General features: G+C 39.0%; 2 protein-coding genes across 3 annotated transcripts; both read left to right on the top strand.

The window, feature by feature from the left end:
- Positions 1-2,529: 2,529 nt before the first annotated feature.
- Positions 2,530-7,069, top strand: CBX6 (chromobox 6). Of its 2 annotated transcripts, none has more exons than XM_014054934.2 (5): positions 2,530-2,704; positions 2,846-2,889; positions 3,131-3,196; positions 3,376-3,442; positions 5,911-7,069. In XM_014054934.2, exons 1-5 carry the CDS (start codon positions 2,636-2,638, stop codon positions 6,832-6,834), a joined length of 1,170 nt encoding a protein of 389 aa, XP_013910409.1. In that variant the 5' UTR covers positions 2,530-2,635; the 3' UTR covers positions 6,835-7,069. The 2 variants fall into 2 exon arrangements, with proteins under 2 accessions (XP_013910409.1, XP_013910408.1); XM_014054933.2 differs by having other exon boundaries at positions 5,857-7,069.
- Positions 7,070-26,343: 19,274 nt separating this feature from the next.
- NPTXR (neuronal pentraxin receptor) lies at positions 26,344-56,078 on the top strand. Its single transcript, XM_014054911.2, has 5 exons — positions 26,344-27,180; positions 47,189-47,411; positions 48,055-48,299; positions 53,588-53,767; positions 54,807-56,078. Exons 1-5 carry the CDS (start codon positions 26,542-26,544, stop codon positions 55,029-55,031), a joined length of 1,512 nt encoding a protein of 503 aa, XP_013910386.2. The 5' UTR covers positions 26,344-26,541; the 3' UTR covers positions 55,032-56,078.
- The last annotated feature ends 8,481 nt before the right edge of the window (positions 56,079-64,559 follow it).

Raw genomic sequence — 64,559 nt, 5'->3', positions numbered from 1 at the left:
TGAAGCATATCAGAGTACTTAATTGCTATACATGGTGTCAAGAAATTAGGCAAGTCATGACAGTAACCACTTCATTGTACATAAAGAAGCCTCTACTGTTTTTAAGCATTAGGTGTCATTTTCTGAATTACAAATGGTAGTTTATGTAACAGGATCACTATTGGCTTTTAAAGAGCTTTTTCCACCATGTGATGTGTCCAGTTTGATGCATATGGTTGCAAATACATGTTTGGATCTGATCACGTGCATGCATTGAGCAAGTATGATAGATCAGAAACTCGCTTTGAATTTTTATTACTACAGATTACTCCCGAATACACCTTAAAAAGGCAGTTGTGAATTAAAGACTTACGAGTAGCCCTGGTAGATCAAAATATCTATAGACAATTAGGTCAGGAAGCTCATAAACATGAAGATGAAAGTCATAATGTTTTGCTTTCCAGGACTTCATATACAAAGTAGGCTGTCAACAATTTTGGGAGCCACAAATAGCTATCAGTATTAAAACCATTAATCATATACTTACCTTTGAAATTTGTTCGGTTTCCCCTTAAAATAGTCTAAATTGGCATTTATCACTGTATTTGATGGTGGCACATTCCTAATTATACAATATGTAAATAAGTTGTACCTTTTATCAATGATGAATCTCTGACATTTAATTTGGTATACTTCTATACAAACATAGGTTCTTTTCCTTAACAATAGTAGTAAGAAAAAGGATATACAAGATTTCCTCTTACTTTTCTTCTTGTTAAAGGTTGTACCTGTTATTTACAGGGTATATTTTGTTCCAATTCAGAAATCCTAAATGACATACCCACATACAGTAAAAACAGTAAGATTAAAAAAATAAAAGTATACAAGGGACAAGGGAGCATCCTATAATGTTGATCACTCTTTTTTTAGATTTCTAAGATCCTTTTTCAGATGCAGTACTCAAAACTAAACACAGTATTCAAAATAAAGGCTCATTGCACTTTTATATAATGATAATATTTACACTGCTTTATTTTCCATTTTTCCCTAATGTGTCCAAGCAGAGAATTTGCTATTTAACAACAAAGAGTTGGCTGATTTACTCACTATGGACTGGTGGCTAGAAGAAAAAAAATATGAATAGCTTATCTGAATATCTTTGTTTTGTTGTTTTTGTTCTCTTTTTCCTGTTTTCCCACAATGCAGCCTATAAGGCAAATAAATGCCCAACAAACAAACATACAGCAAATAAATGCCCAGAAGTAGGGTTGGGGGAGGGGATTACGATTTGGGAGGGAATGAATGTATTATTATTCTCTTCCTTCCTAGTACCTATCTCTTCCCACTTATGACTATAACCATGTTGCTTGTATCTTTGCAATTGATATTTTATTTGTTTCCTAGTACAATTTGGTTGATTAGTAACCTATGACTATCACTAAGTGTTGTATCTTATGATTCTTGATGAATGTATTCTATTTTATTTTTCTTTATGTACACTGATAGCATATGCACCAAAGACAAATTCCTTGTGTGTCCAATCACACTTGGCCAATAAAGAAATCTATTCTATTCCATTCTATTTCTGTTATAGCAACGTGATATGAGCAAGGCTATTCTATTTTTTACGGATATCTGTGATATCTAAGGTTTCTAAGGTCTTTTGTTTTGCGTCTTCAATTTTAACTTAGCTGAATTTCAAGATCAAATAAAACCGGCAGACAGAATGACAAATCCAATCCTTGAGGCTCATTATACCTTTTGCTGAAGCTACTTTTTTCGATTTTGTAAACGTTTTGGAGTAAAACCTCATCTCCCGGCAGGGAGTCCGAACGTCAAGACAAGCCGAGAAGCGAAAACATGGCTTGAATCTCAGCTTAACTGGGATGAATAAATTACGTGTCTCTGAAGCAGAGACCTATCTGGGATTCAATGCTTTCTAGCACCTATTTGTGTTTTATATGAATAACATAAGTTGTTTTTTTTAATTGCCACAGGAGAAAGATCGCCACTGTACGGAGAAGGGAGCAGGAAATGACAGCTATGAATAATGACAAGCGCTCGCTGAGAAAATGGAAAGGCTAGCAGGAAACCTACTGGGGGAGGGGGGAGAGGAGGGGGCGCTACCCCTGCGAGCGAGTCCACGCTGTACTTTCCTATTCTCGCTCTTCGCACGTCCACGTCTTTTTTTTCTTTTTCTTTTTTTGTGCTCCGAAGTCAACAGCGCGGACCCTTTAAGAGCCCGCGCTTGCGCCCTGCCGGCTTTTTCCCCCGAGGTGGGTGGGGGCGAAGGAGGCACGGACTCTCCAAGCGGCAGCGAACGTGAAACGGAGGGGTGTTGGTGGGAGGGGGAGGCTTTTTTTTTTTTTTGGCTCCCTGGTCCCTGGTCCCTGGTCGCGTGCGTTCGGCGGGGTGGCGCGCGCTAAGGCGAAGATGGCCTGCGCGCGTGCGCCGGCGCATTCCCGTCCCTCGTGCGTGTGCGCGATTCAATCGCTCTGAGCCGCTGTCGCGGGAACACCGCCGCCGCCGCCGCCAACAGCCCGCCTCAGTCAGTCACTCAGCCAGCCAGCCCTGAGAGAAGGAGAAAGGGAAGGCGAGGGAGCGGGCGGGATTATTATGGGCTGTGGGTGCTGCTGTTGCTGAGGTTGAGGCAAAGATGGAGCTCTCTGCAGTGGGCGAGCGGGTCTTTGCGGCCGAATCCATCATCAAGCGGCGGATCCGAAAGGTGAGTTGCGGGCCGGCGGGGCTCGCCTTGGGGTCGCTGCCGTTGCCACCCTCTCTAACCCGCTCCCTTTTTTCTCCTCCTTTCTCCGCTTTCCCACCCGCCCGTCCTCCCTCCCTCCTTTCTGCCCACGTATTTTTGCAGGGACGCATCGAATACCTGGTGAAATGGAAAGGCTGGGCCATCAAGTGAGTTGCTGCCTTCCAGCCTCTCCGCGCGAAGCCCCGTTCCCGCCTCTCGGGGCCTGGCCGGGCTGGCGCTCTGCCTTCCTCTCCTCTCGGAGATCAGACCCGGGGGGGGGGGCAATGGGAGGTTGGCTGTCTCCTCTCCCGTCCCCGTTCCACCACCACCACCTACCCTACCCTCCGCAAACTCCTCGGTGCACATGAACGCCGTGTCACCCGCTCTGTTCGTCTGAATTCTCTGCAGGTACAGCACTTGGGAACCCGAGGAAAATATCCTAGATTCTCGCTTGATTGCCGCCTTTGAGCAAAAGTGAGTTGAAGTCTTGAAAAATCAGAGGAGGAATCGCTGTGGCTTTATTTCCTGTAGTCAGGAAGTTAATGTGTTTATTTTAAAAGAACGTTCTCTTTTTAAACGTTCTCTTTTTAATTGTTCGTGTTTGGGCTTTTTTTAAAAAAAAGTTTTAATTTCTTTTCCCCACCCTCAACAAGGGAACGTGAGCGTGAGCTTTATGGACCTAAGAAGAGAGGACCTAAGCCTAAAACTTTTCTGCTAAAGGTAACTTCTGTTTAATAACTTGATAGCTGGTTAAGGTTTTTAGGTTCTGTTGTCTAAATATTAAAAAAGTGGAATTGGAAAGGAATAGATAAAAATCAAATGTTATTTGTTCTTTATTGTGGTTGAATACAGTCTCCGACTGATAAAGGAGGGAACTGTCATTTGTTAAATGCTGTGATCAGTGTGATGACAAAACAGAAGTTTGTTTCACCGAATCCTACATTTAAGTGCCATTGGACTGGAACTGACCAATGGCTATAAGCCATCCTTTTTAATTTGTCAGACTTTTAAAAATTGACCTTATTTTGAATGTGATAGCTGTTTGATTTCAAAAAAGCGAAGAAGTTACTCCTAATTATCATTGGAAGAGAGATTACCAGAAAACCACAGATTTTTAAAAATGCCAGTAGAAGTGGTAAATAATTGTTATGTTGTTATCAAGAAAATTACAAAGACATTGTATGCTAGTTTAGGCACTATTGTGAGATGGGCAGCTTTATAAATCATTTAAATAAAAAAACAATGGTTTTTTTATGGTCTTTATATTTATTATGTTTATTATGGTCATAGATCAGCATAAATTAAAGTCTTTACTACATGTTTGAGCATTCACAAGTTATCCCACTGCATGGAGGGAAGTAAGCAGTGGGGTACCACAGGGTTTTGACTTGGACCCAGTGTTCTTCAGTATCTTCATAAATGATTTAGATGAAGGAATAGACACTAAGCTGGCAGGAGACAAAACCCCAGAAGACAAGCTTTCCAAAAGGATCTTGACAGACTTGCCCTCTCTAATTTACAACTCTAATTGAGCCCAGAATTTCCATAGTAAATCCTGAGAGTTGTCAAGTCGAGGCCCCATGTGACCAACCTGATTTTACATATTTTTGTAGCGGTCATTAAGCGAACACAACATCCTTAAGCAAATGCTACAATTGTTCAGCAAATCCATTTATTCCTATAGCATTTTTATGCCAAAAAGTGCCTGAAAAAGCCAGAAACTGCCAAAAACCATAAATTGCAATCATGTGTACACTGCAACTAGCCATAAAGGTGAACCTATTGCCAAGTGCCTGAAATGTGGCTATGTGACCATGGGAGGGGAGGGGTTTATAGCACCATAAACCAGTTTTGTGTGTGTGGGATTTTCTAGCTTTTGGGGGATCCATCATAACTTTGAACAGTAAATGAGAAGTACCTGTAATTGACTTAACCTGAACATTAACTGGAGGCCATTACAGTCTTAATTCTATATGCTAATCTGTGGCTTTTCTAGCATAGTATTAAGTAGAAAAGATCTGTCTAAAAGATTAATGATTGTTGCTAAGTACATTACAATGTTTTTAGGATCAGAAATAATATTTTTGCAAATCCTGGAAAAGTGCATTTCATTACATTGCTTGTTTTTGCAATAGTTGATTCATTTTCAAGTGACTAGGCATCATAATGATTGACACTATCTAGATCATATTTAATCTCTCTATGGGCTGTTGCTAGTCATCCATGGATCAAAGAGTAGATAGATTTTTCTTGATTAAAATCAAAACAGTTTCCAGATTTTACATTTGTAGCAAATTGCCTACTGTAATTTCCCAACTACTTTTATGACAGATAAATTACATTTTAGTGGTGAAATATTTCTACTTGAAATACTGCTTCTTGTTTAACAGTGTTTTTATCCAATTTTGACATTATTTCCAACAGATATTAGTATGGTCGCCTAGAGGAACCCCACAGAGAGATAGATGGCAAATAAATAAATAAATAAATAAATAAATAAATAAATAAATAAATAAATAAATAAATAAATAAATAAATAAATAAATAAATAAAATTTATATCCTGTCTCACTTCCCTAGTGAGTAGTTAAGATCAATGCTTTCTTTGGATGGTCTGAAAAAGGATGTGCCCGAAAATTCTAGTGATGTCAGGATATTTTAGCTAAGAGTATTCACAGAAACTACTTGTCCTATGAACTGTTAATTTTATAAGCCTTTATTTTTTTTAATTTGGGAAAACTAATTTGTACTATATTGCTAGGTTCAAATGTATGCATCAAAGTTAACTAATCTAGAGTCACTCTTAATTAGTAAACATAAACCCTTGATGCTCTCTGTTCCTTAACATCCTAGTATGCTAAAAAATCAAAATATATTTCATACAATCCTGTTGGGATTTCCCTGTGTGTAACAATATCATGTTTAGGTTAGACTAAGCTTAGGCAAAACTGCCTTGTTAATTTGAACTACAATGAAGCTGTATTAGAAATCCAGAAGTCATTCTTCACTTCATCTTTTTTGGCTTTGTATTTAGAATTGTGTTCCCAACACTTTAAGGAACCTGGACTTCAGCACATAGAATATATTTTCTTCCAGTCTAACTCTATGTTTTTCATTTTATCCCATCTACTGCAGGCTCGGGCCCAAGCAGAGGCCCTACACATTGGGGATGTACATTTTTCTGTCAAGCCCAGTTCTAGCACAGCCTCACCGAAACTGCACTCCAGTGCTGCAGTGCACCGGCTCAAGAAGGACATTCGAAGATGCCACCGTATGTCTCGGCGTCCATTGCCCCGCCCGGATCCACAAAACAGTGGAGTGGGTGGGAGTACTGGCATACGCCCCCCTGTCTCTCCTTTCTCAGAGACCGTACGCATCATCAACCGCAAAGTGAAACCTCGTGAGCCCAAGCGTAGTCGTATTATTCTCAATCTGAAAGTCATTGATAAAAGTGGCAAAGGAGGAAGTGGGGGAGGAAACCTGGCACGCTCTAAGATCCCTTCCCGAAATCGTGTAATTGGTAAGAGCAAGAAGTTTAGTGAGAGCATGCTTCGTAATCAGATCCGCCACATGAAATTTGGAAGCTTCCCTCTGTATAACAAGCCATCTGTTCCAACCCCATTATTAGAGGGAAAGACAGAGGCAGGAGGTTCTCAAGGTGCTTCTTGTGGACTCATGGGCTCTTCTGCCTATGATGCCCGCAGTTCCAGCTCCTCTGACTGCCCCTCACCAGCTCCACACTCCTCATCTGATCCAGATGATTCCCCACCAAAGCTGCTTCCCGAGATTCTAAATCCTGCCATTCCTGACTGGCGTGAATCTGAGGTCCTCGATCTGTCAATTCCACCTGAGTCAGCAGTGACCAGTAAGCAGTCACCTTCCAGAGGGAATGGAGTAGGTCAGATCCCATCATCTCCATTGTCTTCTGACCCAGAACAGGAGGCTGGTGATTGGCGACCTGAAATGTCTCCATGCTCTAATGTGGTAGTTACTGATGTCACCAGCAATCTATTAACGGTCACAATCAAGGAATTCTGCAATGCTGAAGATTTTGAAAAAATGGCAGCAGCTGGAGGAGGTGGTGGTGGTGGAGGAGGAGGAGGCAGCAAATAAAGAGGTGTATTCCTCTTTCACAAATGTTGGGGGAGGGGGAGGGGACAAGGAGGCTATACTGCAAGACCATGCATGATATGAATGCTTGCTTTCTTTTCTCTCTTCCTTCTCATCTGTTCTTTCTCATTTTGCTTGGAAATTAAGATGATAGAGAAATGAAAATAGATGTGTTTGAAATTCTCCAATGTCACAGCTGTTAGGACTCATGCTGGGAAATAAATTTTCCTCTTGTGCATATTTGGAGGTCTTCAAAAATTGCATCTTTTTGACAGGAATCTGGTAAATAAGTGCTTGGGAGAATGGTGGGTATATTAAGTGAATGATATATTTTCCCCTCGTGTTCAAAAAACAAAACAAAAAAATAACCCTTTGGTCAAACTCAAAGTAGGGAGTTTATTTTCTGTGAATTGCCACTTTATTCCTGTCACCTTTCCTGTATATTTGTGATTTGACAAAGATAATTTGGATTGACAGTATCCAAGGAAAATGTCACCATAGTTATTGGAAACTGCTACAGAATTTAGAAACCGTTACAGAACTTCATAGGGATTGGGTGTGCCTAATCCTGCAGTGCATTTCTGAATGTTGTTCCACTGTGCATGTATTAGAAGTGCAAATAAGGTTGTTCTGTAGCACTTGTAGATGGCTTAGGCCCATTTTCCCTTTTTCATTAGCCTTGAACTATATCTCTAATAGTTCCTGATTGTAATACATTTTGTATTTTTTTACTGTTAAGCTAAAGTTGCTTCAGTCTTATGAAGCTGTTAATCTTATCTTGAATCATTTGTTCTTTACATATCAGATGTATGAGTTTTATTTTTTCTGAAACCTTATTTCAGAAAAAGTGGGGCCTAATATTCCTTTAGAAAAGTGCATTGAGATGCAACCCACTATTCTTATTTACATTGGTATATTTAGTTATATGTCAGCGAAGTAGGAAAAAGGTCCTTGCTTGTGCTTTTCCTTCTTTCTATTTTTCGCTCGGTAAAAGAGATGGAAGAACATTCATTTCTGGAGTTCCCAAGATTTCAAGTTGCCTGTACAGTTGCCAACCAAAGGTGCTAAGAACATATTGTAAACATTTATTATATGTCTCTTGGATCTTGGTATGTTTGTTGGGAGACAGTGTGTATGTTTAGTGTATGCTTGCCTCTTCCTCCCATCCACCCGCTTGCCATACCTTCCTTTCATTTAATTCATTCTTACTGAAACCTGAGTACTCTGCTTTGTAAACAAATAATGTAGTTGCTTTTGCTAGATTGCCTCCTCCTCCCATCACCTACAACTCTTAGGAACAATGACTCCATATATTGATGACTAACATTCGCTGAAGTATTTCTTCACATTTCTACTTCATAGTTCTTTTGTCACATGTTCCAGCTTTGATGCAAACTTCTCCTCCCCTATACTATGCCTCCAATTTGTTAGTAGTGGCACATGTGGGTATGTATGTAGTGTTGTCCAGCAAACTATTTATGCATTGTTACATTATGATGGGAAGGATGTGTTGGAGGTAATTCTTAAGGGCTCAACTGCATGCTATGCTGTCACTGAAATAACTAACTCTTGTTCTTAATGGCATGTCTCTTCTCTATGTTCCAGTCTGAACAATTATCTTTTAAAATTCTGCTTAGGGATTTATTTTTTGTTTCATTTTGTTTTGTTCTTTTAAAGTTTATTAACTATATGTGAAGCCTGGTGCAAATACTGTGGCATTTACTGTTTGATAAGGTTTTAAAAAGCAATTATTTAATTTCATTCTCCATTAGAAAGGATTTCTTCACACTTTTCCTTCCCCTAAGTTTTCTTTTTAACATTCCTCTCTTTCCTTCAAGGACTTTTCAGAATTCCATTTGTTTATATCCATGCTTAAGAAGAAATCAGAACTTTGTTAGAAAAAAGATTGAGAGCTGATATGTGTTAGAGTCCTATATATATATATATCAGTATCTATACATAAATGCCTACCAAAAGCAAAGTTTATGATGTTAAGCATTGTGTTGTTTGTGAAAATTTTGAGTGCAGGGAATATTGAAGAAATATTCAAGTTTTACTGTTATCTAGTCATGCATTTTCTTTAGTGTCTTTTATCTTATTTTTTTTAAAAAATGAATGAACTCTACAAGGTGTGCAGGGTTATTATCTCCATGCTCCACCCACTGATATATAACTCTAAGGCTTTCTGCATGCTTTGGAATTCACTGTTTGTAATTTTTTGTGAAATCAGCAAGACAAGCTGTATCATTGCATTGCCTCAGAAGAATAGGAGGCATTATCATGAGAGTTTATTTTAATGGTTTCAACGGTGGGTGGGCTGGGCTGGGCTGAGGAAAGAGATATATAATAGGGAGAGAACAGGGGGGCTTGTATTAAAAAGACTTTAAGAGAAAAAATAGAATTATTTTATGAAACTTCAAGAGGAAATATAAGGGTGGTTGAATAGTCAATCATGTTCTACAATTGTTTATTTTTGTGGCATTTTGTTAGAAACAAATTAGTTAGCCATTCTAAAAAATTTCAATAGGAAATGCTTCAGTTACTTTAGCACACAATCTCTTGGCCCATTTCCCCTTGTTCCCTGGAGTCTCTTGTCACTTTAGTTTCTGTGAGTTTCCATAGAATATGGTTTTTACCTTTCTTAGAGGTATTATGAAAAAAATAGTCATTAACAAACTGGCTGATTTCAACATAAAGCTCTTCCAAATGTATCAAACAGGCTTTGTTTGATTTTATTCCATCCAAAAAGAGATCAACTACTAGAAATAGTGGAGTGTGTGCCTGGAGAAAATGAAAGGAGATGAAATAATTTTTCCTTTCTCTTTTATGATCATTTTAACATGAAGATATTGGGTATACATTTTATGCACTAAATACTTGCCCAGGAGGTATAGCTGCTTAAAACTGACATATATGTGTTTACTGCCTCTTAAGGCATAAAATTTCCTCCACACACTTGTTCTTTACTATGATAAATGGAAAACAAATAAGGATCTTTTTTTGTTTTCATAACATGAAAAGTCAAAGGCTGAAACTTCTAGGACTTATTACAAGCTGCTTGAATAGCAATTCCTCTATTGCTATAATTGCCACTGTAGCAAATGTTTAAAAATGAAAAGCAGTAAATTAGGGGTGGAAAAATTATGGTCCAAAAACTTTAGTGGCCATCCAGCATTTCTTTTGTGGGGCTAAAAATGTGGGCCTTTTTCTTCATTTTAGGTGTTTTAAGGAATGCAATGATTGTTTTAAAATTCAACATACTAATATAGCACCTACTCTACTCCTGAACCCCTCTTCTCAAATGGAGCCTAGCCTTTCCGATTTCTGTATGTCACACGTTGCATCTGATGTAGCTCTTGAGTTAATGGAAGTTGTATGCTCCTTCACTGTAATTATTATTCCTTAAATCCATTTGGAGTAAATAGTATTTGCAATTAGTAGATTTGTCTAGTTTTGCCTTGCTTGTGCTGATCACTAGAGATTTAGCCAAAAATATTTAAACAAGTGGTGTTTGAGTAAGAAATCTCTGGCAGGTTGCTATTGAGCCAGTCTGGTAAAATAGAATATGGTGCTAATTGTTGGTTGTATTGCTATTATCTCTTCTATCTCATTACAACCAGCAGACTATTTTAAGAATGGGCTAAGGTTGTGAACTAGAGTAATTAATTCACAGAGGTGTAAGAGATTTGAGCCAGTTTGATGCAAGAAATGCTTGCTGTTTGGACTATAAAATAGCCTCCTAGCAGCTTCTAATTAATTTGGGGGTTCTGTAACATATCAACTTAGTTGCTGTTGCCTGTCTCCAGGAGCTAGAACATTTCTTCACATCAGAAAGAATCATCTCCTTTAAGGGTAGGGGAAGACCAGTTATGTGTAATACTGGAATGCAAGATTGTTCTTGCCTTAGATTATTTTTCCCTTCCTAATTTAGCAAATTATCTTGATCTTTTCTGTTAAAAGGAAACCTTGTTCCATGATGCAGTCAAACCACTAGAGGGTAATATAGAGCTATTGTGTTTTAATGATTTGAGCGTTATTACCTTAAATCTTAATTTCTCCTTATATGATAAAGCATAAAAGCCCTTCTATACATACAGTCTGTGCAAAGATGCTGCGTGAGTTGTATGTATATGTTTTCTTTGCATCTGTGCCATGCTTGTGGCCACTTTTGTTATTAGGAGAGTTTGATGGGTTGGGGGTTGAGAAAGAAGACTAGTTTTGCAAATAAAAGGGGGAAAAAAGAAAAAAGGAAAAGTTCTTTTTTTAAAAAAAGAGAAGATTTTTACATACAGAAGAGGATAGAGATTTAAAAATATTAAATGCAGTAATTGCACAAATGTAGTGATATTAGCTGGTCCTTAAAGAAAAGAGTATTTTTACAATTATGAGTGGTAGAGGATGGCATTCAGATAATTAAAATTGGGAAGGAAGAGCAAAGAATGTAAGAAGAGATGCAGCTTCCAAACTGAGGAAGCAAATCCTTATCTTAGAGAAAATTCTTCCTTCTGTTACCCTTAACTTGAAGGAGTAGGGTGAGTGCCTCCTTCCATAGTTATGAAGCCAGAATTTAGCCTTGTTCTGTTTGTCAGGTGGGACTATGTGGCATTTTATTATTAACTTGTTCATGCAAGTTATCAGTTGTATTTCATGATGATCTGCTGAATTGAATGGGACATGTTGCTGCTTTGTGGTTTTCAGTAAGATCTGGGATCTCTGACAAGCAAGACGTATGTGTGTTTGGTAGCTGTGAAGGAAACATACCCTTATAATCTGGCAAAACGTTCAGTGATAAAGTCAGTTCGTTGATATTGAAGTTGGTACACCAGAAATTCTTTTTCTAACAAAATCCATGTTACATCTTTTGTACTTATATAAGCAGGATTTTTACAAGTGGGTAATAGCTTTCCTACATTAAGAGATATGATTAGGGCCTTCTTGAAGAAAATAAAACTAAAGCAATTTTCCCATTGGCATAGTCCAAATGCGTTAGAATTGCAACTCCCAATATTCCCCGTCATTGAGTAGTTACAGTGTGTAAAAAAGTTGGAGAACCACAACATAGGAAAAACTGCACTATACTAATTCTGATGGCTTGGACCATGGTGATTATTTTCATCCTGTGACATAAGCAAAATGATATGAAAAAAGCAAGTATAGCCTTGCAAATCAAATATACTGTTAAAATATTTAAGGAAAATATATAATGAAAGGGAAATATGATGCACACAATTCAAAATTGTCCAATCGCCTATGAAGTGCTGATTGTAGAAGCTGAGTGTAAATAAGTGCTAGGAAAGAATTCACACAACCCAATGGCAGTGTAACATTAATACCTATATTAGATTTTCTATTACAGTCCTTGCAATCTAAATCGGTGACTACCATGTTAGTCATATGGGCAAATACAGATCAGATCATTGATGTGGAAATTATACGACAGGCATTGGACAAGAATGGGGAAGGATAGCTGTTCTAGCTGTAGTATTTGTTATAATGTAGATGTTTTTGCTTTCATGGAAATTGGCATTTTTGTTTTGGCTCTTAATTTTTAATGTCTCATAACCTGCAACAACTGTTAATGGAAAATTGAAATCTACTTAAGAAGAAATATTAGCTGTATTCCCAAGGAAACATACTACTGCCCCGCATTGTATCCAGATTTGTGCATGTATTTTACAGATAACTATTTTTCATCTATTCACTCTTAGAAAAGCTTTCTCAGCTATTATTTACTAGTAGAACTATGATATCTTTGCTCACTGAGATTACTATTTCACTCCATACTAATCAAACTTTCTTATACCCTCTGGATAGATAAGACTGCACTCTTAACACTGAGAAGGCATGCAATTCAATCTATTTGGAGAGCTTGAGACTAGAGAAGGGAGTGCTTCTACAGCTATGTAGCACATAGAACTTTCTGTGTCTCCTTAAAGTAGCTATATTCTTTCTCAGTATCGTGTGGCAGCTCCCATGATCTTGGGAAAAGACACAGCCACCATATGATGTCGCAGAAAGATGTTGTATTCATACTCCTGAGTGTTCCCAGATGCCTTCCAGAGATAAATCCAACCACAACACAGCCTTAGGTTGTTGGTTGACTTGATACATGAAATGGGCTGTGAAAGATTAAAGTATAGCAACAATAAGCCACTCTTCAAATTCTGTGGATCTATTTCAAGGTGATTTTTTTTTGTTGCTCAATAACTCAGTCCTGCCCATTTAAAGATTATCTCTCTGTGTATATTATTGTGATCGGTTGTTTTTAATTGATTTTTAAAATAATGTTAGCTGCCCAGAGCTGCTGCTTATGAGATAAAACTATATAAATTATCTGAAATAAATTACAGAAGAATCATCCCTTTATTTTAATTTCTATTTAACAGGGATGGAATACTGAGTTGAGTGTCAGTGTAAGATTTGTGGTTTTTTTCCTGTTTAGAATAAATTTGATTTCTTTGCTGCATTTCCTGCTGTCCATCTTCTATAAAGCCTAGATTTGGGTAATTAATATGGAGGGGAAAACAAGATAGTGAAGAGAATTCACAAGTTGCCCCTGTTGGGGAATTATGTTTATGAAGTAAATGGGGAAATGTTGGGATCCAACAGTTGTAGGATTCCTGTTGGGTCATGGGTAAGTAATGTAACAGATTTGGAATGTATTTCTAGTTGGTCAGGTTCCACTACCATTGTGTCTCTGTTCCCACTCCTTGCTTCTTGCACCAAGGCCTTGCACTGTTTTGCCTGGTGCATTCATGTTTCAGTATTGCTTGCTTTGCTGTTTTTGTGACTGTCTGCTGATGGTGCAAAGCTGGGATATTTTCAATATAAATATATGTACTATGTATATATAAATAAATAATCCTCCACTTAACCCTCCACCAAGCTTTGTGATAAAAAAGACAGCTTGGGCCAGTAGTATGATCATAATTTTGAGAACTAGGAATACCTAGTTGTGGTCTAAAAAAATGCTGTGATTTATAAACTGTTTAGTTTTATTTTTGAGATCTCCTTTTTCTCTAGCTGAAATTGGTTTTAAGAGGAAAAAGAGAAACTTGCTGTTCTCAGTGCTTATAAACACTTCTGAATATTTATACTTCCCTTTAATATTTCCCTAATTAAATATTAGCTTTCACTTAACTTACAGATTGAGAATCCTAAACGATGAAGTTGGGATTGGAAAATTCTCTTTCCCCACATGGCTTTTTTTCAGCTTGATGCAACCTCTAATCTGACCTACCGGTATATATGATCTGTTTTTATTGGCTTAAAGATTATCAGTGTTACTTCTGAATGATTAAATGACGTTAAAAACATGAAACTGCCTTATACTGTGTTGTTAGCTGTTTATTCAGTCTGGCTGAGTATTGATTATACTTATGGGCATGACCTCTGTGAGACAGAGATTTCAATAGGCGATTCTTGAGACTGAGCTTAAGCTTCCATTCCACAAAATGTGGTGCTATTAAGCTACAGGCCTCCCAATATAATATGTATATCCCTTTGCTTATATCAAGTCCTGAATATTTTTTGTATTATATATTTTGAGGGAACTTCTAAAACTCAAAGGTAGATGAAGTTATACTGCATCTATGTATCTTGACTTGACATTGACATAGAATGAAAATTCCAAACTTCTCCAAGTTTAGAATTTTGCAATTGGTAAATTCTACAATTGATATTCAACATCAAAACATCTTGGATTATTTAAATTACTTTTTAAATTGCTAACTGTAAGCAAAGTTTGAGGGGAAAATGTCAAAATTAGTTCTTAGCAGAATTCTGAGTAATGATAGCGTATTTTCAGTGTCCTGTATTATTTTTAGGGAGGAGGGTGCACAAGGTTTCAGACTCAAAATATTTTAAGTATGAAACAATTCTGAACATTCCAGAGGTATTTTGAAATCAATGTGAGCTCTTTGATGCTCAAGATTTATTCCTTGACTTTGAAATGGTTTCAGCTCAAAATAATTCTGGAATAATTCAGGTAATCCATTTTAAACTTGAAATAACTCTTATGAATTTGAAACTGAGTGTTTCAAGCCCCTGTTTGTTATAAATATGTGCAATTGTTCTTAATTTGTATAACTTAGAATCCTGCAAACTCTAGACTACTTTTTTGTGAAATTTCATTTGCATACATACCTATAAGTGGATACATACCTATAAGTGGATGAATATGTACACATGCACAAACATTAAGATCATTGAAATGCATAAGGCTTAGTTAAGGAAAAATAATTGCTGAATAAAACCAATGCAATCTCAGTTACTGTATATTATGAAAAATGTAATAGTTATGGTATTAGGAAAACTAAATTACTCTAGGCATTGAGAGATGCAACTTACAGCATCTTCATTATCAGTCCTGCAGAGAGTTCTAGTCCAACAACATCTGAAAAACCATTTTTTCCTACAGTTGGTAATAGCAATTGCTCATTTAAGTACAGAAATTCTACAGTGCTCACATAAATCCTTTAGGATTTACCTGGTTGCATTCTTTTTTTTTTCAGTAGAGTAGATTTTTTTCCCTATGTGTGAATTTTTCTAAATATCACAGTTAAAATGTTGACAAGGAAGAAGCATGCCCCAGAGATGTCTGGTTCCTGAATTTTGTAATTTCCTAATGAGCGGCCCTTATCTGGCACTTGCCTCATAAGGGCTGCAAAGGACATCTGAACAGGCATCACATTCTTTGCTTGTGAAGATAGAAGACAGCTGCAGTGCAGTTTTACTTACAGTACTTACCAAAAAGAGTACTTTAGGAGAAAGAGACCACATCTAGTATTATATGAATAGGGAAGACAGAGAAGTAAGAGAAAACCAAGGAGTACACAGTTTTTAAAATGAATTTTGCAGTGGAGATTAAATTATTGTTTAGAGGTGAAGCTGCTTGGGAGATTATTGTAAATGTTTCCTTTGATTGAATTCATTCAGATAATTTAGAACCATGAAAAACCTGGTTCCTGGTTTATATAGCACTTAAAAATATTGTAAGCACATAATTTAAACTCTGCATTATCATATCGGCAAACTTTGTGTCATGTTAAAGGCATGACCCCTTTATCTAAGAATGCTTCCCCATTCCCCAGATTGTGTCTGTCAAATAATTAACTAGTCCTATTTATAGGAATGACTTGTAGCCACGAATATTTATTATTCAGAAGACAACAGAGAGCCTGTTAAGATTCTTTAATTTTGCAGCATTCGGAAATAGTTATATGTATTTACTTGTTTTGTTATAGTTTGAGGCACTTCAACAAATAGGAAATTTTCCATGTTTCATATTTGATTGTCAGGAAAGCACTCCCTGTTTCTGCTGCATTATCACTGTTCTATCAAGTTAGGTAAATATTACAATTACCTATATCTGTCCTTGCAGGCTGCAGTTAGTAATGGGAGATAGTCCTGTGGTGTTTATAGGACCTTATCAGAAATAAAGTAGATACTCTATAATTTGATAACAAAGAGGTTTTTATAACTGCATCACTCTAGTTCAATTCCAAAAAGTCACTTTGGAGCATATAAGAGCAGGAATGTAGCACATCTGCATTTCTTTAAAGCTGCCATATCATCTCAGTGATGTACTGGTGCTTCAAAGATCTGTAGAGAGAGAGATTTATGTTTTCACTCGCACGTTCTCCAAAATACTCCAAAAATGAGTCTGAATACTGCAAGCCCTAATAATTTTTAATCCAAGAGTTTACAGGTCCTAAAATACCCCCCAAAAAATTAAATGCAGGAATAAAATGATGGAAAAATATGTAATTATTTTCAAGGGGACAACTACCGTATTTTTCAGAGTGTAAGACGCACCTTTTTCCTTCAAAAAAGAAGCTGAAAATCTGGGTGCGTATTACACACTGAGTACAGCATTTTTTGCCTCCCAAAACTCTGCCCCCTTCACCAAAATGGCCATACATAGCTTTTAGAAGGCTTTCAGAGAGCTCCTGGGGGCTGGGGAGGGAAGAAATGAGTGAAAAGCAGCCCGTTTTTTGCCCCCCAGCCCACAGCAGCAAACTTCCTAAAGGCTATCCATGCCCCTTGTTTGACAAAAAAAATAGGCCTGTTTTCGCAAAAAAAAAATGGGCCATTTTTTGCTCGTTTTTGCCCCCACCCCACCCCCCAGGAGCACTCTACAAGTCTCCTAAGGGCTATTCATGCCCTTTTCGGGGGGAGGGAAAACGGGCCCATTTTCGTGAAAAACGGGCCATTTGTGGGAGGTTTGCAGAGTGCAAAAACCTTTTTAAATTTTCCTCTTCAAAACCTTGCTGCATCTCAAAGTCCGGTGCGTCTTATACACCGAAAAATACGGTAAGTACATCAGATTTTCTTCATAATCTTAGTGCTATCACACAGAGATTAACATAACTAACAGCTCTAGTGACGTTCCTAATGTTTTATTCTTCCTAAACTCTCGAATGTTATATCCAAACCGCTTGAAATATATCTCACGATATGTCCTACTGGTCCTATTCAAGGAAAATCTCGTACTTTCACATGAGCAATTACAGGGAGGCATAGAATTGGTGCTTATTCCTTTTTTGCATACATTGTTAGGCTTCCTAAGACCAGGTCTCAATCTTGCCAAAATTGATGCTCGTATAGGATGAAATCTCTAAGAGAATTAATGGATTTGTGGTCCCTAATAATATGTAAGAGTTTTGTAACTTGTTTGAAGTATTAATGTGGGTCTTACAAATGTTCAGATATTTGAGTGAATATGCATACGCTTGGGCATTTAGTTTTTACAAAGTTGAGACCTTATGGTCAAGAGCAAGCTAAAGTTTAAATTTATTAAGTTCTTACCTCTTGTCATACAAATAGGCTTTAAAAATAAGAGCTATATATCTGATGACTATTTTGTATTATGAGAAAAATGCATTTAATGAAACAGTTGTACACGAATTAAATGTTATCTAATACTATGTTGTCCTAATTACTTTTTAAATATAGTGTTTGCATTTGCTTGGTTGCTTTTTAAAATCCAGTGTTCAACTGGCTAAACTAGAGTGGATTGCTGGGAAGCATTACACAGTGGGTGATTTAATCACCCATTGACATTTTTATTAGAGAAGGGGATTGTTTCGAGTTTGCGGTGGGGGGAAGTAATGCTAATTATTCTTGTATCATTGTACATTTGTTCTTTCTGTTGCTCTTGAATATTGTACCAATGCCAGAACTGGGGAATTAAGAAGAGAAACCCCAATAAATTGTTACATTCCAAGCTATCTGTCTCAATTTTATGTTCAACTATCTTGTGTTGCTACACCAAAGACAGATCTGATCTCTTGATTTCATTGATTTTCTTCTAGCAAAATCGTCCTGTGCTACAGTCAATACTCTATAGGCATTGTACTTCAATATACATATAATTATTTTGCCTACAGCCACTTCATTAAAATTAATGGCAATTGTTTTTCCCTTCTCTTCCTCTGTCTTTTGAAACAATAATCTATTTCATTTGGCTTTGTTTGCAAATTTTATTATTTTCAAAACACTCAGAAATATCCACTACCTTTTTAATCACATTGGTTTAGATGGATTATAAAATTCTACATCTAAAAATACAGAAGTAAGATATTTCAACCAAGGATGTCCTTATTGTATTGATTATTATGTGTTATAAGGCTACAGCTGTGTATAGAAAAAGGAAAATTCATCTCAAATTTTACTTGTTTCTCTTCAAAGTTTATTCTCCTGAACACCCTATTTCCATGATAGCGAACATACGGCACGTGTCCCACAGGTGGCACACAGAGCCCTCTGCGGGCACGCATGCTATTGCCCCAGCTCAACTCCACTCCGTATGTGCCTCCTGCTGGCCAGCTGGTCTTCAGGTGTCTGCCAGTCATGGGTGGGGGCAGGCCGCATGCAGGAGAAATGCATGGAGGTGGGGTTGCATGCGCATGCAGGGGCAAGGGAGAGTGCGGGGGTGCAGCTCCCCCCATGGCCCGTTTTGGTCTGCAGGGACGCCTGCTAGGGGATCATGTGCACATGCGCAGTGGGGTGTGTGCCACACATTGTGTTATGGGTGCGGGTGCTGTCACATGCACATGTGCGCTTTCATCACACGACAAAAAGGTTAGCCATCACTGCCCTATTTGATTGCAAATGGAAATCTATGTTGTTTTTATTAAATGGATCTGAATTACAGACTATATCAAGCTAATTATTATTATGATACTTTATCCCACCTTCCCTCAAATGATACATCAACTTCATTTTCAAAACTTAGCATTAATAATTTCTCTGAGAGTTGCATCGATCTAATTAGATTTTTTTTAAAAAAAAACTTTCTTTGTTATATTCATTAGAAAATAATGTGTGGTTGAAATGTATTTAAACAAAAGGCATAGAAACTTCTTATGTACAAAGTAACTACAATGGAAAATAACTGAATTGCTGCTAAAAACTCTTCTCCCTTTGTCAGAAAAAGATTAATTCAATCACACATAGATGACATACAGCAATCCATTGTAGACAAAAATAGTTAATATAAATTTTAGTTTTCATTAGTTTCTTGTAAAAGTGGATCACCATTTTAGAATGAAACATTTTCCAAAGCTAATAGCTATGGAACCTAAAAGCATCAGGATTAAAATAGGCCAGATAAGAAAAGGTTAAGTTGATTTATGAAAACACATTACAGTTAATTTTTATAAATTCACAATGTTCTAAAGATCAAGGTTAACTTAAAAAATTCACATTAAACTGTTATTTTAGAGTAAGCTTGTTTTGTAAGCTTTTCCAGTGGTAAAATTACATGCAACCCAGTATTTCCCATACACTATATATGTTACAACATTAAGTGCAGGCATTAAAATAGATGACAGAACAAATAATTCATTGTTTTCCAAGATATATGTAAAGCCAATAACTTTCAAATTGAGCATACAGGATTGAATTCTGAACATCTTGGAACCAGTAACAAGCTAAAACAAAGGCCAAGCAATAAAGCTGAACATGTAGCAAATTATAGTATATCTTCCTTTCCCAACAGGTAACTTAGTTTACACAATGAAAACCTTACCAAAGTTAATATCTTATAAATTCACTCATTTAAATTCTACACATTGATCTTACCCCTAATACAGAAAAAATACTTGGATCAGCAAGTCAAAGATAAGTACAGATTTACCAACTGACAGGCTTTCTTGAAATTTTTATTCCTAGATTGAGTTTTTAAAAAAGTCAAAATTCAAACTATCTGAATTTTCTATACCTATCATAATTCTTACAGAGACCTAGTTGTACCACATCTTATTTGCTTCCATTTATAGACTAAGTAGAGATACTTTTTGATAGGCAGAAAAAAAAAACCCACATTTCATATACTTTGCATATGCAATAAAAAGTCATTTTCCAACCAAGTACCTGGATCCTGCTTGAGTCTGCACCCTCCTAGAACCCAGGACACTCAGCCAGTATTAATTATGGAGATCTTGAAAGAAATTCCTTATTCTCTTGTTTGGTGTGTGTTAAAATGATGCTGTTCTGCAGTGCATGTCACTAAAATATATACTGTTGCAACCTCCTTACTGAAGTAACTGGGACTGAAATCTAAGTGAGAAATGTTAAAGGAAGTCTAGCATAGGTAATAAATAAGCCAAAATAACCTCAAGAATTTTATGCCAGTGATTCCAACAAATATTTCCCTATCCCTTCCTGGCATTTTGTCAAACTCATAATATGCCATTTTTTGTCATGCTTTTAATCCAAATTTAAGGATTTGGGTGGCCATGCAGGATATTTTTTATTAACAGGTTTTTTTAAAAAATTCTTGATAGTTATTCTGTTGTATGTCCAAGTTGAAGTATTGGGGAATTACAAAGATACTGAAATAAAATACATATAACATTAAGGCTACTTACTGATATCAGATAATGCTGCCTACTATGGCTAATATTCCTGAATATCTGTTTCCCTGAGCAATGCCTTCCTTCCATTTCAAAGGATAACTGAATGGTAAGTGATGACACAGAGTGTAAGTATCTGGTACACCTACATTAATAGGAAATGACACTAATTTCTCCTAAGATAATTGTCATGCTAGTGACTTTGTACAGCTTGAGTAATTCAGGATGTGTTGAATATCAAGAGAGAATACGTTAGCAGCAGCCAGTTCTCACTAAATTAAATATAGCCTGAAAACGTGTTTGAATAGGAATACCATTTGTCCCATATGAATCATAGTGCCTGCTGTGTTGCGATATTTTCAGGGAAGGCTTATTTTTGGGGTAGGGTTTATTTTAGTGCATGCGCTCAAAAACGCATGAGCCTATTATCCGGTGAGGTCTTATTTTCAGGGAAACAGGGTAGATGGAAACTTTTGGTCAAATAAGATGCCAAAGCTGATTTTGTGGAACAAGTAGTACAGGTAGTCCTCAACTTAAAACCATTTCTTTAGCAACTGTTCAAAGTTACAGTGGTACTGAAAAAAAGTGACTTATGACTAGTCCTTGCATTTATGACTGTTGCAGCTTCCCCATGGTCACATGATCACAATTTGGGCACTCGGCACCTGGCATTTATATATAATAATTGTAGACTTCTGGAAGTCACATGATCGCCATTTGTCACCTTCTCAGTTTCCGACAAGCAAATTTAATGGGGAAAGCTGGATTCATTTATTGACTGTGTGAGTTTATTTAACAATTACCCTGAATCATGGCAAAAAATGTAAAATTGGACATGGCAGATTTTAAGCTTGGGCAAACAGATTTTTCTGTTTTGCCTCTTTAATTTGCAGGATACTCATTTTTCACATTAAAGGGACTCAATAATAAGATCTGTCACTGTAAGAGTCTGATCCTGCTTGCAGCCTTTATGATGTTTTTCCTTGCCCATGTCTCAAAATGCTTATTTCTATCTGCTGATTATTACAAATTTCCTGTGTGTCCCACAAGTTGTCTGTCTGCAATTTCTGCATATTATTTTCCTGGTATTTTTCCTGTTCCTTCATTTACTGCTTCAGTGTTTCATTCTTAACCCTGCTGGCTGGTTTTTGGAAAATGAAGTGTTTGGATTGTTAGTTACAAGTGGCAGTGTTTCACACAGACAAAGCCAATTGGCTCCATCTCCATCTTCTAGGCTTCTTTAGTCAAATCCAACTAGCTGTTCTCCAAGTCAGTTTCATCTCTTGGAGGAAGAAGACAATCTCTTTCCCACACAAAAACTTTCACTGATTTCCTCTTAGGGATACTTACGGTAACTTTTTTTCTAATACCCTGCATTTTATTGTTGTTTTTGTCACATGCCGATTTTTTTTTTGATTTTTTTTATTCGTTTTCACATTCAATTTTTTTACAGTCACTTGTATACTGGATATTTGCTATAAGAAAAAAAATAAAATAAAATAAAAAAGAAAACACAACACATCATCATTTAGCATAAGACAAAATCCCACCTGACACTTCCATCCTCCATACACCCCATCTTCCCCCTCCAACTTTCCTTTCCTCCCTCTAACACTCCCCTTTCCTACTTCCCTTTCCCCTCAAACCTTCCTTTCTCCCCTTCCTCACCCTAGCATTCCCCTTACACCCTCCTTACATTCCCCTCTTACTCCCTCCTTGCTCCTCCCTCTTCTTTCCCTCTACCTCTCCCCTTGGTGTATTCCGTTATTCAACTCTTATTTATTAATATTAAGCTATAAAGATAGAAAATAGGAAACAAAATATGGTGGAAAAAAAAGAAATAAAAAAAAAAACCAAGGAAAAAAATATAAAGAAAGAAAAAAAGGAAGAGACAACCGTATACAAGTGCATTCTTCTTCTTGTTGAAACTATATTACCGCCCACCCACCCACCCACCCCCAGTAGATCCCCCTCCCCAATCCCCCCCGACTTCCCAGGGCCCACACCTGGCACTGCCCTCTATCAAACCCCTTCTGAAATATCTTGTGATCCTATAGATTAAAAATAAAGGTAATATGAGAAAAAAAGTAAATAAAAAGAAATTACAGATTATAAAAAGGAAAAGAGAAGAAAAAAAAGAAAAAGAAAAAGAAAAACCCTTTATATTAAGCTCAGCCCCCCATCTTTATTAATGTTTAAACAGTATAAATCCTTCTATATGTATTTTATTCTCGTCTCTCGCTTCTTTGTTATTTACCCCAACTTCCTGTAGACTCTCCAATTCATCTTCCTTAACCTTATATTCAAATAAAAAATTATGCAAATTTATGCAGAAATCAGTTTGCGATCTAGCTCAAAATAATCTCACCAAACTTTCCCTTCTAATAGGATTTAAGCTGTGTGGATCATTCCACATATTCAAATAATAATTTACACAAGAATCAGTTTGCATTCTGTCTCAAAGTAATCTCACCAAGCTTTCCCTTCTAATAGAGTTTAAACAGTGTAGATCATTCCGCGTGAATTTTACCCTCGTCCCTTACTTCTCTGATGTTTACCACTACTTCCTGTAGTCACTCCAAATAATCTTTCTTACTCTTGCTTTTTTGTTATTTACCCCAACTTCCTGTAGACTCTCCAATTCATCTTCCTTAACCTTATTTTCAAATAAAATTTATGCAGATTTATGCAGAAATCAGTTTGCGATCTAGCTCAAAATAATCTCACCAAACTTTCCCTTCTAGTAGAATTTAAGTTGTGTGGATCATTCCACATATTCAAATAATAATTTACACAAGAATCAATTTACATTCTATCTCAAAGTAATCTCACCAAGCTTTCCCTTCTAATAGAATTTAAACAATGTAGATCATTACCCTCGTCCCTTGCTTCACTGATATTTACCACTACTTCCTGTAGTCACTCCAAGTAATTCAGTTTGCCACATGCCGATTTTTGTATTACTGTTTTCCTCCATGTTACTCCAAGTCATGAACTTTGACATCAGATTGGAGGCTTTCAGTTTCCCAAAATAAGAAATTAAAGAAGTCATGTTAATGACTTAATGTTGCCATCAGAAAGGCACTTCCTGAGAGGCACATAATTGTGCTATTAATGATTAGTACCTTTTAGCAGCTAAAAATTTAGGCAATCTAAAGAGATCCTTATTGGTTTAATAAAGGAATTCTCTGTTTTCTATCTAAACCTTTCATTTTGTTTGTTTTCTTTGTTTGAACAGTATAGAATTATCAGTTCTATACTAGAACTGATATAACAGTATTGTTTAAGGTGTGTCTGTATATATAGTGAAAGATAATGTATTTACATAATTTATGGGTTTTTTTAACCATTTTTTCAAGGATAATGGTGGGCACACCAAAACAAAAACGAAAAGTAACCTGCATTTCAACCCTTAGGATAATGTTTTTTGGTTTGTAAAACAGTACATGAAATACATGATTTTATCTTTTTAGGATCTAATTATCTAAATTTATATAAGAAAGAATAGGAAAGAGAGATAGAAACATACGCTACAGCAAAAGCAAGGAAGCAGAATAAAGATATAATTAAACCTCTTTACAAGGCAAGTGAACAGATCTCATGCAGAAATCACATTTCAGCATTCAACACTCAATGAATTCAATCCTATGTACTTTCCAATTAGCTCTTCCGAGGCTAGTTGGTTGTCATTAAAATAAAGCATAATAAAATAAAATCTGCTCAGACCAGTTAGTTTGTTCATCTATTCAGTCTTGAAACAATCTGTCATTAAAAGATTTGGAAAAGTTAAATTGGTTTATTATAATAAAGTGGCAATTATGGAATGGAATTATGAAGTTAAACCTAATCAGGGTAAAGCATGTTTTTTGCATAAAACAAAACAAAATATTTTAAACCCAGAGATCTGCTAAAGAGAGGCCACAATTATAAATGTTATCAGCATTATCATTAAATCATATTGCATTCTTTAAAAGTTGTCAAAATATTAATTTCTCTTTTTACTGTAAAATAATAATACTTTTTTAAAAGTTTTAAGAGTACATTAAGAATTATTTCATGTAATATAGTTAGATATTGATAAATATTGATTTAAGGTTCCTAAAAAAAACTTTATAATGTTTCATACCGGATAGTTAATAGAAAATAGATTACTGAAACACATATTTATGAAGGCAGGACTGTAAGAAGAAAGGACAGGAGAGTGGATCTGACTAGGATTGAGTTGTCATGTCATTGGCAGTACAATTACATTGTTAGCAATTTCAGCCATGACTGCTTGTGAAGACTAACTTATTAGAAATGAGAATAGCACTTAAATACACCAAAAAGGGAATGCTAAACCTGAGAAATAACTGGAACATTAATGTAAAAGAACAAGGGACAAAGAAGTAAGACACTCTTTATTTTATGCAAAAACTGAAGGAATCCCTCCATCTGTATCACACTTGGACCAATTTTTTTCTTTTGTTTGTATACCTGAAGTTTAGTCTCAATAGCAGTAGCAAACATTTATTTTAAACTGATTACTTTTTTTAAAGACTATATTACCAGAGTGATCTCAATTGGTATTCCTCCAAGAATGAGTTGCATTTTTTTTAATTTTTGGTCTGTTGCTTATCATAAATATTTAAAGCATTGTTGGGAAATGGCCTCTTTCGCTGAAAATGGAAGGTACATTATTGGATCTAATATTTTTTTAAAGGGAAAACCAGGAACATTTTTCATCTGCTAACATAAATACTGCTCCGTTTTTTTTTTAAAAAGTTGATGCTGTAACAAAATGGATGGCACCAACAGTTTATTGGCCAGCCCTGTCCTATCAGTGCCAGTGAATTCAATTGGAAATAAATTGCAGACAGCATGGAAAGTTTCACTCTGCTTCACCAAAGAAAAGAGTTCCTTCCTTCTTTCTTTCCTTCCTTCCCTGCTGTTTTGAAAAGTGTGTATCTCACACATATGAAGGCAGCCTAGTCTAGTGTTTCCCAACCTTGGCAACTTGAAGATGTCCGGACTTCAACTCCCAGAATTCCCCAGCCAGCATTCGCCAGTGTTTCCCAACCTTGGCAACTTGAAGATGTCCGGACTTCAATTCCCAGAATTCCCCAGCCAGCATTCGCCAGTGTTTCCCAACCTTGGCAACTTGAAGATGTCCGGACTTCAACTCCCAGAATTCCCCAGCCAGCATTCGCTGGCTGGGGAATTCTGGGAGTTGAAGTCCAGACATCTTCAAGTTGCCAAGGTTGAGAAACACTGGCCTAGTCTGTTGTAGCCAAAAATAAGACCGAGTCCTTAGTACCTTTGTAGTCTAACATAGAGGTCTCCAACCTTGGCAACTTTAAGGCTTATGGACTTTAACTCCCAAAATGGCTGAGGAATTCTGGGAGTTAAAGTCCACAAGCCTTAAAGTTGCCAAGGTTGGAGACCCCTAATCTAACACATTTGGTGTTGATGTTCTCAGTCTCCTAACTTCTGGCTACCTCACACAGGAAAAGCAAGAGCCAAAGTTTCTCTCTCACCAGCCGGGAAAGGGTTACAGGGAAGGAGTTGGAAAGAGCCCAGAGGGGAAGAGTCGGTGACGTCTCCGTTCCTTCTCTCCAATCAGGATATAATCAACAGCCACGGTTCAAGAAGCAGAAGGAAGGCAAGGAAGGGCTTCTTCAGCGGTCCCTGCCACTCTTCCTTCCTTGCTCGCTCGCTCGCTATCACTTCGGGCGCTTTCTCTCTCTCTGCCTTCCCTTCCCTTCCCTTCCTCCCTTCACTCCCCATCTTCTGGGGTCTTCATTTCTCTTCGGCTTTGGCCCCCCTGGAAACTGCCACCCTGAAGTTTCTGGTGGTGCTGCTGGGCGCAGGGATGCTCGCTTTCCTTGGTGCAATCATTTGCATCATCGCGAGCGTCTACCCTGCGGCCAGCCATGCCGGAGCCCTCCAAGGGGCTGATAACGGCTCCAACGCCGCGGCCTCTGCCCTCTTGCCCGCCTCCGGTGCCGACAAGACGCTGGGCGCCCTGCACGGGGCTGGCGAGAGCAGCTACGGGGGCTTCTCCACAGGCTCCCAGGACTCCGTGCTAGACCTTCTGGCCAGCGCCCGGCCTCAGCAGCACCAGCAACTCTTCAGCCGCTTCCTATGCACCCCGCTGACCGTCGAGTGCCCCGCGGAAGGGAGCCCGCAAGGGGACAGTCCCGCGGCGGCGGCGGCGGCGGCGAGCGAGGAGCTGTTCTTCCTCCAAAGCACCGCCGAGCAGCTCAGGCAGACGGCGCAGCAGCAGAAGGAGCAGATCCGCACCGACCAGGAGACCATCCGGGAGCTGACCACCAAGCTGAGCCGATGCGAGAATGGGCTGGAGCTCAGCTTCCAGGATAGCCCCTCCGTCTGGGGGGTCCCCAGGCAAGACGCCATGCCCATGGATGACCTCTCGTGGGATTCGCCGGCTATGATCCAGGAGCTGGAGGAAGCCGTGAGGTCGCTGAAAGACAGGATTGACAAGATCGAGGTAAAATAAGGGAAAACACCCTGCTGCTTCTCTCACTCCAATGCCCCCCCCCTTGATTCCTTTTCTTTTCTTCTGTTTCTTGCGAGGGTCCCGCAAAAACTTCTCTTTGCTTCTCTTGCTCTCTTCTCTTTTTTTCCTGTCCATCTTTTTTTTTTCTTCCAAATTGCGCTTTAGACATTCAGGTAATAATGTAATTGAATTAAAACTACCTTCTTCTGGCCTTCCCTGGGCAAGATGAAAGTGTCAAGTGCAAATTGTGGAAATGAAGAATAGTTGTATCCATATGGGGGAGAGGAGGGTTGGGATACTGGACACTTTGTGTTCCTGTTCATATTATATTGGGTGTCTTCTGTTAACACTACCATTAGCTACTTCAAAATAAATACGGATATTCTTGGAAGTTAAGTTAAAATTCCTCCTCGGAATTTTATCAGATTGTAGACTTATTCATTGCAAGACCCATTGCCAAGAGATCAGTTTCAAATATTTAGAAAGAAGTTTCATACAGCAAGAGAGAATTTCACATCTATTCAAGAAGTTGATCTAAAAACATTTTACTCTTTCTTTGACAATATTTTTAAAATTCTTCTCCAAATCTCTTCTTTCTATTGGATTAAAATGAATAAGGACACACCTCACTTAAGGCAACTATGAGTGATATTCCTCTTGAAATCTATTTTTGTCTGTGTGAGAGAGGGACGAGAGAGTAAGTAGTTTGCATTTTCCTTGTCAATGATTTTTAGAAGATGAGAAATCCACTGAGATTGTGGTTTTAACTATTTAGTGCCATTTTCCATAATACAGTTTGCAAACAAATGTGTGTTTTGAAAGGTTGCAGAAGCCAATCCCACTTTTCCAGATAGTGCACCCCGCTATCAAACATATATGTCAATATTTTTTAAAAAATTTGTGATCTCAGTATATAGAAGCAGACATAAACTAACAAGAGTCTATCAGCACTACTATAGTTCTTAAGTTGCTCTAGTTTGATGTATGTCTGTTCACTGTCATCAAGGTATCTCTTTTGGCACGAACTTGGTGCCAGTTTCAAGACAGGTAATTGCTTGATATTTCTGCAAACATGGTAGCCCATATCTTGTAATAGTTTCAAAAACCCCGCATATTCCCACAATACATCATTACAAGTTTAAAGATTAAATAATAAAAATAAAGCATAAATTCTTTTGAGGATTTGTGAAGTCTTGAACTTGATATAATTATTCTGATGTAGTTGTAATGATACTGCTTTTATGTGCTCTTTGAAATCTCTTGGTTTAGGAAGATGACCGATGAAGAAATCTGTTCAGACTCAACAGATGCAAACTTTGATTTCTTTCTAAAGTTTGATAAAGACTGTTGCATTTTCCTAAGATGTTGATGTAATTATTTAATTTTCCCTTTTTAATTATTGAAAAATTGTTTTCTCCATTTTATATATTAATTTTAGCTTAATTTCTACAAACTCGCCTATTATTTTTATTTTTCTATATTAATTTCAGTTTAATTTCTACAAGCTGCCCTGTAATTTTTTTCCAACATGAAAAGGTATGGTATATAAATACATGAGATAAGTAAAGACATTTCTTTCTAGCTGTTTTAGCAGGATTGGGCTGAATCCAGACTTATAGAGACTCTGTCCTTTCCAGAAATGGAAACAGACTAGACAGCTTATAATGGCAAATATTAAATAACATGGCTCTTTATTGGATTGCATCTAGCCAGGCTGCAACTTATGTTATTTGAATATTGCTACAAATTCAATTTACTGATATTGTTACAACTGTCAATTACTACTCATCATCTTGCTTATATTAGATCTGTATAAGCCTCTCTTATTAATTTTACAGCAGTGCTTTAAGAACTCCAAGGTCAAAAAATAATTATTAGTTGAACTGCACTGATTAGAAATGCACGTTGCTAAAAGGAAGGACTGAAGGTTCATCCCTTTCATCAAGTTATGTCGCATAAGAGCCTTCACAGAGGAAATGACACTAAGGCTCATTCTGTCAATCTCCATGGTATCTTGCATGTACGTGCGCGCATGCACACACATTCTATAAACAGAGGTGGTATTCAGCCAGTTCTGACAGGTTCTGGAGAACCGGTAGCAGAAATTTTGAGTAGTTCGGAGAACCGGCAAATAGGCTGCCCCTGCCCCTGCTGCCTCCCAGCTGATCTTCTTTTGTTGCCCTGAACAGGAGAACGGAGATGGAAAGCAGGTTAGTGGGGTGGGGAGGGAATGGGGATTTTGCAGTATCCTTCCCCTGCTACGGCCACAGAACCGGTAGTAAAAAAAATATATCCCACCATTGTCTACAAAATACTTTTGACTAGCTTGAATGAGCAAGAAGCCTTCGATATTTTGCACCTGTTTCCAAGCTTGAGATACTAAGTAGGTGTAGGTAGTTCTTGACTTGCCACAGTTCATTTCGTGACTGTTCAAAGTTACAACGGCACTAAAAAAAATGACATCACCATTTTTCACACTTATGGATGTTGCGGCATCCCCATGGTCATGTGATCAAAATTCAGATGGCTGGCAACCGACTCATATTTATGGCGGTCATAGCGTCCCGGGGTCATGTAATCAAATTTTGCCACTTTCTGATAAGCAAAATCAAAGAGGAAGCCAGTTTCACTTAATAACCAAGTTACTAACTTATCAACTCCAGTGATTCACTTAACAACTATGGGAAGAAAGGTCATACAATGTGGCAAAAACTCACTGAACAAATGTCTCACTTGTCAACAGAAATTTGGGATTCAGTTGTGGTTGTAAGTCGAGGACTACCGTGTCTCCCCAAAAATAAGACAGGGTCTTATTTTCTTTTCGCACACAAAATATGGCTTGGGCCTTATTATCAGGGGAGGGCTTATTCTTTTGGGGTTGCTGGGCAGCTGCTCTCTTGCGAACGGGCTCCCAAAGAGCCGGGCACAGTCTCAGGGGCAAACGGCTGTGTTGCGCTGTCACAGCAATGCAACACTGCAGCCATGAAGCAACCACACTCAGGAGCAGCCACCCGGCAAACCCCCTTTCCAGCCAGGCACAGCATCATTCACTGACCTAGGGGTATCGCCAAGCTACGTGAGCACCTGTTCGCCGCCCAGCTCTCACGGCTTGGTGCCTTCGAAATGCCAGTGAAAGGCACTCTGCATGGTTGGAGAGGGGAGTTGCGTGAGCGACTGTTCCGCTCCTGCTCATGCGCCTCCCAGCCTCACGATGCCCTGGCCCAGCTCTCTCTGCATAACCAAAGCACCTCCGCTGCCGCCGCCACTGCCATCCCAGCATGGCTTTTTCGGCAGCTTCCAAACCGAGTCTTCCAGCAGTGGCCGCTCCGGGCATATGCTCTATGGTTGTTAGTTGGCTGCCGGCGTGACCCGTCAAAACCGCGGTCCACTAAAGCGCGCCCGATCAAAGCGCGTACGTGACGTCATCAGCAGCGCGACAAATAAAATTAAAAATAAATTAAATTAAAATTAAAATTAAATTAAAGCAAGCCGATTCACATAAAGGTAAGGGTTAGGGTTAGGGTTAGGGTTAGGTTTAGGGTTACGTTAAGCGTTAGGGTTAGGTTTAGGGTTAGGTTAAGGGTTAGCGTTAGGTTTAGCGTTAGGTTAAGGGTTAGGTTTAGGGTTAGGTTAAGGGTTAGGCTTAGGGTTAGGGTTAGGGTTATGTTTGGGGGGGTTAGGGTAAGGTTTTCGCGTTAATTTTAAATTTACCGCTCACAGTGTGCCGTTTTCGTCGCGCTGTGATGACGTCACGTACGCGCTTTCATCGAGCGCGCTTTAGTCTACCGCGGATTTGTGGTGGAACCGCTGCCGGCAGAGCATACTCCCAGAGCGTACAACTATAGAGTGTACGCCCAGAGCGGCCACTGCGGGAAAACATGGTTTGGAAGCCACCGAAAAAGCCATGCTGGGATGGCGGCGGCGGAGGTGCTCTGGCTGTGCGGGAAAAGCTGGGCCAGGGCATCGTGCGGCTTGGCACCTTTGGGATACCGCTAGGTTGGTGAGTGGCGCTCTGCCTGGCCGGATGGGTGTTGTCCAGGGGGTTTATTTGCAGGGGAGGGTTTATATTTTTGCCCACCAGAAAAATGTGGCAAGGCCTTAGTTTCAGAACAGGTCGTATTTTCGAGGAAACACGGTACCTGTATTGTTCTACCTACGGATAGATAGCTATAATTTCTTGGCATCTTCCAGTTTTACATAGATTATTTTCTATACCCATTAAAGTTTTAAAAGAATGGTTTTTAGTGTTGCAGTCTGAATTTTCTTTCATAGACTTTTTTTCAAGGAGTTTTGAGTTCTGTATTAATCATTTAATAGGGGACGCGATAGCTCATTGGCTAAGATGCTGACTTGTCGATCAGAAAGGTCGGTAGTTTGGCAGTTCAAATCCCTAGCACCACATAACGGAGTGAGCTCCCATTACATGTCCCAGCTTCTGCCAACCTAGCAGTTTGAAAGCATGTAAAAATGCAAGTAGAAAAATAGGAACCACCTTTGGTGGGAAGGTAACAGCGTTCCATGCGCCTCCGGTGTTTAGTCATGCTGGACACCTGACCATGGAGACATCTTTGGACAGTGCTGGCTCTTCATTTTTTAAATGGAGATGAGCACCGCCCCCTAGAGTCGGGAACGATTAGCACATATGTGCGAAAGGAACCTTTACCTTCACCTATTAATCATAATGATCAAGCTTACTATTAACATATTTTAATATTCTTTGAGTCAGATTGGTTTTGTAGCTAAACTGAGATTTTATACAAGAAAGCCATAATATCAACATTTCAATACACAGTAATTATTTCAGATACCAAGGAATCTTTGAATTTAAGAATGGGATACATCTCATAAGTTCTAAAGTTATTCACAGTAAATCAACTTGATGTAGACAGATGTCTTTATCAAAGCCTAAAATCCAAATGAATGAGAAGGGATTTCTCATGCTCTAGCTACCGATGGTAGCTTACAGAAATATATATGAATATCTGAAAATGTCCAAGCCAAGAATGAAATATCAGACATGCACATTCTTCAGCAAGATATGGTTTTGCCCAAATAATTCAGCCACTAAGTACAACTCATTTCCTTGACTATATTTGCAAAAGAACTCAATTTGCTCCCATTTGTCCCATCGTTCCATTTGTCCCATTCAGTCTCCTGCACCCAATTCATCAACAATCCAAAAGTTGTATCTCATATTGCAAACGGATGGAGTGTTTCTCCATCCACTTTCCTCTCACTTTTTTTCACTTCAGATATTGGCATCTTGCATGACTAATATTGTTTGGCATGTTACAAACTTTTGGAGGGCTCAGAAATCAAGAAGCACACTCTGCACCCCCACTCTTGCTTCAACAGATGGGAAGTTATGAGCTCACCCAACAGCTTTTAAATATGTATTCTGAACTTTTTTTTTTCTTCCTTCCAAAAATTCTTTGATAAATACCACCCACTGCATCATGAGTTCAGGAAGTTAATTGGGTACAGGAGACTGAAAAGCTTCAGGTTATAAGTTCTGGAAAGTTTACAATTATCTGGCAATTTACATAGCCATCCAAGCCAAGAATGAAATATCAGACATGCACATTCTTCAGCAAGATATGGTTTTGCCCAAATAATTCAGCCACTAAGTACAACTCATTTCCTTGACTATATTTGCAAAAGAACTCAATTTGCTCCCATTTGTCCCATCGTTCCATTTGTCCCATTCAGTCTCCTGCACCCAATTAACTTCCTGAACTCATGATGCAGTGGCTGGTATTTATCAAAGAATATACCTCCCTACTGGAAATATAATGGAAGCTAGTGAAGATACATTGGTATTTCCCAGTATCTATTTTGTTACTTTTAAGGAGATCATGGGCTTCCAGGTTGCTTCGTTAAAAGATGAAGCCAGTTTTTTGTAGAAGAAAATGATGTGATGTGTAACAATGTCTCTTGACTGATATTTCTCATTTTCTGTTAAAGTTGTGTGTTTTCCACACTCACTGTAGCTACTGTAGTGAAATAAATGAAATGAGACCTCATTCCATTCATGAGAATGTTATTGAAATGCTTTGAAATGCATTTCAAAATATATTTTTTCTTTCATTGAATGACAACGAATAATAAAATTACAAGATCATTTTTTTTCTGCACAGCTTTCTGTTATGCAGTTGGAATCTTATTGTTTTGCATTGGTTCAGCTAGAGGTATAAATATTGGTACATTTCTTCTAACTTTAAAACTCTGGGTCTTTGAGAGACAATATAACATGGAAAATAAGGAAAGCTTTTGCCTGATTCTAGAAATAATGGGTATAATTTGTAGCTATTTGGATTTTATTTAAGGAAGAAGTGATAATGGTTAAGATCTGCACAACAGTGAAAAATCTGCCTGTGGAGATTGTAGCTTCTCCATCTCTGAAGATTTTCAAGAAGGGACTGGGCCTCTCAAAGATGGTCTAATGGGTTTTCCTGCAGGAAGTTGGACCAGATGGTCCTTGTGATCCCTTCCAAGTCCACATTCTATGATTCTATGTAATCAAGTGGAATAAACAAGTTATTCCCCAAACAAGGACACATTGTAATAAGAGGTAATAAACAAATCTGTGATTAGTAAAATTCATATTATCTAGATCGAAATGGTGCCTTAATAAGAAGCATAATTTCTTATACCCATATTTTGTGTATGCTTTGGATATCAACCATTCATCACTACCACAATCCCTTTAGCCTTTCCTAGCATTCTTTTATTTTTATCAGCTTCACAGAGCAGCAAAGAAATATTTTCAGGAGTTTAGGTAATTAATTGATTGGTTCCAGGCTGAGCTTCTACACTCTTTAATCTAAATAAGGGATGTCAAACTCAGGTTGTCACAACGGCATCACGTGATGTATCGGGACTTTTTTTCCTTTCACTAAACAGGGAATGGGTATGGCCAACATATAATGCATCTGGCCTGTAGGCCAGGAGTTTGACAGCCCTGATCCAGAGAGAACTAATGCAGTGAGATGTATTAGTTGGGTTACAGGAGTTTCTTATCTTCCTCTCCAGAGGTCCAATCATTTTGGCAGGAGATGAAACTATAATTCAATCAAAGTTGAGATTACTACATTGGGAAAAGGCTAGGTAGGGGATGTGGGAGAATTGTATCTTCCTTTCTAAGCTTGCTCTGTGTGTATGTGTACATGTGATCTGTATGTATTATGCCATCCCATTTCTGCCTGTGGATAGTTCCAATACAAAATAAAAGACAGACGAGGCAGTCTCAAAATGTCTAATTGAAATAGCAATAAATGCAATGAAATATTTGAAATGGCAATAAATGCAATTACATATCTAACTGAAATGGCAATAAATGCCATTAAACAGCAATGCATAGATTTTGAGTAAATTATAATAAATAGATGCTCATTTATTATGGAGACAGAGGGAGCTGGCTGTAATGAGGGGAGAAAAGAAAACTTAATAACAATAATTTAATAACCTAAGAATAAACTTAAGTTATATTAAGTAATTAATCACTAAAGTGAAATAAAATCTGACGGCATAACAGAAGCACTTGTAATATGTTGACAAAAATCTTGGTTATTCCTTAGCAATATTGGTGGCAAGTTGATAATTCTCTAACATGAATTCTGAGAGAGAGAACAGAAGGGAAGGAGGGAGACAGGAAGGCAGTTTTAATCGGTTACATTTCAGCTATTCAAAAGGAAAAAATAAAAAGCATTGATGATGGAAAGAGACAGGGTAATAAAAACTTCATTATTCACTATAGGAGAAATGGGAGCTAAACTCAAAAGCTAAACCAAGAAGTCTTTGATATTAACAGATAGAGTTCTATGTGAAGATACAAATGTGACATTTAAATTGGGAACTAGATCTAAGCGGGGTCACTAACAATATCATTACGCCTTTGTCAAAACCAGGATGATTCAGAACTCTACCCTAGTTGTTCAGCAACATAAAGGGGGGAAAAGAATGAGAGAAACAGTGGAGCGCCAAATGCCATTATGAAATACAATCAATGCTTTTTATCAGAAATGTTGTCCCTTCCTTATCAGCAGTTCATTCTTCTTGTTCCCTCTTTTAATTCCCGTTGCCTGTATTCTGTAACATTTTGGCTTTTTGAGCAGCCCACATGTTCTGCTGCACATAACCTGAAGGACATCTGCGTGAGCCTAATTGGGAGGAAGGTAAAGGAAAAGCTAATGGAGGATATAGTTGAAGACCTGGGAGCAGACACCTAATGGCTATTAATTTATTTAATACCATCTGGAACAGCCTCTCAAGGGCTCAGCTGGAAGCTTTGTGGTAAGAAAATGAAAACGGAATCCAGCCTGGTGACATTAACCAATGTTAACCATCCTCAATACAGTCCTGGTGAGAGGAGGTAGATGATCTTATATGCTTCCTCCCCTTTCTAGCATCTTTTAATCAATGATCATGACCAAACTGAAGCTTTCAGCTCCCCCCACCACTTCTCTTTGTCCATCTTTGTCCGCTGCAGAGAGGTGAGATAAGAAATACAATTGTCTTCCTCTCATCTAGCATTTTCCTATCAATTATCTGTTCTTTAAAGGGCACCCTCCAAGCACAATGTGCTCTATGCCTTGGTTTGCCCACAGAGGCGATCATTCTGTTCCCTTGGTAGGAATAGTACTTGAATCATTTGTGGGGGGAAACCTATTATTACTAACATAATGACAAATGTTCGTTGAATTGGGGGCAAAGCTAACCCTGATGCTATTATTGTTCTTGCGCAACACGGTTCTCATGACAGCAAAATGAAATGGGGAGAAGGACAAATTTGGTAAGAACAGACTGTTATTATTCATAAAATGTCATGCCTACAAATACAGCATCGGGACAAAAGACCATCTCTGGGAAACTGATTTGTTTCCCAAAGTTCTTACTTTATTGAAATGGAAGAAGAGCTGGTTGTTTTAATACTATCAACACCAATATTTGTTCCCAATAATCTATCTACGTAATAAAGAGCAGAACAATACCAGAGAAATTAGCATGTGTGAGGTAGCTGCAGACCGATTTCACTTCTTAATTATTGACTGACTTCTTCCCTGAAGAAGGCTGAATTTGATATGAAAAAAATAGTTTGAAGGCTAAGCCAATACGATCTGAAGCTCTATGCTGAAAGAGGGCTAGAGATGAGATCTTACTGTATGAGAAGATAATCTGTAGCTGTGTAGTCACTCAGAAGTTTCTTACTGTGTGGAAAGCTGTTTAGGAGCTGAAGTCTGAAAAAAGGGCTCCGATTTCCCCAGAATCCTCAGAGCCATAAAGTCCCATCACATGCGCTTTAGTATGCTCTTCTTCAATGCAGATGTGGTGCACCATCTGAGGTTATATAGTTTTGTGCAATAAGCATCAGATTTGCTCCTCGTCAGTGTCTGAATACAAAATTATCTGGAAATTTCATGTAAGTTTTCCTGAACAGAAGTATAATGAATAAATGCGGTTCCCATATGCATGCTGTAGTGGCTAAGGTGCTGACCTAGAAACCAGGAGACTGTTAGTTCAAGTCCCACCCCAGCATGGAAGCCAGCTGGGTGATCTCGGGCTAGTCACTCTTTCTCTCACCTCACAGCTTTGTTGTGAGAAAAATAGAAGGGCGGAATAATATTGCATACATTTGCCAGTAACAAGGGTGGGATTAAAAAATCAATAATTTTATGATATATTTATATATTTAATCCTGTACAGATTATACGAAACATATTAAGAGAGAGAGAGAGAGAGAGAGACAGACAGACAGACAGACACACACACACACACACACACACACACACACACACACACACACACAGGCACTGGGAACACTGAAAGAGAGTGTGCATTTTATTGCCGTCCCATGGGTTCTCTGATGCGCATTTGAGGAAATGTTTCTAAATAATACAAGGTTATTTGGGCTACAAAAAATGCTTGGAGACATGTGAAAAAAGATTTTGCTGAACTAGAATAGTATTTGATTTTTCTATTCTTATTGTTATAGTTGGATGCACAGTCATTTAGGAGTTTAGACTGGATTTGGCATTTTTATCTACCATTGAGTCCTTCCCAACGACCCAGAATAGCCAGATGTTATTGTTTAATAGCAGTAAAGGTACCATCGAAGGATGTAAGTTGTTCTGAGTAAAGCTTTTGTAATTGATGGCTAGTGAATCTTTCAATGCCAATGGAATTCAAGTGGTGTTCTAGTTGTTTTGGCATTGCACCAAAAGTGTCTTTTACTATTGGTACTATCTTTGCTTTCTTTTGTCACATTCATTCTATTTCTGTTGGAGATACTAATGTTTTGTGACCCCCCCCCTGTTCTTTCTCTTCTCTTATCTCCAGGTACCACAACATCCACTATCCAGATATTTTTGTTTTTCTTACTGACAATTGTTAAGTCTGAGGTGTTGTGTGACAGGTGCTTGTCTGTTTGAATTCTAAAGTCACAGGGCACATTAACTTCTTAATGTTCTATTATTTTCTCCTTCCCACAGTTCTTGCTTGCAGGCAAATGGTATTTCTTGCAGATATTCCAGTGCACAACTTGTGGTTACTTTGTCGTGCCATTTGTTTGTTATTATTATGGTTGGTTGCACAGTTTGCCAGATATTTAGATTGGATTCGGCATTATTATCCATCTATCATGTCCTTCTCAAAGACCTGGGATAGGCAGATGTTGTTTGATAGTGTTAAAGACATTGTCTCAAGATGTAAGCTGTGTCAAATAAAGCTGCCCTTTGTAATTGTCTGATGGGAATTTTGTCAATGCTGATAGTGTTCAAGTGATGTTACAGCTGTTTTGGGATTGTTTCCAATGTGTCTTATCACAATTGGTTTATTTATTATTCTTGTTATTGTAGTAGTTATTGTTGTTGGTTGCACAGACTGCCACATGTTTAAATTGTATTATTATACACAACAATGTAGAATCATAGTTGTCCATTCTTTAGCATCAAGTTATTCCCAAGAAGTGAGAACTTGTGAAATATATCAGTACAGTATATGTCCGGACCCAATCAGTAATTGATTGATGGAAATGTTGTTATTAATTTATTTACTTAATGCAAAGATAGGTAAACTCATGTCCATAGATATCACCATGCAAAATGTGCCATGGATCATATTTGGTGCTCAACAGGATGCCCGCCCTACTTAAATTTTAAAAAATAATCTCTTAATATAAAGACTAAATGGGAAGTCGGTATCCAGCAAAACCAAGTAGGAAACATAAGCACTGCATTTACGGTGCTTTGAGACCCACAAAATTTCCTCTGACACAGTAGAGACAGCCACCTGGGTTGCTTTTTCACCTTCTAGTAAGTGTATGCTTGGGACTGCTGATGTCCATCAATACAGCAGTTCTTTGAATAGGCAAGTCTCCTGTGGCACATCTAAACATTCAAAATGTGCCACCACCTCAATAATAAAGTATACCCGCCACTCTAATGGTTGAATTGTTTCTACTAAATTTGTAACTTGTCTTGGCCCTTGACAAGAAGAAAGACCAAAAAAAAGAATCAATAATGGTAAGCTCTTAACTATAAACAGTCTAGAGGGACGTGGTTGCTCAGTGGCTGAGCTTGTCGATCCGAAAGGTCAGCAGTTCGGCGGTTCGAATCCCTAGCACCGTGTAACGGAGTGAGCTCCCATTATTTGTCCAGCTTCTGCAAACCTAGCAGTTCAAAAGCATGTAAAAATGCAAGTAAGGGGCCACCTTGATGGGAAAATAACAGCGTTTCATGCGCCTTCGGCATTATGTCATGCTGGCCACATGACCACGGAAACATCTTCGGACAGCACTGGCTCTTCCACTTTGAAATGGAGATGAGCACTGCCCCCTAGAGTCGGGAACAACTAGCACATATGTTCGAGGGGAAACTTTACTTTTACCTTATATACGGTCTAGGAATGGTTATAGAAAGTTTAGCTTGGAATCTAGACTGGAATACAAATAATTTGGTACCATAGGTGACATGCAGTGCATAAGTGATAGATTACTTATGTAAAGCAAGCCCACCAGGTGACTGAAGTAATTATGTCACAAATACAAAGGCTAAAAAAGAGAAGGTAGGGAAAACAAAGTTTACACAGGCATTCTGCAAAGGGGGAGCTAGAGCCAAGTGACCAAAGGGGCAAACTTCCATTATGATATTATGATGTGCATGGGAAACGAATTAAACTATGATTACTTCATTGTAATGACCTTGCTTTAAGCCAGGATTTTCCAAACTGTAAGGCAAATGTCCCTTGATGGGTGCGAACAAAGTCGAAGGGAGTGAAAATAACCTTTAGTTAATAAATCTAGCTTTTCCAAATTTTCATTGTATTGTTTCTACCGTTCATTTGTGTTTAGTTTGGTATTTTGATTTTTAGGGCAGGTGTGTGCATTAGGATTAACCTGAAGGGAGAAGTGATGAGAAAAAAAATGGGAACTTCTGCTTTATGTGATCATGGAGCTCATCCCTGTGTCTCTCTCACACACCTGTTTTGCCTTTAGAATGTTTCTCACACTATTTGAGATTAAGGTTCTTAAAAAAGGAACATTAGAAACCCAAAATAAAATATGTTTTTCTTTTGAGTTCTTGGATTAACATTGAGGGGTTTTTTTTAAACGCTGATGTGCACCACTCTTTTTTGCTCCAAGACTCTGTTCCTTTCTTGAGAAACAGAACAAGGTCTAAAAAAGGAACAACTGCAGCCTACTTCGCTATTCTTCCAAATTCCATCAGGTATTTTGGGTGTATTTTGCTCATCTTCAGAACTCCTCATGGGGCGTTGTGCACATTCTGCTGATCTTATTTGAGGAAAGCTAATTCAGAGACAGATAGCTTTGGACAAGCACTCTGCGTCAAAATGAGATACCACGTCTGATATTTGGGATCAGATCTGCTGGAGAGATTTACCCAGATAAATTAGCTAAGGAAGGATTTGTTTCTTTCAGATTTAAATTGCAAATGTATTGAAAAGCGGAAAGATAGAACAGGATATGAATAAGCTGAAAAGATTTTCTCTTTTTTGTTTGGAACAAAAGATAGAAAATAGGTAGAAAAAAATTGCTACACAAATGAGTATATTAAAATATTCAAGTTGCATTAAATTTATTTCCTACACCACTGTACTGCTTCTGATGTTCTTCTGCTAAAGTAATATGATATAATGATAAAAGCCACTTTTGTTCATTAACTTTATTGTAAGCCAATCTGAGAGTGATAGGTAAAGAAATGCTGCAAAAATTAGATCAAATCAGATTATTTTAAATTTACAAATACTTTTCAATAGATACATATATAAATATTGGAATAAATATGTTAAAAGTAATAAATATAAATAGCAACAAATAAGTGGAAGCATTAGTTCTCAGTAACCAAAGGTATTTCAATAACAGTGCGCGCGCATACACACAAACAGTTGATGTAAGCTTCCTGAACGAGGAATGTCATAATTCGGAAACATTTTCATATTGGCAATTTATTGCCTATTCCAGCCATTGATATGGTGATAAATAATTTTTATTGACAAGCTTTAAATTGCTGCCCTGATGGCTGTGATAAATTGTTAATGTGGATCTCCTCTGAGAACAGCCATCAAAAAAGGCCGACTTCCTTGTCCCACTTGGGTATGATTGGAACCCAGTGGGGGGTTTCTACACCTGTTGGCTTATAGAGAAGAGAAAGCTTATAATATTAATAACCTGTTCTTTTAAGAAGTCCATTCATCATTTCTCTTCTGCCATTGCTCTTAAATTGTCAGCTATTATACATCCAAGGAACAGAAAGAACAGAAAGCAAAACCAGTAAACACTTTCCCCTTGCTTCACAACCTGATTTTTCTACAAAGCACAGCTTTGGTGATAAACAAAAGACTCTTTTGGACAGATGTGCTTGATTAACATACGTCCATGGACCAATAATTTCCCTTGGCAACCCCCCCCCCAACAACAACAACCCTCTCTTCTACCAAGGAGAGAGGATGTGCTGATTAATTATGAGAAGAAAAGCTATAACTTTAATTAGGAACACCTAGGAGTAGTTCATCAAAACACAGAAAGGGGTTTAAATAATAGATGCATTTCTCTAGATCAGCTTTTACAATAATGAATGAGAGCGGCAGGGAGCTGTAGACAGCAGGGAGTCCTTTATACCTTCATTTTTATTAACATCTGATGTAAGTGACTAATAGTGGATAGACTGAGAAATAACATCAGTAGAAGAGGGTGAAAAATTACTTTAATCTTTCAATTATTTTTGTTCTTGTCTATTTTTGCTTTTCATTTCACCTTTGACTTTCTTATTTTTCCTTTAATTTAACCCACACTAAGGAAGGATAGGCAGTGTCCCCGGGTAAGATGGTCTCCAGATCTGTTTGGAGGCTTATCATATTTGAAGAAGATGAAGTTGGAGAATACTTATGTAGTCTATCTCCGAGACATGTTATATTCTCATATGTACATTTATAAATCCATTCTGTTCCATTTCTTCATGAATCTCCTAGTATAAAATAGAATATTTGTTTAAATGTATGGGTCCATTTAAAAATGCTTTTTAAACATATGGTTCTAAAATAGATATTTTTAAAGAGCCACAGAGAGGCTCAAAGTTTGGAATGGATCATTTAGATCAGTGTTTTTCAACCTTTTTTGTGCAAAGGCATACTTTTTTCATGAAAAAAATCAGGAGGCACACCACCATTAGAAAATGTTAAAAAAATTTAACTCTGTGCCTATATTGACTATAGGCGGGTGTTTTTCCCACGGCACACCTTACACTATGTCACGGCACACTAGTGTGCCGCGGCACAGTGGTTGAAAAACACTGATTTAGATTATTAAATGTAATCCCTATTCAATGCGGGAATCCATAGTAAAGCATCCACAACAAACTAGTATTTAACCTCTGTTTGACTATAACTGTTGAAATAATGAGCTTTGCATTTGTTTCTACATTTCTTGATGGAATTTTCATCTTATTTCTAAGTGATCAAATTTGTTTCAGATGTTATATTAATTATCCCATCCAATTTTGTCACTTGCCATTTTGATAAACATTTTACTTCCCTACTTCACTCCCTCAAATACCCTGAAGAATATAGGATCTTGGACTGCTGAATCTTATGGTACTCCATTGGTAAGCTCTTCCTCAGTATAATTTTCAAGCCAGCTACATATTTACACAACTGTTAAACCATCTAACCCACTCTTAATTAGCTATGTTAATTAGAATGCCTTGGGGCACTTAATCAAATGCTTTGCTGAAATCAAGAAATATTCTATCTATAACCTTCCCACAATCTATTAATTATCTCATCAGATCACAAAATGTGATAAGGTTAATATGGCAGGACTGATTCTTGACAGGTTTATGTAACTTCTGGTGACATACTGCTTTCAAACCTTAAAGAGTGATTGCTTTATAAACTTGTTCTGGACTTTTTTTTTACAGGAATCGATGTCAGAAAGATTGGTCTATAATTCCCTATTCTGTAATTGAAAATAAGAACACACTTAAGGCACCTGACAATTTACCCATTCTTCATTTTTTTCTAAAGATTTGGCCGTACAAGACAGCAAATTCCTACAGTACCCTAAGCTACCCTAAGGTACTGTAGGAATTTGCTGCTTTAAGTGGCAGCAAATCTTTAGGAAAATCTGAAGAGTGGGTGACTGACTTCCTCCTAAACATTCAAACATTATTTTTTGTGGTTTAATAAGCCCCATCATAGCAATATCCTACTCTCTTTTATAGAGTAGGTCTTTAATTTAGTTTTAGATATATTTCCTCTCAAAACTTTCTGAAAGTATTTGGCTCTAAAATATCTATTTAAATCTGAAAGATAATTGCACTTCAGCCTTGGAAATATGCAAAATGTTGATTTAATTTGGCAACCAATCTAAATCAAACTCTCCAGATTTGTCTCCTTCACACCTTCTTTAGTATTTTCTTTTCCGTTTCTCTTCTAGAACACTCTGCTATTAACTGATGTTCTTTCACAAAAATTAAGAATCACGACCAGGAAAAAATAAAAGCTGACAAGATTGCTGAACTGCATGTTCTATCATTGTTAACCCCAATGTGATTGATTATAAAACAGATTCTAAAATCAAAAGCACAGATGCTGCTCATTACAAATGTCTTATCCAGCCTCTTGAACGTTCAGTTCAAGCTATTATTTCCTCCCATAACTAATGCTACTGTCAAATTGTTCTTCTCCATAAGGAATGTTGTCTAGCATTCAAGCTGTAGGTGTTTTCCTGGACTGAAGCTCATTATTCCATGTCTTGAGTCACAGTTTTCTTCTGGGAGACGTTCCTGTATGTACTTGAAAAGTGTTGCTGTATTGTCCTGCAATTGACTTCCTTAATCTTTCTTCAAGGAATTTAATAGTTAAGCCTCTGAGGATTGCATACCATCTGCTTTAATGGTGCTTTACCTTCCAGAGGTACTAAAAGCACTCAGGGAGCAAACTGTTTCAAGGTTGTGAAGCATCAGTGAGAGACCACTCTACCTTTGTAACTTCCTTTACTTCAACTAAATGGTTTCTATACATACACAGAAGTTTCATTGAGGAATGTATTGAAACTCAGAGCTGCTTTGTTTCACAAGTTGGAAGCCTGCTCTATGACTCTTCCCACTTAGGCAATTCAAAGGGATACTTAGCATACATCTTTATCAAAGCAAAATGTCTCTTAAAAGAGTTACACATATTTGTTTTGAGTTTCCGGTCATCCTCATTGTTCTTCAAATTCTTTCCACTTTATCTGAATCCTCCTTTCCAGGCTGGAACTGGATGCAATATTTGTGGCAGGTCTGGCATAACAGAGTAGATGTGCTGCTTCCTGCAATTTTAACTGCTTTTGTACTAAACATCAATGGTGCTTTAGAACAATTAATAAAAGCCATCGGGTTCTGTGACTGAAAAGATGTGTCTGATCTCTATTGTAATCAGAGTACAGGAAGGAAAAATAGGTTTCTCTATATGGGAACGTTTTTCCCAGCAGGATTATCCATACTGGCAAATGGTAATAAGGACTTGCTCTAGTTCTGGATCTTCTCTGTCTTAATACCAGTTGTGACCTTAGCACCTGAAGTTACAGAGCATGCAGAACTGTAAAATTAAAATTATTATATGTTTGTCAATGAGACTGGCTGCTCAAAGGGGAAAGAAAAAGTCCATTTACTATTCACCTGATACCCAGTTCAATCCTTGGCAATTTAGGATCTTGTAGGCATTCTTTTCCAGACTTTTGGGTGTGAAAAAGCAGAAATAATCCCATTAATTGAAAATGCTTAAAAAATAGACACTCTGTTTGTTTGAAGTGGGACACGGTGGCTCAGTGGCTATGACGCTGAGCTCGTCAATCAGAAAGGATGGCAGTTTGGCGGTTGGAATCCCTAGTGCCATGTAATAGAATGAGCTCCCATTACTTGTCCCAGCTTCTGCCAAACTAGCAGTTCGAAAGTACATAAAAAATGCAAGTAGAAAAATAGGAACCACCTTTGGTAGGAAGGTAATAGCGTTCTGTGCATCTTTGGGGTTTAGTCATGCCGGCCACATAACCACAGAGATGTCTTCAGAAAGCTGATTCTTCAGCTTTGAAACGGAGATGAACACTGCCTCCTAGAGTCGGGAACGACTATCACATATGTGCGAGGGGAACAGTGTTGAGTTCCAGATCCCTTTTCAACCAGTACGGTTGGAATGTTCCCGGGGGCGTCCACATGGATGCGTGCAGCGCGCATGCATGTGTCTTAAGCACCTCCGTGAGCTTCTGCGACACTCCAGCTGCTCAGCAGAGCGTTGCGCAGGCACTATATGCAGCGTGTGCGTAAGCGCAGAAGCCTTAAAACACCGGTAAGGAGCTTGGGCGTACCGGGGCATACCGTCTGCAACCCACCACTGGAGGGGAAACCTTTACCTTTATCTTTTTATGCTTGTTTGAAATATTGGCAGCCATTTCCAATTTAAAATACAATTTCTCAACCACTAATGTACAGCCATAATATCACAAAATATAAAACAATTAGTCAAAGACCTATACATGGTCCAAAAGCCCAAAATGATCTGAAGGGACCTATGTATTATTGTGTGCAGGAGGATAGTCTGTCTCTTGTTCCTTTTTTGCTTGCCACTAATGTTAAAATCTCATGTCCAAAAAGGTTTGACCCATGCGCATGTGATCACATGGTACAACACCCTTATTGTGACAAAGATAAATTATATAGATAAACAGGGAGCTTCCTTTGTCACTTCATCACACACAACACACAACACAGGTATAGGAACAGAGTTTAAAAACATTTTCTTTGCCCATCCTTTCTAATTGGTTAAAGCAGTTGATTAGTGCAAAAAAATGAGGCAACCATTTGCAACACTTCCTTCAATTCCTTGGCCACCGGAGTAATTTTGGGCCATATTAAACATGACTTAACTGTCCCTTTAATTTCAAGTTGTCACTTTTAAGCATAAATATTGAGCACTAGATCCAAACTATTCCAGAGAGAGAGAGAAAAAAGAGAGGGGGGGGAGAGAGACCAACCTTTTCCCTCTGATTGATGGGAACTCTCCCCTGTGTCTCAAACAGGGAAGTTTTTTTTCCTTATTGTACCTGGGCTGTACAAATCCAGATGGCCAATAAGTGGCAGTAAATGGATACCGAAAATGCCATCTCTCTGCTGAGGTTTTGTCTAGATTTTTGCAGCTCAGTTGTAATTTTAATACACTGTTTCTCAACTTTGGATACTTTAAGATGCATGGACTTCAATTTCCCGAAAGTCCACACATCTTAAACTTGCCAAAATTAAAAAAATAAACACACTACTTACTAACCATTCCCTTCATCTGCTATATGAATCTTTCCAATGGAATTTGCAAGGGATCCATAAACAGTCATTTTCACATCAGACCTGGGATTTATTGCTGATCTCCAATCCCTCTCCTATCCCTTTTGGGGCTCTGGGGCCCAGGACAGAAGGCATTGGTAGGTGCACAAAGATTCTCTAAATTGTTTTGGGTCAATTCAACAGTTTTAGCCTGTTCATGATATGGTTCTCAGCTTTTTATGCTGAGTCTATATTAACGATCTGGGTGGAATAATGGAATCAAGTAACTTTAGATCCTAAACTTGTTGGAAAGAGGAACCTTAGATATTGCTCTGTTTTATAAGCCCCATTTTATTTTCCGAAAAGGCATATTTTTAATTAAAAGTAACAAAAATGATCATATGTCATTATGTATATGTTCAACCATCCATTGGTTGATACATGTATATGTATGTGCCAGGGGTGGGTTCCTGCCAGTTCTAACTTCTTCTATAGAAGAGGTTCCACAAATCTACTGTGCCATTTAGAACCGGTTCCAACTCCCTCCCCCCACCCATTCGCATCACTCTTGCCCCACCTGCTGCTCACTGATTAGCTGGCTTACCAATCGCCCCGCCCGTCTCTAAGAGTCCTATCTAAACCTTAAAGTTTTAAAGCTGTCAAGTTTGAACATCCCTGGGGAGAGGTTCTAAAGGGTTAAGGGTGCAAGGGTCTTGTAACTTGACAGCTTTAAGACTTGCGTGCTTCAAATGCCAGTTTCTGAGCCAACATTTTGGTTGCTAAGCAAGAGCGTTGTTAAGTGAGTTTCACCACATTTTGCAAGTTGGCCACGCCCACCCAGTCACATGATTGCTAAGCCACTCCTACCCGATCACATGGCTGGCAAGCCACTCCCACAAAGCAGGTCACATCTACAGAAGAGGTTCTAAACAATTTTGAAACCCACCACTGGTATGTGTCTGTGTGTGTGTTTTAATGCTATGATATCACTGCTCCCCTGCACTGATCCTTTGGAAATCACTTGGGACCATAATGGCTGCAGGATCTTTTCTCCCAAAGCCCAATCCTAGCCATATTGGGGTACTGTAGAAATATAAATACATCAATAAAGGCATCTCTGGATTCTTTGTGTGTGAAATTATTTTTCTGTTATTTTTAATCTTTTTTTTTAATCTCTTCTCTGAGTGCAGCAGGATGTTCCCACTCGAACAAATGGTTCTTCTACTTCTGCCCCTGTGCCAGCCCAAGAGCCCATCCACACTAAGATGGAGGAACTGGAAGGACAAATTCTCTCTAAGCTTTTGGCCCTGGAGAAAGAACGCACCTCCATCACCAGCAGCCACAACCAACAGCAACAAAACGTTGAAAAGGAGCTGGATGCTCTCCATAACCGTGTCGTTGAGCTTGAGCATGGTTAGTGTGACCACGAGGAGCCCAGAATATGGGGTTAAATCCGGAACTTTCATACATTCAATTTTAGTACATGTTTATATAACTCTGGGTATGGGTCATATTTATTTCCTTTTAATAAAGGTTTACAAATTAGAAAAGAATGCATCAAAATGTTGTGCCAATCAAATGTTTATCTTGAAGTACTTTCTGATCTAGTGCTACTCATTTGTTACACAACAAGTCTCTTCTACTCTTGTTCCTCAGCAAATATTACCTGATAGCATATGCCCCAGTGAAAGGCTTCATACAGCCACTGTAAAATAACTAGCAACCATTGATTGACACAACTAGCCTTTGTAACTTAGATGACTCCTCTCTTACAGCCAGCTATTCTAGTGATCATCTTTTCCCCGTTTGTGGCTGTAGATCCCGTGAATTACTTTTGTGCTAGGTGATATTTCTTAAATCTATGACCAATTAACCTTGTCAAATGATCTCAAATTCTGATAGAATGTGACTAATGTACTGACTATTTATAAAATCTGACACCCATTTCAGCAGCTCTTTCAGATAACGACGATCTGATCATATGTCAGGATTATTTCTCTATTTTTGCTAGTCTTTCATAACTCTTTTGACTCTTGTTTATCTCCTGTGCCCATAGAAACAACTGTCTTCAACCCTGCAGAAACCTTCAAAGTCTCCATCCCTGTACGAAACAACTACATGTATGCTCGGATGAAGAAAAGCTTGCCTGAACTATATGCCTTCACCATCAGCATGTGGCTAAAAGCTAAGAATTCAGCAGAAGTGGGCACCCCTTTCTCTTACTCCGCTCCTGGACAAGCCAATGAGCTTGTACTGATAGTATGGGGAAACAATCCTATGGAGCTTATAATTAATGACAAGGTAAGATAAAGGGAGCTTACAGCAGAGAATAAATTGAATGGCACAGGCACTGCCTTGTTCTAAAAGTGGCATTAGCTGTAGTAACAGTGTGTGATTTCCCTAGGCTGGAGTACCATGGTAGCTTGAAAGGGTTGCGCTGCAAAAGTCATCTTGACTTTTATGACCTCCCCATCCAGACATATGTGGCACATATTTACTTTTTATGAATTGCTAAGACATGAACTGCCACTACCAGTAAAATGGCAGCTCCCAATGTCAGTGGAAAACAGCTGATTTTCAGTGGTGTTATTGTTTTACTTATTTTTCTATAAACAATATGAAAAACAAATAGATTTAATGTACCTGTTTTACCTACTTACATTGCCTCCAAAAGAAAGGGAGGGGGAAAATATTGATTCCCCACCCCTCCAGTGATGTCTGCATGCCAGCAATATACCTCTGATGCCATTAGAGGGCTGTCAAGTGAAAATACAATGCCAGCCACAAAAATCCAGCTCCTCTCCCCCCCCCCCCCCCTACAAAGGGTCTGAAAGTGACTGTGCTCTGGTCCTGGAAAATCAAGGGCCACAGTGATGAAGTAGCAGGAATGGCTTTGCCCAACTTTAGTTACTTTTCTTTTAGATGCCAATAATGCTGTCTGCATGGAACAGTCTTTGAAAAATGTTCAGAAAGTACAGATAGAATCAAAAGCAACAGATTTTTGTTGTGGTCCATTTGTGTAGATTGGGTATATTTTCTTGACTTCCAATCGACTCCTATACACAATTGAAGCTGGTGATTTTAATCTACAAAAGAAAATTGTTTGGATTCAGGCTATTCAAAGGGTAGCTATCTTTTCCTAAATTTTACAATTTTAATTGAGAAGTCTGTTATATGACCCATCATGTTGAGATACCATGTTGCCAAGTACTCATGATGGGCTTCTTTAGGTAGTGACAATCCAGCTGTGGGACTCCTTTGCAATCAGATTCTTCTTTGGAAAAATAACCAGAAAGATTACTCTATTTCAGGGGTGTCAAACTCAAGGCCCGGGGGCCGGATCCAGCCCGCTGGGTGCTTAGATCTGGCCCACCCTGGAAACAGCAAAGGACTCGCCTGCAGTGCCTCTGCCACTGAAAACAGAGCTCAGGAGGGCCACATGGGGCCTTCCTGGGCTCCGTTTTCGCTGGCAGAGGGCTGCAGGAGACCATCGTGGCCAAATATGGAACCTCAATGAGTGACATTGATGGCCATGCCCACTCTGACCATGCCCCCCAAGGTCAAACACAATCCTGATGCGGCCCTCAATGAAATCAAGTTTGACACCCCTGTATCTATTCCATTCAGTTTTATCTGTTTGCTATGCTGCATAGTGACTGCACTTCTAGATCAGTGGTTCCCAACCTTTTTTCGGTCATGCCCCACCTAAGCATCTCTAAAATCCTGATGCCCCTCCCTGCCTCCCATGACATATAATTCTTACTTTACCTCAAAAGGGAGCTCTACTCACGCGGAGGAAGCCTAAAAGGCCATTAACTTGGTTTAAACAAGGTTCAAATTGCCACCATTAAAAATCAAATTTCCCCCCTGTGGGGTGTTGGGCCCCATGTTGGGAACCACTGTTCTAGACTATAAAGATGATTGGGAAACCAACTGTGATAGTGATGGGTATGGGAATTTTAGCAAAGGGCAAAAAGGCATCTACAAAAATATCTATTTGCACTAGGCTGTTAAGGCACTGTCAGCTCCAAGGCCATTCAGGGGAGAAGACTGGGCCAGCTGCCAAGACTCACCATCCCACCTACACAAACTGAAGAAATTCATGCTAACAATCATGTAACTGATCAGGTGGTATTGCATATAGGGCCCCATTGGGAGCTCTTGTGGTTTGTAGTGGTTCCCAACATTACGGAGGAGATTGTACTAGGCCTGGCATGGTTGGACAAATGGGGCCCACAATATGGTGGGATGGTGGTAGTAGGCATCTCAGAATAGGCCTCGGTCCTGACCCCCCTCCTCATGAGGTGCAAACCACGGGCCAGGGCCCAGTGGGATGCGAGGTACAGTGCCATTGGTACATACAGCGGGGGAGGAGTGATACCTCAGGTATATGCAGACTTACGAGATGTATGCAGCAAACAGGAATGTGATACTTTGCCCCCTCACCGCCCCACAGAGTGTGCCGTGGAACTGCTCCCCGGGACTAAACTGCCAAAGCCCTGGAAGTATTCTATGACTCCGCAGGAGCTAACAGAGATGAGGGCATATATAGAAAAGAACTTAAAAAGGGGCTTCATTCAACCAGCTAGATCAAGGGTAGCTGCCCCTGTTCTGTTCCGGGAGAAAAAGGATGGCGGCTTACACCTCTGTGTCAACTTCCAGGGCCTTAATGCCATCTGTGTGGAACATCTATACCCTATTTCTTTAATGAAGGACATGCTGGCTAGGTTAGCGGAGGGACGTATATTTACAAAATTAGATCTCAGGGAGGCGTACTATAGGGTACGTATTCGGACTGATGACGAATGGAAAACAGCCTTCAATTGTCCTCTGGGCAGTTACCAGTTCCGGGTTATGTCCTTCGGACTGCAAGGAGCCCCAGCGGTGTTCATGCAGCTAATTAATGAGGTGCTGCATTAGCATCTATATCAAGGTGTACTCATCTATTTAGACAATATCCTTATATATACTAAGACCATGGAGGACCATGTAACCCTTGTACGTCAAGTGCTTAAACAGCTGGATGCACATTTATACATTAAATTGTCTAAATGTGAAGTCCTCAGGACACAATTGGATTACCTTGGGTTCCGTATTTCACCTAAAGAGGTGGAGATGGACCCCACAAAGGTAAAGGCGGTGTTGGACTGGCAGGCTCCTAAAACCCGCAAGCAGTTTTTTAGGGTTTGGCAATTTCTATCGCCAGTTCATCCCATCCTTTGCCCAAGTGGCCCTTCCACTAACCAACCTCTTACGCACAAAACATCTCAAGTCAAATCCTTGACCGAGAAGCCCAGTTGTGTGGACAACAGCGTGTCAGCAAGCGTTTGAGCGTCTGAAGTCCTTGTTTGCACAAGAACCGGTATTGAAACATCCAGAGTCCACTAAGCCATTTGTGGTTCAGGCAGATGCCAGTGATGTGGTGGTGGCTGCAGTCCTCTTACAAAAGAACAATGAAGGAGTTCTACAGCCCTGTGCCCTCACCTCGAGGAAGTTGACAGGGGCCGAACGCAACTGGCTCATTTGCGGTCCAGTGGGCCCTGTTGACGTGGTGGCATTTATTAGAAGGGAGAGGGATACCCTTCGAAGTCTGGGTGGACCACAAGAACTTGGAGGCCCTCCAGACCCCGCAAAGATTGTCGCCAAAACAAGTTAGATGGGCCTTGTATTTTTGGCAATTCAACTTCCAATTAAAATATATACCAGGGGGCAAGAACTTCTTAGCTGATGTCCTCTCCCGCAAACCACAGTATCATAATAAAAGGGAGGATCTATACAGGCTATCATCCTGACCTCACAGCCTAGGGTGTTAGCCACTCAACAGGCCCCATCAGCACCAAACCTGTATGCCCAGGGGAAGGACATCTCCAGAGCAGTCAAAGCAGCACTCCCAATGGACCAGTGGTATCAGGAAAATAAAACTTTATTAACACAGCGGGAGGGCTTTGCCTGGAAGGGGTCGAAGTTATATGTACCAAGTGTGGTACGAGTGGCCGTGCTGCATTTAGTAAAATGCCAGTTCTGGTGGCCCCACATGAAGAGGGACATAGAGGAATATATAAGGAGTTGTGTTGTTTGCACCACCATGAAGGTCCGGCCTGGACAGCCTCCTGGACTTTTACAGAAGGTGGCAGATCCAATCTGGCCATATGAACAAATAGCCATGGACTTCATTGTAGATTTACCAGACAGTTAAGGGAACAAGGTCATTTGGACGATAATAGACCTGTTCTCCAAGCAGGCTCATTTTATAGCATGTACTGGCCTTTCATCTGCTAGGAAGCTGGCCGAAATGTTTATTACCCATCTCTATAGACTCCATGGCATCCCAAAAGGATAATTTCAGACAGGGGAGTGCAACTCACTGCCCGGTTCTGGCGTAGATTCGTGGCAATGGTGGGGTCTTCACAGGGACTTAGTACAGCCTTCCACCCAGTGATGAATGGTGCAGTGGAGAGAGCAAACGTGATGGTGGAGTGCTACTTGAGATGTTATGTCCAGTACCAACAGACCGATTGGGCTGAACTCCTCCCCTTTGCAGAAGTTGCATATAACAATGCAGTGCACAAAAGTACGGGGTTTACCCCATTCCATGTGGCCACAAGGCAGGAGTTCGTCCCAATTTTCAGAGTGTCCTCAAGTACATCCCAATGACATGAACTCGCAGGAGTGGATAGCCCGGATGCAAAAAGTTTGGAAAGTGGTGAGGGATACGTTATGCCACTTTTTTGCCACATATAAAAAGAGTGCCGATAAAAGGCGGAAGGCGCAAGGACCTTTCCATGTAGGCCAGAGGGTATACCTATCCACTAAATATCTCAGTCTGCCGTTGCCCTGTAAGAAACTTGTGCCCAAATTTATTGAGCCTTTCCCAATCGTGCAAGTTATTAACCCGGTCACAGTGCAGCTAAAATTCCCCTCTCTACTGGGGAAAACACATCCAGTCTTCCACTGCAGCCTGCTCCGATCAATCCAGGCCTCTGATATCAGAGGAGACCCACTACGGCTGCCAGCCTCGGTTACTATAGATTGGGAACAGTACTATATAGTGCAAGATATACTAGATTCCAGGTGGCACAGGGGACGGTTACAATACCTTATTTTATGGAACCACAGATATCCCACAAAACCAGGGGAAAGGGATCCTTCATCTCCTAACTAACTGTATTTCGTAGCTCCCCAGAGGCTGTCTCCATGGTAGGAGGCCGCATGTCAGCTCCAAGGCCTGAAGCTTCCATTCATGGGAGAAGACTGGGCCAGCTGCCAAGACTCACTGTCCCACCTACACAAACTGAAGAAATTCAGGCTAACAATCCATGATTAATTGCCGGGTGGTTTCGCTCTGGGTCACAAGGGGATGGGTGTGCGTACATGCGGGGTGCGGCTTATTTTAATTACCAATGTAGCTATAAAAGGTGATAGGAAGCACAGGGTAGCAGCTCTGACAATTTATTCATTGCCTTAGTGCTTTGTTGGTCAGTTCGTGCCGAAGGAAGAATATAGACTGCATTTCAAACCGTTTCTGTGTTTGGCTGGTTTCATTATCCCTTCGGAACCTGACAGTCACTCTGTTCTATTTTGTTGGAAAGGTGGCTCATCTGCCCATGACTTTAAAGGATGGGAAATGGCACCATATTTGCATTACATGGATCACCCGGGATGGCATATGGTCCGCGTATCAAGATGGAGTGGAGCGTGGTGCCCGTGACAACCTAGCATCTTGGCATTCAATCAAACCTCATGGGGTGATAATCTTGGGCCAGGAACAGGTATGTCTCATTTCTCCACATGATCTTGAAAATTAATGACCAAAACAATATTCAAGCAACTTGACTAAGAGTTGAACTAAAGGAGCAGAATTTGAGCCTAAAAGATCCCCTATTAGTTTTCTCTTGACTGTGCCAAACCAATCAGCCTTAATATCTAGAAAATTAAAAGATTTTTGATTTAAACTGGAGTCCCTGAAACCCAGGGGCCACAAGCATGAAATGGCTGTTTCAACCCTATATGGTTTCTGTTCTGACCCCCCTCGTCCCACACCAACACACACTCTGAGCCAAAGATAAGTTACAGCATTTAATTAACAGACAGACAGGTCCTTGGCAGCAAACCAGCATAGACAAGCTTGGGCAGCAATCCAGCACAGATAAGGCTTGGCAGCAATCCAGCCTACCAAGCTCACAATAATGTTCTCCGACATTAATTCCTGCATTGACTTCTGCAAGAGGGACGTGTGCACAGGCAGTCTTTTTATAGTCTGGAGAGGAGCCTAATGACCACCAGCTGAGTGCAATTACCTCCTGTAACTGCACAACTGTTCTTGACGCCTATTAGCCCTTCGGTGCCGTGCATCCAGGAACAACTCACTGCTGGTGTCCGGCTCACTCCCCCTTGTCTCCTCCCCACTAGTCCATGGCTCAGGTGCCTCCTGATGGCCAACCAGCCTCTCTGCGCCCTGCTCGGAGTCGGAACCCTGTCCAGGGTCCTTCACATCCTGCAGAGCCGACTCATAGGGCCCCTCGCTGTCAGAGTCTGGTGGCAACTCCAACGGCTCCTGCTGGGCTACAACAGGTTTCCTATTGGTTGTCATTCATTAACTGCCCTATTCCTACAAAATATGAAATTCAGCCCTCGAAACTGAAGAATTGGCAACCTCTACACTAAAATTAATAGTTACCTTCAGTAACAATATTTTTCTATCCCGCTATTTTCTAGTTTTCCTTCAACTTTTTAATCTACTCTGATTCACCCATTGTTGTTTTATTCCTTCCTATTTACTTTGCTTATTTCCCCATTTCGATGCCACAGGATACGCTGGGAGGGAGATTTGATGCGACTCAGGCCTTTGTTGGGGAAATTTCTCAGTTCAACATGTGGGATCGTGTCCTGACGCCAGCAGAGATCGTAGGTCTGGCCAACTGCACCAGCCAGCTGCAAGGCAACGTAGCCCAGTGGGATGAGAAGTTGGTTGAAGTCCATGGAGGGGCAGCCAAATTAAGTTTTGAGATCTGCGAGGCAAAAATGAAGGCATGAAGGTCTTTCGTTCCTGCCACAAGAAAGGAGCATGCAAGCCCAATTTCCTTCTTTCAATCTGCTTTGGGAAAGAAGGAACAACAGTTCCTTTCTCCCATCCAGCAACTTCTTACATTCGGCCTGGAGAGGGGGAAGTTGTGCTTGTGTGCGTGCGTGAGTGTGTGTGTGTGTTTGAGAAAGAGAGCATGTGTATGCAAGGAAGCCTTCTAAACTTAAAAATGAAATTAAGACACTATTTTTCATTGTTTAAGTAAAATATTTTTAAATTCATTCTGTGAGTGACTAGACATTCCACTAAGAAAGCTAAAGTAGTTGGAAAGTAGCCAATCTCTGAAGAGCAGTATGAGGAAGGATAAAAACTGTATCATTGAGTAGGAAATTGTTGGCAGAACTAACATCTCCAACATTTCCAGTCTGTCCCATTGCTGATAGTTTCAGTGATGAAACTTGAACTCTGTTGATTGGGATTGTAAAAGCATTAAAGCACTCTTGTTGACATTTGCCCACTATAAGCCATTGACCATCTAGAATACACAACCCAATATTCTTCTAGTATCTGCATGTCCTCACCAGGATGTTCAGCTGTTTTATCTTTCTTCTAGCTTTAGTTCGTAGTCTTCCTTGTAAAGCATTGTCACTAAGCAAAAAGTGCCAGCAGTTTCCTTAACTTCACAAAGGCCTATGTTTGATGTTCAATTTTTTTTTAACACCAGAGGCATCATTTCCCTAATCGGTTACTTGAATTCCTGTGTTGCCCTGCCAATCTTTTTTTTGTTTCTCTAGATTATATATTTTCAAACTCTTTTTTAAACCTTTCTTATAAGCCATAATGACAGATTTTAAGAAGGAAAAGTTCTAAGTGGTAGGCATGGAATAGGAGCAGTCTTGGTCAAGCCTTTTTTCTACCCCAGTTTTCCCTTTCATTGTTGCCTTTCCCTCCTAAGGGCTGACTCTCACAAGCTTGGCTCATTTTGTTGATCATCATCAGTGACTTGCAGCTGATTGTGTGTGAATCGTGTTCATTAAAAAGCATTGTGTCTGAAGTGATGTGGTGTGTGATGTGGTACGATATGAAAACTTTTGTTATGCTCTATGATAGCTTTTTTATCCATGCATTCTCCTTCTCCTCTTTCTATGAATTTCAGCTCAAAGATTCATCTGCAAAAGTCATTCTTACTGTAGGATTCTGAGAGTTGAGATCTATGTACCTGAATAATGCCCAAGTTGAAGAAAGTTGGCCAAACTATTTGACTGGTTGAATTGTTGATTCCTGACAAATAGAAACCTGTCGGGAAATAACATTTTGAGACCACACAAAAGCCAATATAATGGTTAGGGTCTAACAATCTGATCCTGCCACCCAAAAACATCACCACAAAAAGTCATACATCACTGCACACATTTCAATAAATATATCACATCCTGCAAAACTCTGTAAACTGCAGAGGAACACAATAGGCAAGGCAGTGCAATTGAGAAAGGGAGACTGTTGGTCAAGGAAATGAATTCATTTACTGTAATTTACATATCAGCCCAAGACAGAGAGATTCTCCACATTTTACTGAGAGGTTCTGCTGCAGTGATGTCATTGCTATTTGTCTTATCCCTGATGCATACTAGATGTTTCAGTATGCATCCTCTTCCGCTGCATTATTAGCTCACAGATTTGTGGATAAACATAAGTGTGTCACTGAAAATACGGTTGTGTGTCTTACTTGACAGACAGCCCCTTAGTTAAAGGAGCTTTTGGAAATCAAATGCGGATGGGTTGTATTTTGGTAGTCAAGGCATGCACCTATCATGGGGTTGGCATGCAAAGGCTACAGAGGGGACAGTTAATGTTTCATACTAAGGGAGTAAGATTTTCTGATTTCTCTTTGACTGGCAATTGAGACTTTAGGGTTTTTTAATCCTTCCTTTTAAAGATGAATTAAAACTATGATAGGGCTTCTACTACAGTGTTTGGATTCTCCTGCTTTATTTATTTATTTATTTATTTATTTATTTATTTATTTATTTATTTATTTATTTATTTATTTATTTATTTATTATTTATTTATTTTATCCCACTATTATTATTTTATATAAATAATTCAAGGGGCAGATGTACCTAATACTCCTTCCTCCTCCTATTTTCTCCACAACATCCCTGTGAGATGAGTCAGGATGAGAGAGAGAGTGACTGGCCCAAAGTCACTAGTTGGCTTGCATGTCTCAGGCAGCATTAGAACTCACACTGTCCCAATTTCTAGCCTGGTGCCTTAACCACTAGACCATACTGGCTGTTTGTTCATGGCAATCACAGTCAGATGTATGCAAGGAAGTGCAGAACAGATTCTCAGACCCCTTGTGAACACCAGGCAGAGCGTTCTGGCCTAAAAGAAATATAAAATGAATGGTCAGAATTTAGACATCAGATCTTTGGGTTGTTACAGAGGTGGGTTTCTGCTGGTTCACCCCAGATCAGATGAGCCAGTAGTGGCAGTGGTGGGAGGCTTCGCTCACCCGCCAGACGCTTCTGTACATGTGCAGAAGCATCGCGCGAGTGCGCAAACGCACACAAGCGAACTGGTAGTAAAATAAATTGAAACCCACGACTGGGTTGTTAGTATGTTTGTTGTACTAGGTAGGCTGGTTGAGTGAGATAAAAATATTTGATCCTCTGCAATTTCTTCATTTTCCTTGCAGTCAGTAAAGAAAATGCATTGGGCAGTTTATTATTGTCGCACATTTGCAGACATAAATACATTTCCCAAGTCATTTGTCCTGAAGAAGAAAGGCTCCCTTTCTCTCTTGATAAGTACTGATCTAATTTCTTTGCTCAGTAGAGCATCTCTTGCCAGTAGTATGACAAATGAATCCATCTCAGTGCAACACTTACATATTAGAACTCAATGTTCTTTCAGGTCTTAATCTTAATCAAAACAATGATACATTTCAGTCTTCTCCAACCTGATGCTCCCCAAACTCCCAGCTAGCCCAATGTCTGGCAAGGCTGTTGAACACTAGTAGAGTATATTAGTAATATAAATAATGTTGTTAGTAATGTTTTCTAGGGAGTGAAGAAAGCCTTGCATTACAGCCACAAGACACAACTTTATCCCCACACTGACTTCCTCACATGAAAAGCAAAGATCACATGAATCTATTCAAAATATATTTTCACAAATGTGCCATGTGATCTTGGCTAGGTTACTAACAAATAATATTCAATTCTAGGTAAAGCTAAATGAGTAAGACAGCCCAGGATGCTGCACTAAAAACTGCAAAGACACTTAAAAATATTCAGCTCTCCACACTTTCCAGCAGAGAACTAGCTGTGTTCCTATTCTTATTCCAGTCTGGATTTTCTTCTTATTGTGCCTCTCCTGCCACAAAAATAAGACACCTTAAAATGTCTTCAGCATTCCAGGTTTTCAAAAAATGGAACCAAAAAAAATGGAGGGAGGCACTGGAGAGCTATAGAATCTGCTCTTACGGTAAAACACAGTCAGCAGTGCTGATTTGAGTGCCAGACGACACAATTGTTTGAGAAATTCTAGTGCATTGGCCCTTCTTTGTATTATGCTCCCTCCCCTACCATAAACGTTTCTACCTGACTATACAAAATATGTATGCTTGTCCTTTCTCCTTTAGTTTCTTTCTGATCAGATGGAGTGAGTGAGTATGAAGGCAAGGTAGAAAAGCTTTGTTCAGATTATCTGGGCAACCATTAAGGAGACAGTTATAAATGAGGATTTTCTTTTAATGGATGAAAAAAACTAATATAGCCTTCTCTGACTAGGTGTCCTCCTGATATGTTGGATAATGTGATGCACATGTGGGAATTATGACACACATTCCTTAACTGTGCAAGTAGCCTTGCACATTTAAGGAACACCAGACTGGGAAGATGGATATAGTGTGTAACCACTTGTACAAATATTACATAGAAAATGGAGATAAGCATTGTTTTCATCAGGTGTACGCTGCAGAAGCATATTATATGCAGACAGGTTGCCTCTACGTAGTTCTCCACAGCATATGTGTAATGATACAACAGTGTAAGCCGGCTCTATGAATTATAAGAATCATCACTCCAACAGGCAAATCTTTAATGTGTACCACTAAAAAGGTTAACCTCAAATTGTCTCATTGCCTAGGAGGATCAAACTATTTAGAGGAAGGAGTGAGCGATCGAAGAGAAGCAATCCTGTTCAAATTGTAAACACTGTGATCATAATATCTCAAGCCTATGGGAAAGAATAAGTTCTCCAACCATCACCTTCTTCTCTTTCTCTCTTCCTCCTGTATAGCTGTTTAAAAGGATGTGATATATGTGTGCACATGTATGTATCATAATGTTTGGAGTTTTTTTGTTTTTTTTGGTATATTTGACAGTTGACAATAAATTTGATGTTTATATTTGATTCTCTTATGGATGAGTACATTAAATAGAAAGCTGATACACTACACAATATAGCCATTGTTAGAGTCTGGTGGAAAATATTTGTTTCACTCTGTTAACAAAGAAAGAATATATATGAAAGGTAATTGATCAAAGGAGAAGAAAATGTAGCAAGCATTTTAATTTTAGTGTAACGATATCTTTGTCTAAGAGAGCAAACATAATTCACCTATAATTTCAATTTATTCACTACTTCTTTACTATGTGCCAAAACATCTTGATCAAGATTGTACAACTTGTAGCAGATTCTTTCTGACCTGATTCCAGATTCCATTTTCTTCTGCCAGCATGGCCAAAACCACATTTGAAATAAAAATGCCTCTGAGCGTTACTTACACTATTATATAGATATTAGAGATCTGATTAAATTCATATCCTGCCTTCTTTCTAGGAGTTCAAGACAGTATACAACATTTCCTCTATTTTTTTTCTTTTATAAAAACATTATGGTAGTACAATTATTCTGAGAGTGATTGACTGAGGTCCATTCAGTGAAAGTTTGATTGACTAATGAGATTTTTAGGCAGCCCCAATCTATCACGATTTTATGCAGTTTACAAAATAAGACAGTAATAAACATAAATCTGCATAACCTGAAAAAGAAAAGAAAATTCAGGAGAAAAAATAGTTCCCAAACTGAGGGATGACCTTAATGAGTGGTCTTCTATAGTTGTTAATCAGGAGGGCAAGACGATAATCCTTGAAACATCCCACATCAGTGAGATCTTTGTTGGAACTTTCTCTTCTGTCAACGCAAATCCAACCACAGGGACATCATGCTTCAAACCACCAAGAAAACCATTTGATCTAGAAGAATACCATCGTTATACAATATCATCATATTGAAAGTCCGTGTGAGATCAAATAAATTGTACCACCCACATCCTAACTCTGTCAAAAGTCATAAACAAGCCTAACTAATACTAGCTAATACTAACACAATATCGGCACTGGTCTGAAACCTGATTGAAAAGCACCTAGATAATTATATTCTCCAGGGAACTTTGAAGCTATATCCAACCACCTTCAGAAAAATTTCCTTCAAAAGAAAAGATTACAAAATAGAAGGAAATTGCAAAGTTTCTTGAAAGAAGGAGATACTCAAAAAAGTTCATACCATTGCATATCACTTCTAATATAATACTGGTTGAGCTGAAAAATAAAGAGAAATCTAATTATGATACGGGATTTGAGGAAGATGGGTGGCTCAAAAAAAGGAGGTTTTTAAAAAATTAATAGTAATACAAGCTTCTTCCACTATCACCACCACTGCTGAAATCATCTTTGAATGGAGGACAGAGAATTGCCAAATGGTCCATATTTGAAGAGCCACACATACCAAGCTTAAGCTTCAAATATACCCACTGTACACCATTTATACACTAGGTCACATGATCTAACCCCAAAGTCAGGGTTCCCAGTAACACCCCTAATGAAAGAAGACTCCGAGGCTTGAGTTTCCTCAAAGTTCCATTTTATTAGAGATGTCATATTGGCACATCTGGGAAAACCTGAATCTGAAAGCTTCCAGGTTTTCCCAACCCAAAAGAAAGTTCAAGTCCCTGCCTAATACCCACCTGTCCATCACATGATCCAATCAGGTATCATCCAAGCCAGGAGTTACCTCCCAGTCATCTCATCGCAGCTGCCAGGCCAGTTGACCTTGACTTTCTGAGAAAGAATGTTATTATGGCTACATATCACCCACAGTCCCACATTCTGTATAATCCCCACTCTTGTTTTTCCCCAGTAGAAAATGTGGCAGGCCTGAAGTTCAATAGGTAAAAGATGGCTTCCAGGTCTGACACCCAATTTCAAACACTCTAGCTTAGCACTTCAATTACATTCAACCAACTCCTAGCAGCTCTGGATAGTTCAGAAGAGTCTTCTTTCCAGGACTCACTAGTTATAATGCATTTTAATTTTTTTCATCCTAAACTGCAAAAAAACCCATTCAATTTGCTCCTGTTGTCTCTTCTCTAGCTTTTTCAAAAACATCTGCAGCAGTGTGCCAAAGTAAGCAGAAACATGAGGGTTCATGCTAATTAAATCTGAGATAAAAGATAAGAAATGACAATCTTGTGTGTTTGATTGACATCCTACAGATTACAGCAGTAGGCTGGGGAAGAATTGCACAGGTTTCTCCTAATTGAATAGGTCAGAAAACTAGACCCATTTATAACATTAGAGAGTTGTTATCAGACAAACAATATTGGGATAGTTCTACCAATTAATTAAGATTATATGACAGCTTCCACAATTCCATAACACAGACTTCCTTTATTAAGCCTCTCGAGATATTCATATCACAGCTTCCAGAATTCCCAGTCAACACAGTCAATCTTATGATGATTATGGAATATTCAAAAACATATTTAAGAGTTCAGTTCAAAGTATTCCAATCCTCCTTTATCATATTGATCAGTTCAGTTCTTAGACACCAATTCCTTGATTTATGAATCCTGATAAGACTACAAAAGATAATAAAATTCATAGTCACTGCAGAATTTCTTTTTTGGCAGAAGTTGCATGATAGATTGCTTCCAGCAGTATTTTTCCATATACTATTAAGTATTAGGAAACAATCCATCAATGAAATATCCACAGAGCATTAGAAATCTAGTGGCCACCTGCAGAGTTATTTATAACATAAGGAGCAATAACAAACCAGGATCTGAATATTGAATTTCCATTTGAATAAAGCTCAGCTTTCCTCTGGCATCTTCTGCTTTCACTTTTTTTACGGCAGATTTGCAGTATTTCAAATCCTCAGGCATGACACATTGATACAAAATTGATATACAAGCATAGGTACAGTAAATGAAGCACATGGATTTCCTTCACATGTCTTACTCAAGGACTCCACATTGCAAAATATTATTATCTTTAATGGTATTATTTCTGCCAATTCACTCTGCTTTTTGCTCTTCTGCAAAAGTACTGAATCTCAAACATCCACAGAGAGGCAAGTTGGTAAACTTAAATCACAATATAGAATAGAATAACAGAGTTGGAAGGGACCTTGGAGGTCTTCTAGTCCAACCCCCTGCCTAGGCAGGAAACCCTGCACCACTTCAGACAAATGGTTATCCAACATCTTCTTAAAAACTTCCAGTGTTGGAACATCTGGAGGCAAGTTGTTCCACTGATTAATTGTTCTAACTGTCAGGAAATTTCTCCTTAGTTCTAAGTTGCTTCTCTCCTTGATTAGTTTCCACCCATTGCTTTTTGTCCTACCCTCAGGTACCTTGGAAAATAGTTTGACTCCCTCTTCTTTGTGGCAACCCCTGAGATATTGGAACACTGCTATCATGTCTCCCCTAGTCCTTCTTTTCATTAAACTAGACATACCCAGTTCCTGCAACTTATGATATCATGATAATGTTAAAAGAATAACTTATCACTTGAGGCAAATATGTTCAAATTTGTATCATGATGGAAACATGGTGCTGTTTTGGTATAATCTAGATGGGCTGCAAGCCCTTGTATGATGAATTTACAAATAAAATTATTAGACCTGCACTCTGTTCTCCTGAGTGCCAGTGTTAAGAGAGAAATAGCTCCTGGCAAAGTGGGCTTTCCCTGTGGCTTAAAGTGGCTTTATCCATCAGTCTATAGCTGGCAGTGTGGAAAGTTATCACTCAGCCCTCCCCAGAAAAATGAAATATCCTAGGAAATATTGAAAAGGCAGAATATTATATTTCCCTGGATGTGAAAAGGAGAAACGTTTTAAAGAGAAACTTCCTGCAGCTTCCTGCCTCCCCCCACCCTTTTGTCAATGGGCCATTAAGAAGGCCAAGCTAGTCCCTTTACATAATAAAGAGTTCTCCACCAGCTCCAGGGGGATGGGATTAAGGCATGATAATATTGGCACTTTACCCAACTCACCACATGGCATCTGAGAACTCGACCAAACCTGGATTCAAAACGCAGCCTAGAAAGTTGCCCCTGCATGGCCCCATGGGAGTCTGAAAACCAATCAGAATACAAGCTCAAGATCAAAGGCCAGAGAGGGCATAAAACCAGGGACTCAGCATCTCAGCCCTTCCTTCTCTTCTTCTCCACCAACATTGAAGCATGTGATCACCTTTTCTGTTCAGGACTCAAGCCATATGGTCCCGTCCACCAATAAACCATCTTTCCAAGCAGCCTCCATGTCTCCAGTGTCTTTTTCCCCACTTGGAGCCGAACCCAGAAGGACATTTCTTTCAACAGCAGGAAACAACTTTATGGCGGAAACAGTTTTTAAACAAAGCATTAAATCTTACTCACATGAAAGACTAATCAGTCTTTCCATTATGAAAGCCGGTTCATAAACAGAAAATGAATACAGGAAGGACACAGTCTTTTAAAAGTGTAATCTGCCTCTATACTCCGGACTTCTTAATATATTGGTACCTCCTTTTTAGTTTAGGCTTTGAAAATAAACTCATTTCCTTAAACGGTATCATTCTTTCCAAAACCATATTAATAAATTCATGGATATTAAATCAAAAGGGAGTGCTAGTGGGGCAGGTCCATCTCATAAATTTAAATGCCTTTTCCATCATTTTACAGGTTCAGCATAATGAAACTGGTAGACAAATCTATTTAAACAATCTCTGAAGTATGTAATATACAATTAATTTTTTCCTTAGAACGTTTGATTTAGGATTATGAAGTCAAATACAAACATTTAAAAATGGCTGATTTCTTGAATCAGAGTCATTATATTATTTGCTCTCAATACCCTTAATAATAGAAAATTTGCTTTGTGGCTGCTGTTTTCACCCTAGAGACCAATTATTTACTAGGCCTTTCATTTGCTCCCAAGAGCTTAGCTTTATATTCTATATCAATTTTGTAAGAGGAATTAAATTCCTTTTGTGAGTGGCAGCACAAGGAAACAACAGCCAGCGACTTAATAGCCAGCCATCAACACCCCAGTCAACATCTAAAAAGCCACACACAACAGACACCATAAAAATGCCACACACAGAATAACCCAAAGTACACATTTTCTGCTAGAGAGAAATTCCCTGAGGATGGGCTCCAGCATGAATCTGAAAGCTCAGAAGGCTAAATCTATGGTTCTGGTGACT

This window comes from Thamnophis sirtalis, unplaced genomic scaffold (genome assembly GCF_051295495.1).
Source record: "Thamnophis sirtalis isolate CommonGarterSnake01/CBP01778 unplaced genomic scaffold, rThaSir2_p1.2 scaffold_9, whole genome shotgun sequence".
Lineage (NCBI taxonomy): Eukaryota > Metazoa > Chordata > Lepidosauria > Squamata > Natricidae > Thamnophis > Thamnophis sirtalis.
This window is presented reverse-complemented; position numbering and strand designations above follow the sequence as displayed.

Bases quoted from the DNA above. Each gene is read 5' to 3' on its own strand.
- NPTXR (XM_014054911.2), top strand. From the start codon at position 26,542: ATGCTCGCTTTCCTTGGTGCAATCATTTGCATCATCGCGAGCGTCTAC. The intron at 27,181-47,188 runs GTAAAATAAGGG...CTCTGAGTGCAG, and splicing joins ACAGGATTGACAAGATCGAG to CAGGATGTTCCCACTCGAAC. The intron at 48,300-53,587 runs GTAAGATAAAGG...TTTGTTGGAAAG, and splicing joins AGCTTATAATTAATGACAAG to GTGGCTCATCTGCCCATGAC.
- CBX6 (XM_014054933.2), top strand. From the start codon at position 2,636: ATGGAGCTCTCTGCAGTGGGCGAGCGGGTCTTTGCGGCCGAATCCATC. The intron at 2,890-3,130 runs GTGAGTTGCTGC...AATTCTCTGCAG, and splicing joins TGGAAAGGCTGGGCCATCAA to GTACAGCACTTGGGAACCCG. The intron at 3,443-5,856 runs GTAACTTCTGTT...CATCTACTGCAG, and splicing joins CTAAAACTTTTCTGCTAAAG to GCTCGGGCCCAAGCAGAGGC.